Source organism: Apium graveolens, chromosome 3, assembly GCF_009905375.1.
Source record: "Apium graveolens cultivar Ventura chromosome 3, ASM990537v1, whole genome shotgun sequence".
In the NCBI taxonomy this organism is placed as follows: Eukaryota; Viridiplantae; Streptophyta; class Magnoliopsida; order Apiales; family Apiaceae; genus Apium; species Apium graveolens.
Genome location: NC_133649.1, coordinates 25,965,036 through 26,037,124, shown reverse-complemented (window position 1 = coordinate 26,037,124; position 72,089 = coordinate 25,965,036). Strand labels below are relative to the sequence as shown.

General features: G+C 36.6%; 3 protein-coding genes across 3 annotated transcripts; 2 read left to right on the top strand and 1 right to left on the bottom strand.

Moving 5' to 3' along the window:
- Positions 1 to 24,616: 24,616 nt before the first annotated feature.
- LOC141712009 (E3 ubiquitin-protein ligase RING1) lies at positions 24,617 to 28,245 on the top strand. The gene is made up of 2 exons (XM_074514767.1): positions 24,617 to 25,730; positions 28,144 to 28,245. The coding sequence occupies exon 1, from the start codon at positions 24,731 to 24,733 to the stop codon at positions 25,718 to 25,720; it is 990 nt and encodes a 329-aa protein (XP_074370868.1). The 5' UTR covers positions 24,617 to 24,730; the 3' UTR covers positions 25,721 to 25,730; positions 28,144 to 28,245.
- Positions 28,246 to 28,615: 370 nt separating this feature from the next.
- LOC141712008 (G-type lectin S-receptor-like serine/threonine-protein kinase At4g27290) lies at positions 28,616 to 35,072 on the top strand. The gene is made up of 9 exons (XM_074514766.1): positions 28,616 to 28,962; positions 29,720 to 29,981; positions 31,930 to 33,132; positions 33,261 to 33,392; positions 33,469 to 33,647; positions 33,746 to 33,956; positions 34,043 to 34,280; positions 34,388 to 34,538; positions 34,613 to 35,072. The coding sequence occupies exons 3-9, from the start codon at positions 32,046 to 32,048 to the stop codon at positions 34,883 to 34,885; spliced, it is 2,271 nt and encodes a 756-aa protein (XP_074370867.1). The 5' UTR covers positions 28,616 to 28,962; positions 29,720 to 29,981; positions 31,930 to 32,045; the 3' UTR covers positions 34,886 to 35,072.
- Positions 35,073 to 35,589: 517 nt separating this feature from the next.
- On the bottom strand, positions 35,590 to 40,924 carry LOC141712007 (dolichyl-diphosphooligosaccharide--protein glycosyltransferase subunit STT3B). Its single transcript, XM_074514765.1, has 6 exons — positions 39,852 to 40,924; positions 38,784 to 39,320; positions 37,425 to 37,879; positions 36,627 to 36,749; positions 36,186 to 36,245; positions 35,590 to 36,041 (listed from the first exon to the last, which is right to left on the bottom strand). The coding sequence occupies exons 1-6, from the start codon at positions 40,761 to 40,763 to the stop codon at positions 35,912 to 35,914; spliced, it is 2,217 nt and encodes a 738-aa protein (XP_074370866.1). The 5' UTR covers positions 40,764 to 40,924; the 3' UTR covers positions 35,590 to 35,911.
- Positions 40,925 to 72,089: the final 31,165 nt, after the last annotated feature.

The following is a 72,089-nucleotide window of genomic DNA, read 5'->3' as shown; positions in this document are numbered from 1 at the left end:
ATAAAACATATTAGCCATGACATTATCAAATATATCTAACAGTTCTGATAAGCAAGTTCTGACTAAGCCTGATGTTCTGATACAGGGTGAAAGTCAAGAATCACAGAAGTTTATGCATACACTGAAGCTTAAGGGGAAGGAAACATCAGTCTACTATCAAGACCCCAAGTTACAGAAGCTGGATGAAGAAATTTCAAAAAGACTATTTCTCAAAGACAATCCAGGAATGGACTTTGAAAGTCTGAAGAAAGAAGAAGCCAGACTTTTAAAGCAGAAAATGTCAAATCAAAGTCTAAAGCTCAAGTTATTGCAAAGAAACCACCTAATCCTAAGGGCATTGTGATTAAAGAGAAGACAAACTCTGAGGCAATCAAATCTGAATCCAAAGCCAAATCACAGGTGGAAGTTGATCCTAGATCCAAGGGCAAAGATAAAGTTGATGAACCTGTAAAGGTATATATGCCGATCATGGATCTGGAAGCAAAATCTGATGAAGATACTAGTTTGATTTTGAAGAAAAAGAATATTCAAACAACCTCTGACATACCTCATGTTGTTCAAGATCAGGACTTAGTAAATTCTGATATTATAATGAAGCAAGCAACCTCTGACAGAGCTCAAGTTGGCTTGATATTAGAAGATAAAGAAAAGAAAACCTCTGACATTGCTCATGTTAAACCTTCAAAAATTCTACTACTTGGGTTTACTAAAGCTCAGCAATCTACACAACTTTTGAAGACTTCATCAAGTGGTTTTGAAGCAAGAGTTATTAGAGGAAAGGAAGCTAGAGATAAATCAGGATTGGGTAGTTCTAAAGAAAACAGAGTAAATAATACTACCTCTGATCCAACTTCTTTGAGTGAACCAGGAGTAGGAACAACTCCTGAAAGATTGAATCAACTGCAGTCTGTACAAATGGTTTACCATTCTGTATTGAAAGAAGATATCATGTTATATTTCATGACAGATGGGAGGGTATTCCAGATTAGAAAGAATGCTATTCGTTTGAAGTATTTTGAAGAATTGCAACATGTGTTATTTCTACTTCAAGTGAAAAACAGGTCAACAGATGGTGCTGCCAGTTACTTAAAATCTGTTATTCAAAGGCAGAAGAAACTTTACTCTATAAAGTCTGACAGACCATACTATCCAAAGTACAAAGGTCACAATGGTGATATAGTTGAGATGAAGCCTAATACCGCCAAAATCATCACTACATTTCTTGGTATTAAAGGTCTTGAATTCAATCTAGAGTCTGATAAAGCCTATTTCATCAGACTGGATCAGGATATTAGGAAAGCAAAAATAAATGATCGCAGGGCTGCTATCTTCCAAACAGGTGAAGATACAGTTGAACTTAAAGATGTAAAAAGGAGGATGAAGAATGAACTTAAATATGCTGAGGGAAGTCTGTTAAGAAATTATCTCAGAACAACTTCTGACATTAGAGAGATCACACACTGAAGCCAAGTCAAGAACTGCAACTGTTAAATTCTGAAGGTTATACAGGTTAAAGATGATATCAGACTTTAAGGATGGTAAAAGCTATAAAGACTGTGAGTTGTAGTTACTTAGTCAAATTCTCATATGCACTTGTACTTAATATTTTTGACATCATCAAATATCTATTGAACTTGTATATTATGCTAATTTACAAGTTGGGGGAGATTGTTAGATATATTTATGATGTCATGACTAATAATGATTTGTGTTTAGTTTTCAGATCTTAACTAACAGGACAAATCATGACTTAATTGAAAATCAGTACTTATACTGAAGTCGAAACTTAAGATATCAGAACTTAAGTTATCAGAACTTAAGTTATCGGAAGATATTTATCAGGAGATAATATCAGGATTTAAGAAGACTTTCATATGAGAAAGACGGTTGATTGAAGGAAAGAAGATTAAGGCAAACACAAGAAGAGATATGCATGGAGAAGAATTCTATGAAGAGTAGAATACTTGGAAGAATAGATAACTAGTTGATATATTTTAGGATGCAGACTTATGTTCGATATCAATTAGAAGTTTATCTTGTAACTGTGTGTCTATATAAACACAGCATAGGGTTTACACTATAAGTGTTATCTTAATCGAGGATATTATTCATTGTAACCCTAGCAGCTCTCATGATATTTGTTCATCACCGAGAGAGAACGATTCCATTGTAATATTGTTTCATTAATAAGATTATTATGTGTTTCATACTTGTGTTCTTAATTCGATTTGATTGTACTAAACACTATATTCAACCCCCTTCTACAGTGTGTGACCTAACATCCTTCTTTGACCTATTTAAGCCAAAGGATAAATAATCAATAATTAATGTACTCGGATAATATGCAAAACATATACACAGAGAAATCATTATAGTTGATGTACCGTTTAACCACACAGGATACTCTTGTTGTACACAAGTTTTGGTTCGTGCTTCTAAGGTGCCTGTTAGCTTCATGCCGCGACCACTAAAAAATGGACGAATCCATAAGTCAAGTAAGCTTATGGGCTTAAACTTTGCTCCACCCACATGAAGTGTTTCTTGTGTAACTAAAGTTGCCCTCTCGACTTTGTCAGATTCATTGGATATTGTTACTTGCCTCCTTAAGGTTTTAATTTGTTGCAAAATTTTACTATTGTGCCTTGGATTGGAAGTATATGCTTCCTCTTGTATCAAAAAATAAAACAATCAAACCTGAGATACATCTAGGAAAATTTGTCACTTAGATTGATGGGTTGATAATCAAATACGTAGCACCTTAGTGGTTAAAAAACAACTTGTACCATTAGATAACATCAATCTTACTCACAATCATTAAAATTAAAATTGTACTTCTAGTGTTTTGAAAGTATGTGAAATTATATATTCCGAGAACTAAATCTCCTGACACCAAGATCATTCGAGGTTGATATTTGTATTTGTATATGAATATATTAATATGTTGGATTACAACCCAATATTATCAGTATGGTCTTGGTGTTACAAGATATTTAATAATTGTATAGATAGAAAAGTATTATCATAATTGTATTGAGTAATAATTGTATGGATAGACAATTATTATTATAATCGGATTAGGTATGTCTTAATGATTAGGTCTTGGGTAGCTTTATTTACATAGTCATATTGTGTTTAATAGACATGGATTACCTAAATGTAGACTTCAATATCGCTCGAGTGCGGGTGCTTAAATATTGTTAGTCTTAGGCATCCTTATTTGATTGTATGATTGAGCATTATTTGGCCTACGTATTAGACTGTAACGCCATTTAGATGTTATTTATTGATAATTATTTTTAATTTATAATACAAATTGGGACGTGGGTTTCCCGCGTCATATATTTTGTGTGTGTTCCGTATTGATATATTGAATCTTGTATATTTGCATGTATTCCTTCTAACATACTAAACTTTTAAAAGTTTAAGTATATTATTTATCTTATTTAAGAGCATCTGTCTTCAAAATTTTACCGCTACCTACATTAGTTACATGAAATAACTTATGTGAAACTATCAAAAATTACATTTATAACTACATAAGATATATTATATGAAATTATCAAAAATTACATGTATAACTACATCATATATTATTGATACATATTAAATTCATCCATATTAAAAAAATATTTTAACACAAACACACATAAAGTGAAATTTGTGAAGTATGACGTGACATCATTAAAAATGTTATTCTCGATTCTCCCAATTTCTTAGAGCATACACGAGATCCCTGTAAACTATAGAAGTTGCATGAATAAAAGTTAAAATATCCCTTAAAAATCTTGATCTTCTTCTATTGATTTATTGTAACCATCTTCTAATTTCTTTCATAAAAATTTAATTATATTTTAAAAGAGAAAGTAAAAGATTATTTACTTACTATTCATCACTCTATAACTACAGAAAAGAACTATGCGCCACTCTATAACTCTAGAAAAGAATATTGTATTTGGTAGGATTAATTGAATCCGCTAATTTTTAGTTGACCCACTATTTATTAGAGGTTTTACTATTCAGATTATAAGTTTCGTCTGTTCCAGAATTATATCGGTACAAATATTTTTTGACAAATATGACTTATAGCCTTACAAATGTGTATATGTTTTAAAAAATTCTCGGGGTGAGCGAGGGTCAAATCCAGGGCCTGAGACGATAGAGGATAAACTATTATCCACTTTAGATATCCAACCGTGCTCTCGGTACAAATATCTTTAGTTTATATTTAAGACGAAATTTATATGTAATAGTCATTTTACAAGCAATTCATTTTATTAATTTATACATGTATAGCCAAAAATATTTATTTTAATTATATTATCTTCTTCATTTTTTATATTTTCCGGCATGGCGGAATCGCGGTGGAGGTGAATATATCAAAGCCATCGGTCAATCCCACGATATTCTTACTAAGTTCTCCCATCTTCTTTATTTAATCATTCTCCATTCATTGATCTCCATGGTCAATTCATACGCACAACACGAACACAACCACATCAATCTCTCCACTTCTCCGTCTCCGATGAATAACCACCGCATGCCACCACCGTCGCAGCCAATTGTAACCCTCTTTTCTACATAGTTCACAAATAACACAAACCCAAATTCTTTGACCTCTTTATTTCACAACAGTATATGCAAATCCATTGTAAGGGATCAAATTAGGAAATATATATGAATCATGGTGGTTGAATGGACGAACTCTAATTTATTTTGTTACGACCGGCATTTTATGTAATATTATTTGTGAATAATATTAAGTTAAATAAAAATATATTCAATGCTTGTACGTTTGTGTGAGTGAAAATTTTTGCATTTTAAATTTGCTCTGGGTAGTATATGATTTTTCAAAGCAAGAATTTATTTAATTTCTTTATTTTTGATTTATAAGGAATATTCTAAGCTTTGGAAAAATTTTCTTTTAAAAGACATTTTGTACACAAATTTTGAAAATGATTTTATAAAGTCTCTAAAAATCCAAGTTATTTTATGGTATAAATTTTATAATTTTTGAACTTGTACTTTATTATATAAAAATAAATCTTTGGAAATTAGTTGCTTAATAATTATCAAATTACATGAATAACCTTGCATGCAAACTCTCTTCTATTTAACCAAAGGGCTAAAGAGTCAATAACCACCCCACTAACTCACAAATTGCTAGCCAAATTACCTCCTTGACCTTGCATGCAAACTTGCCTAACTTTGGCTAGAGGGTTACTCTTGTAATTTCTCACATCCACTCACTTGTGGGCAAATAAAAACCAAACAATCAAGATGATCACTCCACCATTTCTACATTTTTTCTCCCTCTCCTCTCCCTCCTCCCACCTTTCCTCTCGGCTTTTTGCCGAAGCCCTACCCCCCTCCCCTTTTCTTCATTCCACATTCAAGTTTCCACCTCCCATACAAGTAAATATTACTTCCTATATCATGATCATTTATATTCCAAAGAGTTTTGAGTAAAAAGTTTAAGTTTTAAAGTTGCATGTTAAGGTTTTAGTGAAACTCAAATATACAATCTTGATTCTTATGGATTTAAGGTTGTTTTTGAGAGGACTACAATGAATGGATAAGTGCCAAGTCATGAGAAGGAAAATCTTGATGATTTAATGGCCATTTCCATCCATTTCATTCGGCCATGACCATATGGGAGCCGAATGAATGGTCCTTGAAATCATTCTTGTTGTTTTGTTCCATTTTTTGCATGTTTATGTGATAATGACTTAAATTTTGTGGTGATAATTTGATAAAACTCCTTGCATGCTAAGTGATCATCTAGGTATACCTTATGCTAGGCTTGCATGTCAATTTTAAGATGGAATATATGTAGAAAATGGGTTGTTTTGGGTTGAAAAACCCGAAGGCATGCATGCATGTGGAATTCTCTTAGTTTGTTGTAAGATTTTGATCATTTGGAAAAGATTTTGTTAGTGAGCCTTAATTTCAGTAGGAATAATGTGATAATATTGATTTATGCTTCTTGTTGCATGGTAATAATTTGTGGTTATCTTTTATAAAAATATATATCTTGTTGTTTCAAAAGCATGAAGATTTGCGATTTGTTAAGAGTAGTCTCTTTTGTTTTGCCATAGTTGCACCTTAGGTAAGGATGATCTCACCAAGGTTATTTTGAGAAAAAGGGAGTTAGTTCAGTAGAATACCAAGTATAAGTCTTGGTTTAAGTATTTAGTTGTTGATAATTGGGTTTGTCAAGTCAAAACCTTGGAAAATGAGAGTTATAGTTTCTGCAGAAAAATCAGTTTAGTACCCTGAGTTTAGAGTGAGTTTTGACCATGTCATTGATGGGCACTTTGAGGCCCAAGCCACCAGAAGTTAGTATGGGGAGTATATAATAGGTTTTAGGAGTTGGTTGGAGGTTTGCATGTCATTTGGTTAGGTGCACAAGTAGAATAACAAAATCTGTCCAGCAGGGGACAGTTTTGTTGCAACTTGGAAATAGGGAGATTTGGCCATGTCATGGGTAGGCCCTCATTAGGCCCAATTGGGCCTTAGTTAGAGGGTATGTCAGAGAAGTTTTTCCAACCATAGTTCATAGGATATGAGCTAGAACCATGTGTCACAAGTTAATTCAAGTCAGGGCATTTTCTGCCCAGAAAAAAACAGGGGAACCTTGGACTTTTAGCTTAGGCCCAAGAAGGCCCAAGCCAGGCCTTTGAGCCACATCAAGCTTGTGAGATGCCCTTAGGTCAGGAGAGTCTTGTGTAAAAATTTTGAAGAAAAACTTGTAGTTTAAGAGTGTCTAATGCACTCAAGAAACCTTAGTTACCATTCTGAAATTTGCACCAGTGAGCACTTTCACTTATCACATAGTTTTAGGACACTTAGAAGTGAGTATTAGGTCGACCACCATAGTTGTAAGATAGTGTAAGGTCAGTAGAACAAAAGGCACAAGTGAGGGTCAATAGGTTTTGGATAATTTAAGAAAGGCACATTGAGTTAGGAAGCCCAAATTCGAAGACTTCGTTTAGTTAGCGACCAAGTAACTTAAGTGGTGAGTCGAGATCATCCAAGCCTAGTGTGGCATTATGGTGTATATGATGTTATTTGGTATTAATATACGATATGTGATTATGTGGCTACGTGTGTACATTTAAAAATATAAATGTTGGATATGAATTAAGTATGTATAGGCCTAAGTGCCATCCATGTTTAATTTCGGGTTGTAAATAGGTTAAGATGGAAGGAATATATTATAATGAGGATTATTATTATTTATGTAGGATCTCGAGACGAGGGAAAACTTGCCTTAAAAGTCGAGTGAAGCTCCAGTTGTTGCTCCTACCAGTCAGACCAGACCAGTCTATCTTAAGGCAAGTGATTCAACTTGACCTTCGCATTTACTGTAAACAGTTCATATATATATATCGATGCAATTATCCTGAGTCATTTTGATATATTTAAATCAAGAGTATCTTTTGTTTATCTGTGAGTTACATAGAGATGCCATGAACCCTCGAGTACATATTGCAAGTAGTTCAAAAGTCTTTCATGATAGTTTAATGCCATGATAAATTAGAGATGCGTTATAATATCTTATTAATCCCTTTTGTTTATCATGCTATTGATCCCTGAGAAATCTTGATGTTGCACCCTGATGCTTTGAATTCAACTCTTGAAATAACCTCGATAGAAACTTTATTTTGATACCTTAAAGCCAATCATTTCTTAAATACATTCATGATTGTTTGATAACCCTATCCTTACCCTAAAGCTTGATATCCTGTTATATACTGAGCTGATGATCACTTTCTTTATATTTTAACACCTTTATCCTATTTGTACCAGTGATGCCTATCTTCTTGATGTTCCAATACCTATACCTTGTCTACAACCATTGCTTTAAGCCTAGTTTGGCATTACTCTTTCATCTTATCCAATAGCCTGGCTTAATTTCCTTGTCTAAGTTCTTGTTTATGGAAACCTCTCAATTACCCTAATATAGTAAAGTCTAGTAGATCATGGCCCTGAGATTTAGTGTCATATTTCCAGTGTTTCAAGTTGATCTATAATCCCTTGATAAAAATAATTACAGTCAAAAGAGATTTTGTCATAAATCGGCATCAGTTTTTAAAATGATTAAAACGTGGATTTTTCAGTCCCAAAGGGGGACAAATGTTTTCTTGAATGGTGGATCTGGACTGAGACGCGAGTCCTTTCCACACTTATATTAGGCTTAAAAGTTGCCTAGGGATTCCCAATAATGTTTTAGAACCCAGCGAGGTTCGGGATTACTTCGCGGCTGATCACCGGCTGTAATCCGTAGCGTCATAAAATGATTTTGATTAAGTATGATTTTAAAATTTGTTTTGATGCAAGCAAAATGATGCCAACTCACGTAAGTTTTATCTCTCGATTATCATTGATTATGTCATTCCATTGTCATTCCTAAAGGTATATCCCGATTTATGCTTTGCGCTGTATTGTTTGCACTTGTTGAGCTTTTGGCTCACTTCTTGCTTTACCCTGATATTACAGCTAGCAGCCATGGTTAGATTCAAGCAGACTGCCCGTAAGACCTGTGATGCTGACGCTTATGTTCGAGCTCAGGTAGAATAAGTAATAATAGTTGTGTGAGGACTCGGTATTTGTAATCAGATGTAATAGTTGGTAGTGTTGGGCTGTTTCAAACCCTAAACTGTAAAGATCTTGGATTTTGGTTGTGTAATACTCTTTAAAATGATGTAATAGCTATAATTATTTTGCTATTTAAGTTGGGGGTGTGACAGGTTTTGGTATCAGAGCTACGGTTTAGAGTCCCTGAACAGCCCAAATAGGTTATAGGATTTGTGTGTAGGTTATAGATATTATGCGAGAGAGTAGGTTAAGTAGATTATTATTAATACTCCTCTTATTGGTTGTCAGCAAAGGGCGCATTCCTCGTCATCCTCTGGGTCGGACGACACTATTGCTTTCTCCGTGTATGCTGAGTTGAGGCGCGAGTTCGACATGCTTCAGGGCAAGTACGACCGACTGATAGACCGACTGAAGAACGTGTATCCGGACAGCCGAAACTACGAAGGGAAGCCCAAGGAGCAGATGATTGCGAGACTTGAGACCTTGGTTCGGTACGTTAACACTAAGCTTGAGGAGATGCCAGCGCACCGGGACCGTACCAGCCAGTATGTCATTCAGATGGTGGCGGATGAGCTCCAGAGCATTGTGAAGACACTTCGAGAGAAAAAGTCTACCAAGCCCCGTTCAGATGGAGTGGAGCCTTAGTTCTTTCCATTTACCTTTCATGTTGTTGTACTATCAGACTCTATGGAATCCCCAGTTGTTTCCGTCTTTCCTTTAAATAAGCCTGTTATTTCTAGAATCAGACTATGTCCCAATCCTATGTACTGTGACCTTTAAAATTTCAATAATTATGTGCTATTGTTCCATTTGCTCTCAACTGTTATTTTATGTTTTTATCATCATATCTGCTTAATTTGGAAACGTGACCCCGTATGTAAACAAGAATGCCATGCGATACCCTCGAATCATTTTATCAATTATAATTGTTATAACACAACTCTTATTTCAGGATCATGCCTCCCAAAAAGAAGAACCCAACAACCACCTTCACCACAGACCCAAACATTCTTCAACTACTGGAAACCTTGCAACAGCAAACCAATGCTATAGCTCAACAACAACTAACTCTTCAACAACGAATTGAAAACCAAGATAACCGTGAGCCATATCAACCACCTGAACCACCAGTACCACCAAGACAAATTGTCACTTTCAAGGTTTTTCAGAGTGTGAATCCACCTGTATTTCATGATACCACTGATCCAGTGATAGCAAACACATGGATCAAGGAGATGGAAAGGGCTTTTGAGTTGGTACAGTTAGGGGACGATCAGAAGACGCTGTATGCCACTTACTTCTTGAAGGGAGAAGTCATTTATTGGTGGGAATCAGTAAAAGCTATGGAAGTCACTCAGCAGATTTCTTGGGAGAGATTTAAGAAGTTATTTCTGGACAAGTATTACCCTAAGTACATGCAGAATCAGATGGAGCTAAAATTTCTTGAGTTAAAACAAGGGAACATGACTGTACTGGAATATGAGAAGAAGTTCACTGAGTTGTCAAGGTTTGTGACAAAGTATACCAGCACTGAGGAGGAAAAAGCAAAGAAATTTCAGCAAGGATTGGAGCCTTGGATCAGAGATAGGGTGGCTATGTTTGAGCTTGAGACTTATGTGGGAGTAGTACAGAAAGCTGCTCTAATTGAGAATAATGGGATGCAGTCAAGGAAAGAGAGGGATAACAAGAAGAGGAAGGTTCCATTTTATGGAGAAAAGTCTGAAGCTGGAAGTTCGCAAGATCGGAATGTAAAGAGGATTGGTTTCCAGAAGGGCGGAAATTTTCAAAGGAAAGGAAATTTGGGCAAAAGGCAAGAATCAAAAGGGAACAATCAGGCAAGCCAAGGGCAAGTTGGAGAAAACAGGTTCCAGAGGCCAGAATGCAAGCACTGTGGAAGAAGGCACCCCGGAGTATGCAATAAGCTGAGTATGACCTGTTATAGGTGCAATCAGAAGGGACATTTGGCAAATGAGTGCAAGATGCCGAGGCCAGGAGTTACGTGCTACAAATGTGGGAAGACTGGACACATGGCTAGGGAGTGTAAGGCAACAGGACCAGTCAGAGCTCTGATGAACGTGGCAAGTACCAGTGCAAGCGTGCCAGCTGAGGTATTGGCATTACCTCCACCACCCGCACCAACCCCGCAAGCAACAGCAAGGACATTTGATCTAAAGATGAAAGATGCTGTTCAGAATTCTGAGGTGATAGCAGGTACACTTTTACTCAATAATGTCAAAGCCAAAGTATTGATTGATTCGGGAGCCACAAGATCTTTCATATCAGAATCTTTTGTTGATAAGATCCAATGTGATAAAACGGTTATGAGTGAGGTAGTAAATGTGGTAATTGCGAACCAAGAGAAGATTCCTGTGAATCAATTTTGTCCAAAATGTGAGATTGATATTTCGGGAAATAAGTTCTCGGCCGACTTGATACTCTTCAAGCTGGGAGAGTTTGATATAATTTTAGGAATGGATTGGTTAGGAGAGAATAGCGCGCAGATAAATTGTAAGACCAAGAGAGTGAATTTAAAGACGAAGAGTGGAGAGAAGGTAGTATTTAAGGGACAGAGGCAAGAGCGACTATTTCTTACAATTATTCAGGCTAAGAAGTTACTTAGAAAAGGTTGTGAGTCGTTCCTAGCATATGTAGTGGATTCAGAGAGAGGCAGCCCCAGCATGGAGGATATTCCTGTAGTAAATGAGTTCCCCGATGTGTTTCCCGACGAACTACCAGGCTTACCACCAGATCGACAAATTGAGTTCGAGATCAACCTTGCTCCAGGCACGGAACCAGTTTCAAAGGCTCCGTATAGGATGGCACCAGCAGAAATGAAAGAGTTGGCGAGCCAGCTACAAGAATTATTGGATAAGGGAGTGATACGACCAAGTACGTCGCCATGGGGAGCACCTGTTCTCTTTGTGAAGAAGAAAGATGGGAGTATGCGTCTATGCATAGATTACCGGGAGTTGAATAAAGTAACGATCAAGAACCGCTACCCGCTACCAAGGATAGATGACCTTTTTGATCAGTTAAAGGGAGCAAAATGTTTTTCGAAGATTGACTTGAGATCGGGATACCATCAATTAAAGATCAAGGAAGGAGATATTCCCAAGACCGCATTTAGGACCAGATATGGGCATTATGAATTCCTAGTAATGCCGTTTGGATTGACCAACGCCCCGGCCGCATTCATGGATCTGATGAATCGAGTATTTAAGAAGTATTTGGATAAATTTGTCGTGGTATTTATTGATGACATCCTTATTTATTCTAAATCGGAAGAAGAACATATGCAGCATCTCTGGATAGCATTGGAGATACTCCGACAAGAGAAGTTGTATGCCAAGTTTACCAAATGTGAGTTTTGGTTAAAGGAAGTTCAATTTTTGGGGCATGTTATTGGAAATGATGGAATTAAAGTGGATCCGGCGAAGATTGATGCAGTTATGAGTTGGGAGAGGCCAAGGACTCCTACGGAAGTGCGAAGTTTTCTAGGATTGGCCGGATACTATAGAAGATTCGTCAAGGATTTCTCGAAGATCGCCACACCATTGACCAAGTTAACCAGAAAGAATCAAAAGTTTGAATGGAGTGCAGAATGTGAAAATAGCTTTCAAGAGTTAAAACAAAAGTTGGTAACAGCTCCGGTGTTAGTACTTCCAGATGATCAAGGGAATTTTGTAATATTCAGCGACGCTTCACATAAGGGTTTGGGTTGTGTGTTGATGCAACACAGTAAGGTAATAGCATATGCGTCAAGACAGTTGAAGCCGCACGAGTTAAAGTATCCGACGCATGACTTGGAATTAGCCGCCATAGTGTTCGCACTCAAGATTTGGAGACACTATCTCTATGGAGAAAAGTGTGAAATCTACACGGATCACAAGAGCTTAAAGTACATTTTTACTCAGAAAGAGCTCAATATGAGGCAGAGGAGATGGCTGGAATTGATTAAAGACTATGACTGTTCGATAAATTACCATCCTGGAAAGGCGAACGTAGTGGCCGATGCGCTGAGTCGGAAGGAAAGATTGAATGCAATGATAACATCAAAAGAGTTATCTGAAGAAATCGGAAAATTTGAACTGGAACTTTGTGCTTATGGGAAAGTCAAAGAAGTTTGTCATGCAATGACCTTTCAGCCAACACTAATGGAAAAGATAAAGAAGTGTCAAGAGGAAGTAATGGAAAAAGAGAAAAATCAGTTATCTGGAGAAGAGATTAATACTAAAAAGGATGAGCAAGGAATACTAAGGTTTTCATCCAGAATATGGATTCCCCATGTATCTGAATTAAAGAATGAGATCCTCCATGAAGCCCACCATTCGAAATTTTCAATCCACCCGGGAAGCACCAAGATGTATCAAGACTTAAAGAAGAACTTTTGGTGGCCAAATATGAAAAGAGACGTGGCAGAATGGGTTGCGAAGTGCTATACCTGTCAGAAAGTAAAGGCAGAACATCAACGACCAAGCGGATTAATTCAACCCCTGAAGATTCCAGAATGGAAATGGGAAAACATCGCTATGGACTTTATAGTAGGACTACCACGAACAAAGTCCGGACATGACACAATATGGGTTATAATTGATCGTCTTACGAAGTCGGCGCATTTCCTTCCAATAAATGAGAAGTCGTCACTGGACAAGTTGGTTCATCTGTATGTGCACGAAATCGTATTAAGGCATGGAGTACCCGTATCAATAGTTTCAGACAGAGATCCTCGATTTAACTCAAGATTCTGGAAGCAATTCCAGGAATGTCTTGGCACGAAGTTGAATATGAGCACGGCGTATCACCCGCAGACTGATGGCCAGAGTGAAAGAACAATTCAAACAATTGAAGACATGTTGCGCAGTTGTGCAATCGATTTTGCTGGAAGTTGGGACGACCACCTGCCATTAATTGAATTTTCATATAACAACAGCTATCATTCCAGTATCGGCATGCCACCATATGAAGCTTTGTACGGGCGAAGATGTAGATCACCAACAAGTTGGGATGAAGTAGGAGAAGGAAGAATTCTCGGCTCAGAATTGGTACAACAGTTGCATGACTCAGTCAAGTTAATTCAGAAAAGGTTGCTTGCTGCTCAAGATAGACAGAGGAAGTATGCGGATCCAGCGCGCAAGGATGTTCAATTCCAAATTGGCGAAGCTGTGTTGCTAAAAGTGTCACCTAGGAAAGGGTTGATAAGATTTGGCAAGAAAGGAAAGTTAGCACCTAGATACGTAGGTCCTTTTGAGATTTTGAGTCAAGTAGGAAAGGTGGCCTACGAGTTGGCCTTACCACCTCAGTATCAGCATGTGCATAATGTGTTCCATGTGTCGTTGCTTAAGAAGTACAATCCTGACGCTAGCCATGTGATAGAATATGAACCTGTAGAAATTCAGGCAGACCTGTCATTTGTGGAGCAACCGGTTAAAGTACTCGACTGGCAAGTAAAGAGTCTTAGAAATAAATCAGTAAAGTTAGTGAAAGTACTTTGGAGGAACCCTAAGGTCGAAGAGTCGACTTGGGAGTTAGAGTCTGATATGCGTTCCCGGTATCCTCATCTGTTCTCTTAGATTCTGGGGACAGAATCCCTTAAGGGGGAGAGGATGTTACGACCGGCATTTTATGTAATATTATTTGTGAATAATATTAAGTTAAATAAAAATATATTCAATGCTTGTACGTTTGTGTGAGTGAAAATTTTTGCATTTTAAATTTGCTCTGGGTAGTATATGATTTTTCAAAGCAAGAATTTATTTAATTTCTTTATTTTTGATTTATAAGGAATATTCTAAGCTTTGGAAAAATTTTCTTTTAAAAGACATTTTGTACACAAATTTTGAAAATGATTTTATAAAGTCTCTAAAAATCCAAGTTATTTTATGGTATAAATTTTATAATTTTTGAACTTGTACTTTATTATATAAAAATAAATCTTTGGAAATTAGTTGCTTAATAATTATCAAATTACATGAATAACCTTGCATGCAAACTCTCTTCTATTTAACCAAAGGGCTAAAGAGTCAATAACCACCCCACTAACTCACAAATTGCTAGCCAAATTACCTCCTTGACCTTGCATGCAAACTTGCCTAACTTTGGCTAGAGGGTTACTCTTGTAATTTCTCACATCCACTCACTTGTGGGCAAATAAAAACCAAACAATCAAGATGATCACTCCACCATTTCTACATTTTTTCTCCCTCTCCTCTCCCTCCTCCCACCTTTCCTCTCGGCTTTTTGCCGAAGCCCTACCCCCCTCCCCTTTTCTTCATTCCACATTCAAGTTTCCACCTCCCATACAAGTAAATATTACTTCCTATATCATGATCATTTATATTCCAAAGAGTTTTGAGTAAAAAGTTTAAGTTTTAAAGTTGCATGTTAAGGTTTTAGTGAAACTCAAATATACAATCTTGATTCTTATGGATTTAAGGTTGTTTTTGAGAGGACTACAATGAATGGATAAGTGCCAAGTCATGAGAAGGAAAATCTTGATGATTTAATGGCCATTTCCATCCATTTCATTCGGCCATGACCATATGGGAGCCGAATGAATGGTCCTTGAAATCATTCTTGTTGTTTTGTTCCATTTTTGCATGTTTATGTGATAATGACTTAAATTTTGTGGTGATAATTTGATAAAACTCCTTGCATGCTAAGTGATCATCTAGGTATACCTTATGCTAGGCTTGCATGTCAATTTTAAGATGGAATATATGTAGAAAATGGGTTGTTTTGGGTTGAAAAACCCGAAGGCATGCATGCATGTGGAATTCTCTTAGTTTGTTGTAAGATTTTGATCATTTGGAAAAGATTTTGTTAGTGAGCCTTAATTTCAGTAGGAATAATGTGATAATATTGATTTATGCTTCTTGTTGCATGGTAATAATTTGTGGTTATCTTTTATAAAAATATATATCTTGTTGTTTCAAAAGCATGAAGATTTGCGATTTGTTAAGAGTAGTCTCTTTTGTTTTGCCATAGTTGCACCTTAGGTAAGGATGATCTCACCAAGGTTATTTTGAGAAAAAGGGAGTTAGTTCAGTAGAATACCAAGTATAAGTCTTGGTTTAAGTATTTAGTTGTTGATAATTGGGTTTGTCAAGTCAAAACCTTGGAAAATGAGAGTTATAGTTTCTGCAGAAAAATCAGTTTAGTACCCTGAGTTTAGAGTGAGTTTTGACCATGTCATTGATGGGCACTTTGAGGCCCAAGCCACCAGAAGTTAGTATGGGGAGTATATAATAGGTTTTAGGAGTTGGTTGGAGGTTTGCATGTCATTTGGTTAGGTGCACAAGTAGAATAACAAAATCTGTCCAGCAGGGGACAGTTTTGTTGCAACTTGGAAATAGGGAGATTTGGCCATGTCATGGGTAGGCCCTCATTAGGCCCAATTGGGCCTTAGTTAGAGGGTATGTCAGAGAAGTTTTTCCAACCATAGTTCATAGGATATGAGCTAGAACCATGTGTCACAAGTTAATTCAAGTCAGGGCATTTTCTGCCCAGAAAAAAACAGGGGAACCTTGGACTTTTAGCTTAGGCCCAAGAAGGCCCAAGCCAGGCCTTTGAGCCACATCAAGCTTGTGAGATGCCCTTAGGTCAGGAGAGTCTTGTGTAAAAATTTTGAAGAAAAACTTGTAGTTTAAGAGTGTCTAATGCACTCAAGAAACCTTAGTTACCATTCTGAAATTTGCACCAGTGAGCACTTTCACTTATCACATAGTTTTAGGACACTTAGAAGTGAGTATTAGGTCGACCACCATAGTTGTAAGATAGTGTAAGGTCAGTAGAACAAAAGGCACAAGTGAGGGTCAATAGGTTTTGGATAATTTAAGAAAGGCACATTGAGTTAGGAAGCCCAAATTCGAAGACTTCGTTTAGTTAGCGACCAAGTAACTTAAGTGGTGAGTCGAGATCATCCAAGCCTAGTGTGGCATTATGGTGTATATGATGTTATTTGGTATTAATATACGATATGTGATTATGTGGCTACGTGTGTACATTTAAAAATATAAATGTTGGATATGAATTAAGTATGTATAGGCCTAAGTGCCATCCATGTTTAATTTCGGGTTGTAAATAGGTTAAGATGGAAGGAATATATTATAATGAGGATTATTATTATTTATGTAGGATCTCGAGACGAGGGAAAACTTGCCTTAAAAGTCGAGTGAAGCTCCAGTTGTTGCTCCTACCAGTCAGACCAGACCAGTCTATCTTAAGGCAAGTGATTCAACTTGACCTTCGCATTTACTGTAAACAGTTCATATATATATATCGATGCAATTATCCTGAGTCATTTTGATATATTTAAATCAAGAGTATCTTTTGTTTATCTGTGAGTTACATAGAGATGCCATGAACCCTCGAGTACATATTGCAAGTAGTTCAAAAGTCTTTCATGATAGTTTAATGCCATGATAAATTAGAGATGCGTTATAATATCTTATTAATCCCTTTTGTTTATCATGCTATTGATCCCTGAGAAATCTTGATGTTGCACCCTGATGCTTTGAATTCAACTCTTGAAATAACCTCGATAGAAACTTTATTTTGATACCTTAAAGCCAATCATTTCTTAAATACATTCATGATTGTTTGATAACCCTATCCTTACCCTAAAGCTTGATATCCTGTTATATACTGAGCTGATGATCACTTTCTTTATATTTTAACACCTTTATCCTATTTGTACCAGTGATGCCTATCTTCTTGATGTTCCAATACCTATACCTTGTCTACAACCATTGCTTTAAGCCTAGTTTGGCATTACTCTTTCATCTTATCCAATAGCCTGGCTTAATTTCCTTGTCTAAGTTCTTGTTTATGGAAACCTCTCAATTACCCTAATATAGTAAAGTCTAGTAGATCATGGCCCTGAGATTTAGTGTCATATTTCCAGTGTTTCAAGTTGATCTATAATCCCTTGATAAAAATAATTACAGTCAAAAGAGATTTTGTCATAAATCGGCATCAGTTTTTAAAATGATTAAAACGTGGATTTTTCAGTCCCAAAGGGGGACAAATGTTTTCTTGAATGGTGGATCTGGACTGAGACGCGAGTCCTTTCCACACTTATATTAGGCTTAAAAGTTGCCTAGGGATTCCCAATAATGTTTTAGAACCCAGCGAGGTTCGGGATTACTTCGCGGCTGATCACCGGCTGTAATCCGTAGCGTCATAAAATGATTTTGATTAAGTATGATTTTAAAATTTGTTTTGATGCAAGCAAAATGATGCCAACTCACGTAAGTTTTATCTCTCGATTATCATTGATTATGTCATTCCATTGTCATTCCTAAAGGTATATCCCGATTTATGCTTTGCGCTGTATTGTTTGCACTTGTTGAGCTTTTGGCTCACTTCTTGCTTTACCCTGATATTACAGCTAGCAGCCATGGTTAGATTCAAGCAGACTGCCCGTAAGACCTGTGATGCTGACGCTTATGTTCGAGCTCAGGTAGAATAAGTAATAATAGTTGTGTGAGGACTCGGTATTTGTAATCAGATGTAATAGTTGGTAGTGTTGGGCTGTTTCAAACCCTAAACTGTAAAGATCTTGGATTTTGGTTGTGTAATACTCTTTAAAATGATGTAATAGCTATAATTATTTTGCTATTTAAGTTGGGGGTGTGACATATTTTCTCTCAATCGCCCCAATATCGAACTGCAATTGCCAATGTTCAGTAGAAGCCACAACGTGAAGTTTTGATTTACCAATTATCATAAACGCATTTTGCCCTTACGTTTCTGTATGAGAGTTCGGGCCTTGTGATGTTTTAGGCCTTTTTCCTTTGAAATGTAAGATCATAAGTCTTTTATCAACTTATTTTACGTAAATATCTCTCATGTTTAAACTTTTAACTAAGTTAACGGTGCAAACTCAACGGACTTGATGGCATACATGTTTTTGAAAGGGGAAAAGGAATTTCAGTCAACCACCATATTGTTAGTTTAAAAATTAAGTTGTATGAGTGTTAAATTTAGTCACGCCCCTATAATTTATTCTATTGAATATCAACACCTGTTACCTCCACTTTCATAAGTGTTTTCCCCAAATTACAACCAGAAACTCCCTTTCACAACTTTATTTTCACCCTTCCGCTATATATGCATTAAACTACAACTTTCAGCATTAACGTAACTCGAAGGTGTTTTTAAAATGTCTTGTTTGAAGAAAGTAAAATAATTATTAGTCAAACTTTGTATATAGATTAAAGATTAAGTATTGAATTTACTACTATACAACTAGTAAAATATCAATATCACATATTAATTTAAACTCTCAAATTAGATAACTTTTCACACAACATTGCTAATTTTAAGTGATATATTTGAGATGTCGTTAGATTATAATCAACTTGAAAAGTGGTAAATTTCAGATCCCCATTCATCAGCGATAAATATGAAACTTTGTTAATTACATAATGGTTAATTTAACAATTAACCCTATAAATTAATAAATTTTCTTAATCTATCTATAATTTTATTATAAATAAAGATTACACATGCATTTTTTTCTTATGAAAATAGAAATTAAAGTCCGCGATTGAAAAATTTTCTATTAATGCACCTCAAATTCATAAATTTTAAAAATTAAATATAAAATACAACAGTATAATATCTAATAAAAATAACAATTTAACCATTAAAAACATTCAATTTCTACAATTTTAGGTAGTTTTCAGCTGGACTAGATAAAACACAATTTTTTCACCTAGTTATAATTTAATTAGTAACCAATTAAACTAAATAAATTATAACTTAGTTTTTTTGAAATTAAAAAAAAAAAGAAAACAATTAATTTTATTATTATCCGACTCCGAACTAGAATTAGACACGTTCACGGTCTCGCACAAATAAATAATGTCCCTTGCCAAATGTACCCAATCTTTTCTTATTTCGGTTTTTCCACGAACTGGATTTGCAGCGGGTTTTGGATGATGGCCCTTGGACGTTTAACAATCAAGTTCTTATGGTCAGAAGATTGGAGATAGGAGAACAATTATCGGAGATTACATTGAATGAGCTGTACATGTGGGTACAAATATATGATCTCCCGGTCGGATTCAACTCGGAGTATATACTAAAGTCTATTGGCAACCATATTGGAAGATACTTAAAGTCAGATGCAAAGAACTTTCAGAGCACATGGAGACAATTTCTACGTATCAAGGTGGCACTTAAAGTTCACAAGCCATTAAAAGTTCAAATGCGTATCAAGAAACAAGGGGGAGATTGGATGTGGGTGAAGTTCAAATACGAGAGATTACCATCATTTTGTTTTTACTGTGGAATTATTGGTCATTCAGAGAAATTTTGCGAAGCATTGTATGATAACGCAGGCAGTACTGAAAAAGGGAAATATGATGCATCTATTAGAGCTCCCATGAGGAACCAAATAACTGGAGGTAGGAACCAGTGGCTTAGAAATGCTGAGGGCGGTAAGTTGGGGCGGACAACGACGGAGGAGGGCGGAGAGGAAGACTCCATGATTGGTGCAAATGGTAAACGGTTATCCACAAAATCAGGGATTGGAAGCAAGGCGGGAGAAAAGGAAGGGATGGTAACTGAAAGCGTGAATGTAGGGAACGTTAAAGATAAGACAGGGGAGAAAATTAAGGAAATAAATCTATTTTCAACCATGGAGCGGGAAAATAAAAGCATGGAAGTTGGAAATAGTGGGCTACTGCTTTTGGACCCAAAAAGAAGGAGAACAGAAGAGTTAAATACAAATAGGCCACGGAACCCAATTAGCCCAGGGGATGCAGAAATGTTGGATACCCAGATAGATAAAGTACTGATCCAAAAAAACTTGTCAGCGGCGGGCCCTGGAGAGGTGTCCCGCCCATCATTATGAGTTCACTAAGTTGGAACTGCCAGGGGTTGGGCCTCCCTTGGAAAGTTCGGTTCCTAGCTGACTTGGTTCGCCAAGAAAGGCCCGTTATAATTTTCTTATGCGAAACTCTTAGCAGTAAAGATAAGATGGAGTTTATTCGCTGTAAACTGGGATTTGATGGTTTATTTATGGTTGAGTCTCAAGGCCGAAGTGGTGGTCTAGCGATGCTATGGAAGGAGCAAGATCAAGCTAAGGTTATTAGTTATTCTCAGAATCATATTGACGTCGAAGTAAGAGTAGAAGGTTTGGGATTGTGGCGGTTAACTGGTTTTTACGGGGAGCCTAACAGAAATCAACGAAGCAGGACATGGAATCTATTGCGCAATTTGTCGCGGGACTCTAATTTGCCTTGGTGCGTGATAGGTGATTTTAATAATGTGATATCTCATAAAGACAAGAAGGGAGGAGATCCGTATCCAAGGTGTTTGATGGAAGGATTCAATGAGGTGCTAATAGATACTGGATTAATTGATATGGAGTTAATTGGCCATCAATACACGTGGGAGAGGGGCAGAGGCACACAGAAATGGATGGAGGTTAGACTTGATCGAGCAGTGACAACAGAAGCTTGGCTGAATTTGTTCCCTTTGGCTAAATTATACAATCTTGAAGGATCCAACTCTGATCATAGCCCTATATTTTTGATTCCAAAGAAGAAGGACACGAGCACAAACCAGACCAAGTTTAGATTTGAGAACGCCTGGTTGTTGGACCCTATGTGCTCTCAGGTAGTGTCGGAAGGATGGAATGAGAGCCCGAACGGAAACATTTATCAGAAAATTACAAATTGCAGTGGTAAATTGTTCGAATGGGGGAAGGAAATCACGAATAATTTTAGTGGCAACATTAAGGCGTGCAAAGTTGATTTGAAGCGATACAGGGGTAGAAATGACATTCGAGCTGTACAATGCTATAAAGAAGCGAAAGATCGATTACACAAACTATTAGATCAACGGGAGACCTTTTGGAGACAAAGGTCTAAACAGCTTTGGCTTCAAGCAGGGGATAAAAATAGTCGGTATTTTCATGCTTCAGCTACTACCCGACGTCGCACCAATCAGATTTTCAAACTCAAGAATCAGGACGGAGAATGGAGAGATTGGGATAGTGGTTTGCAGGACGTAATCACAGAATACTATACTCAGCTTTTCACTGCTTCACATTCGGAGTGGGAGGAGGTAATCGACTGCATACCTCGGAGTATTACCAATGAGCAGAATGAGCAGTTGTTAAAAATAGTGACAGATGAAGAAGTCAAGCAAGCTTTGTTTCAAATGCATCCGGATAAAGCTCCGGGTCCGGACGGAATGACGCCTGCGTTTTATCAAAAACATTGGGGAATAGTGGGGAAGGATGTAATTAATCTGGTTAGACAGTTCTTCAAGGATGGCAGAATTCATCACAATCTTAATTCTACAAACGTAGTCCTGATCCCGAAGAAGAAAAATCCTTCTGAATTGGGAGATCTAAGGCCGATTTCACTCTGCAATGTTCTTGTTAAGATAATTACGAAGGTATTGGCCAATCGAATGAAGGATTTATTGAAGTTTTTAGTCACGAAAAACCAAAGTGCTTTTGTTCCTGGCAGATTAATCTCAGATAATGTCATGATATCTTATGAGGTAGTGCATTTCTTGAAACGAAAGAGAAGAGGCAAAGAGGGAGAGATGGCTGTCAAATTGGATATGAGTAAAGCTTATGATAGAATCGAATGGGATTATTTGCAAGCTTTGTTACAGAAGATGGGTTTTACAGATTGGTGGGTGCATTTAATCCTTCAGTGTGTCACCTCAGTATCGTATCGAATTACTCATGGCAATAAAGAAATGAATACAATTTTTCCAAGTAGAGGAATAAGACAGGGCGATCCCTTATCCCCCTACTTATTTATTCTGTGTGCGGAGGGATTGTCAGCGTTATTACATAAGTATGAGACAGCTAAATGGTTGAAAGGTGTGAAAATCTGCAGAAAAGCCCCTGTCATCACGCACATGCTTTTTGCCGACGATTGTTACATATACTGCAAAGCTAGTGAGGGGGAAGCTAATAAACTGTTGGAATTGTTGGATACATTTGAAAAAGCAGCAGGCCAAAAGGTAAATTCTTTAAAATCCTCAATCTTTTTTAGCACCAACATTTCTGTTTCAAATAGATCAAGAATTTGTGAGGTGCTTCGAATGAGAGAGGCAGATGAGAACAGCAAATATTTGGGATTGCCTAGTATTTTGGGTAGAAAGAAAACAGCTCTAATGGGGTATCTGAAAGACAAGGTTACTAAGAAGGTGCAAAACTGGGATGGAAGGTGGATTTCGAAAGGGGGGAAGGAGATCTTAATAAAGAACGTTGCTCAAACACTCCCAAGTTATGCAATGAGTGTTTTCTTGCTGCCTATAAGCATCACCAGAGATATAGAGAGAACTCTAGCCAAGTATTGGTGGCGGTCGAATTCAGAGCAGAGTACAGGTATTCACTGGATGAGCTGGTCAAGAATGAGTCGACATAAAGCCAATGGAGGAATGGGGTTTCGAGATTTTCAGGATTATAATATGGCAATGCTGGGTAAACAGGGGTGGCATCTACTCACTAATACAGAGAGTTTGGTTAGCAGAGTTTTTAAGGCTCGTTACTTCCCTGAAGGTAACTTCCTAACAGCGGATATTGGGAATAATCCCAGTTTTGTTTGGCGGAGTGTGTGGGCGGCTAAAGATCTGATTAGAAGTGGTGCAAGATGGATGATAGCTTCAGGGGATAAGATAGGAATTCAAAATCAGCCTTGGTTGGAGAATGCAGATAACCCCTACATCACCTCAGTATCTCAAGCGTTTGATTCGAATATGGTCTCCTCGCTTATGAAGATGAACCAAAGAGAGTGGGATGAAGAAATTATCAGGGATCTTTTCAATGAGAGAGATCAACAATGCATTTTGAATTTAAATATAAGAGCGAATCTGGTGGAGGACAGAATCTATTGGAATAAGGAAGTATCGGGAATTTATAGTGTGAAGAGTGCTTATAGGTTCTTGCAGAGTCAAAAAAATTTGTGGAATGATAGAGATAGTTCGATTTTCTGGAAAACAATGTGGAGAACCAAGGCTCTGGCTAAAGTGCTTAATTTATTATGGAGAGCAGCAGCAAATTGCCTTCCAGTTTTGGCGCTGCTTCAACAGAAAAAAGTTCCGGTAATAAACATCTGTCCTATGTGTCATGGGGAGGAGGAAACCATTTTACATGCTCTGGTGACATGCCCTAGAGCGGTACAGATATGGAATACGGTTCTTTCAACTTCAGACATCTATCAAGAAACCAGAGAGGATTTTTTTAGCTGGGTGCAAGGGATCTTTGAATCACCTTCCCACGACATGAGAGCAAAGGTGGCCACACTGTGTTGGGGCATTTGGAAGGCTCGTAATGAGAAAGTTTGGAACAACAAAATCAGTTCAGTAAATGGGGTTCTGAGTTCAGCGGTTAGTTATCTTACACAATGGAAGAGCACCCAAAGTCGTTTTTTCGAGGCTCTACCTCAAGCAGGTTGTGCAGAGGATGGGGCTATGTCTTGGGTTAAGCCGCAGGAGGATTCAGTTAAGATAAACGTTGACGCAGCTCTGTTTCGCGAACACGATTTGTTTGGTTCTGGTTTGGTAGCTCGAGACAGTAATGGAGGTTTGATTCAAGCTCGGACAATTCTGAAAGAAGGAAAGGTAACAGTAGAAATGGCTGAAGCCATGTCAATCAAGGAGGCATTGAGTTGGATTGAAGAGAGCCAGTGGAGTGAGGTAGTGTTGGAGTCAGACTGCCTAGTAGCTGTTCAAGCTATTAGAAGCAAGGTGAAAATGCGATCACCGTTTGGCCTTGTTATTGAGGAATGCAGGAATAAGTTATTGTCACTAAACAATGTTAGTTTGTTATTTGTGAGACGATCTGCTAATATGACGGCTCATTATGTGGCCAAAATGTCATATTCTTTCCCAGGTCGGGTTTTTGATAGGGAAAATGTCCCTATTGAAATTAAGAATGTATTGATGACTGATTTAATGATATAAAATTCTCTTTTCGTCAAAAAAAAAATAATGTCCCTTGCCATGTCATGTATTTCTCTGATCCCTAGAAAACGTAGAATCTCAGCACACAATTATATACGGGTACATACTCGCACTACCCACAACTCTCTCTCTCTCTCGATTTCAACACACACAAACCCACGACTCCCTCTTTCTCTCTCTAAAAATCAAAAAAATGTTTTCCGGCGGATCTTCTACCGGCGGCACCACAAACACATCACAACAATACTTCTGCTACGAATGCAACCGCAACGTCACTATTACATCACACTCCGCTTCTTCTGAACTAGTTTGCCCCAATTGTAACGGTGGCTTTCTCGAAGAAATCGAAAACCCTAACCCTAATTCATCTCATTCGGGTCTCAATTCCAACCCGAACCCGTTCTTCTCCTTCTCCTCCGACAATCTCGCTCCCTTTCCTTCTTTCACCGGAGGCTCTCCCTTCATGTTCTCGACTAATCTCGCCGGCGACGATCCCACCGAGCTGAGCAACATCTTCTCCGGCGGCGCCGATCGGGCCGATGAGTTCAATCCGTTTGCGTTTCTGCAGAACTATCTCAACACGCTTCGAGCTAGCGGTGCGAATATTCAGTTTGTTGTGGATGGGAACAATACTAGTACTAATTTGAGTGGAGCGAATCTCGGTGACTATTTTGTTGGACCTGGACTTGAACAGCTGATTCAGCAGTTAGCTGAGAATGATCCGAATCGATACGGAACGCCTCCTGCTGCCAAATCAGCTGTCGAGGCGCTTCCGATTGTAAAAATTAGTCAGGAGATGCTTGGTTGTGATTTTTCCGAGTGTGCGGTTTGTAAAGAGAGTTTTGGTTTAGATGAGGAAGCTAGGCAGATGCCTTGTAAGCATATCTATCATAGTGATTGTATTATGCCGTGGTTGGAGATGCATAATTCGTGTCCGGTTTGTAGGTTTGAGTTGCCTACTGATGATCCCGAGTATGAGAATAGGGCTAGGGATGGGAGTGGAGGAGTTGGGGGATCACAGGAGAGTGCGGAGACTCCGAGGACTATGGAGAGGAGGTTTAGGATACAGTTGCCGTGGCAGCAGGTTAGGATGTCGGGGGAAGGTAGTAATAGCAGAGACGGGAATGACAATGCTGGTGGATCCAACTCTGGTGGTCAAGCTAGGGAAGAAGATCTGGACTAGATGTGAATGGGTAAATTTAGTTATTGAACTTCACCTAATTTAATTAGACTTTTCTGGATGATAGCACATGGGAATGTTTGATTTTACTATATACAGTATTTAAGTTTCGTGAAGAAATATATATGTTCAATTTTTGTTGTAAGATTGTGATTTTTACTTTTTAATATTTCCTGAGTTCAAGATAATGAGACATTTCTGTTTCATACGATTGACTGAACTATGACTCATAGTAACTATTGAGAATTATAAACAATTTCCTTAAGTTGATCACCAGACAATAGGATTGTAATTTGTTGTTCTAAGATGTGGTAGTATTGTGGCCCTGGCACTTGAACCTCTATATGGACCTTAGTCTATATGGTCCAGACTACAAAAATATATTAGGTATATATAAACGAAAAGAAGGTACAAGTTTTCAAGTTTGCCTTGCTTTTTTCTTGTTTAATAGTAATATTTTGATAACTTACCTTCGCCACTAACACTAGGATATTCTAGCATGGAGAGGATGTGGCGACCGAGATCTTGCAATTATACCGTCCTACAACATATTTTGTCATCTTTTATGTTCATTAATTATGAAAGTCGCAGTGATCTTTTATATGCTAAGTTATTCTCCATTTATGTGTTGCACTTGCTACCATAGTGTCTGCAGTATAGTAATGCCCCATTTGTAAGAAATTAATTATCTAGAGCCCGTGAATAGTGTTACCACTATATTATGCTCTTGCATTTTGGAAATCTAGATTAAGCATAACCTGATTTTTTTAAATCTCAATATATTGACTTTGATTTGGATGTCTAAGCATGATACTTGTCTGAACTTATTTCTTGAAAACTAAATCATTTATTATTATCCTGATTATCATACTAGGATTTCTGAGTTCAATATCCAGAAATTAATTTTGGTTTTACATTTGCATAAATATGGTGTAGCTTTTAAGACACAAAGATCTCATGTTGGTACATTGGTAGAAGTTTTAGAAGGGACACGGTATTGTGTGTCCCATTCTATGAGGAGCAGCGATGCATACTACCACAATTTTAATTGTCAATCAGTAGGCAGCTATCTCGGTTTAGGTGATATTTTGTTGTTTTAAAGATGCATGTCCAATGAACTAAATTGTTGAATAATTTTTTTCGTCATATTATAGATGTCAGTTACCTTAACTTGGCATAATTCCTTAAGAGACCACACAGACGCGTGCACAGCGCGCAACACACACGTTAATCCTAGAGTCTTTTTCCCCTCCCATATACCTGGTTGCAATGTTAGTTTCTGTTGATATATTTTTCTTTTTCCCATTTTTGGATTTGTTTGTAGATTTTTTTCCGCATCCTTAGATCCTTAGAAGCTGTATGAGATATTTGCCTATCCCCTCTCTTTATTGTCAGTGATCTTGTGCCTCTGCTAGGCAGCCTCTCTTCTTCTCTTCCTATCCCCTCGTTTTCAACTTGTACATATATACGTGTGTGTGTGTGCGCGTCTTCCACTTTCTCTTTTTGGGTCCTATTCTCTTTTTTTTGGCCGGATAATGAATTCTATGGCCTTGTCTTCTGGGTGTAGCTAATATAATATGTAATAGTATTATGACTAGATAGTGTAATTGATGTTATTTGATCTATCATTTATTTTACTTTTATTGTAAATAACCAGTACGGAAAACTATAATTCACATGTAATTTTGAAAACAATTGTATTTGATATCTGTCCAAATTAAACGAGCACCTCCACTTGCAATATATACTAGGCTGCTAACTTAATATGTCAAATTAATTTGTATGTGAACACATAATTTTGCACTATTTTTATTTCGGTGTTGGGGAGCTTTGTCCTACATTATGCATGCATGCTCAGACTCTCACACATGGGGACATGGATTGCAGGGTGACAATGTGGTGATGAGTATAAAAAAATAGAAAGTGGTTTTGCTGACCTTTTTTCGTAAAATACTGATCTAATGCTGTTCATCTTTCTTGACTACAAGCTTAAAAGTAAAAATAGATAATTAAGTGAATAGTTAAAGAAGATATTGCATGGTTTTGTCTTCCATGTAGTTAACTTCTAAGGTCTTCATGGTGGTATTTTACTCAGAGTGTGTGTGGAGAGAAGAGGGAGGGGGATGTTTGGCCTTTTCCCCGCTTATTTGGGTTACCTCAGTGTCAATCTGGATATGCTGGATTCATTTCGACCTTATGCACTTAGGGTTGACTCTCTTAGAGTGATACTCAAGATGTACTTAATTTTCAATTTGTTTGGCTTCCTGTTACTTATTTTGGACAGGGTTAATTCTTTTATAGTGATGCTCAAGATGTACTTGATTTTTAATTATATGCAATTTTTTTAGATGGTCAAGTATCAGTCTGTTTCCATTATCTTTGTTAATTTTGTTAAGTGCTTAGGTGTTTGCTGTCTTCTTTGGCAGGGAAGCAAAAACTGAGTGTTCCAGGGATGTACCGGATTGAACATACAAAGATCTGTTGAATACATGAAGACTAGTTATACATGCACCAAACAATTTATATTCTGCCTGTTATTTGTTTGTAATCTCGGGGTGTTGAAGTCATTTGGCACTTAAAAGTTTTTTTTCTTCTTCTTTTTGGTGGTGGAGTTTTGCACTTGATGCAGCAGGGTTTGTTTTTGCAACGTTGCTAATGTTACATTACCTGCTAACGGAGGCATAGAATTGGCACCACAATTGTGAATTAGTTCATTATACCGTAAACCTTGAGCTCAATATGATAGTTTTACAGCTGCTCATGTTTCTATGGTCTTGGTCCGTTTAGACGTGGGATTAATTGACCAGCTATTATAATTTTTTTTGAAAAGGGTATATGTCCATCATCCAGTATCTCATCTTCTCTAGGGCTTTGAAGTCGAGTTTTATATATCTTACCATGCATGATGAAATTGCTAATATGTTGGCAACAACTGCAGCAGGTTATACATAAACAATCAATATTTCATATATGTTTGGTAACAGATGTATGTTTTGGTTCATCTATATAGAGCTGCACGATGCTGATTCTAAACATTGGTAAAGGAGCTTGTGAATTATATCAGCAGGTTACATGGGCGAAATTTTGTTTTTTAAACTCTGTCTAGCAAATTTCATCTGTTGAGGTATCCAGCAACGCTTATATGGTGTTGGCCCAATTTTTGCATCTCAATTTGACTGCGTAAAGCTGTAAACCTGTTTCCCTTGTCAAAAACTGCCATCAGAGTAGAGCCAAATCCAGCAACGGTAAGTTATGAGCGAATGCCAAAAATAGTACAAGTATGCCTATAATTTTGTGTATACTTTAACTCTCTAGTTTGTCTTTTGCAATACATGTTTTAACAACAGATTCATAACGTACCAATTTGGTAGAAGTTTATAAGCTAATACACTAATTTACTACACCCGTTTTTTATTTCCGGAAACATGGTAATGTGCAGATTGAGCTATGTAGGGAAGTCTGCATAGGTCATCAGGGATTTAAGCATATATTTTTAATAGGAGTCGATGATTAATGCCTTTTATGCATATTACATTTCTAATCGCAACATACATATCTACGTTGTCGAGCACACTATGGCCTAATTCTTGTACAATTTTATAAATTTGCAAAACTACAAATTTTAAACAAAACAAATTTGGGCAAATAATAAAAAAAACTTAAATTTAATGGCTTGGTTTTTTGAAGTGTCTCCTAATCCTAACCTTTAAATTTTGAAACACAGATAAAAAGATGTTTCAAGTTTGGACAAAAAGAAAAAAAGCACAGAGCATTCAGGCTGCTTGGTTAGATTGAGTTAACGGGGGCTCGTAAAGAAAAGTAGCGATGTTAACATTGGAGTTGAAAATTGGTAGAATTGTAAAAATTAGTAAATTTGCTATCACTGGCTAAAAACTTGCACTTGATTCTAAAAGTGGTTCCTGCTATTGTTTTGTTGCTTCTAAAAGACCCTGAAATAGATACCTTATATACAGTCTCTATCTGATAACATGTCAAATGTAGGTTCTGGATACAAAGAGGTACTACGTGCACACCCAAAAGGTTCAGCTGCGGCAAAAACAAATCCAACGGATACAGTTAGCCGATGAATTCTAACTTAATCATTCCATCGCTGAACCTACGTTTAAAATTCTAGAGCAGATTGAACTAAAGCTGGATGAAGGTGCTGCTGAGCTGAGAGTAGTTCTGCTGTTGCCTTCAAAGTGTCTAGATAGTTAGGTTTGCCAACTGAGCGAACGGGTAGCAGACTCAAAATTACGTCCAGGTACGAATTTGATTACTTGATTTTATTCATTATTTTATGAAAATTTGAGAGGATTGTTTACAACCCAAATCTGTTCTTGCTTAGTTCTCTTGATACTCCAAAATCTCTAGCTTGTAAAATAGACCCCCAAGTATATTCACTCAAACAAATTTGAAATGATTATACATGCTATATAAAACATTAAGTCTTAAGCATATTGCAAATATATATTAACTTATATTTTTTTTTTATCCCCGCATCTAAACATTTCTGGCTCCGCCCGCCAGTAATGTCAGTGAAATGCAACAAGCCAACAACTAAACATAGTAAAAAAATTATCACAGGAATACAGATACTAATTGATCCATAACGGTTCATTTTGTTAATAGAATTCAAATAGCCACTCCTTGTGCACGTTAATGAGAAATTATACATTCATTTTTTCTGCTATGAAACTCGAAGCTTGCTATACCTTAAGGCATTTCGCATGTTTGGCATTTTGTGTCAACCCTCCACAAGTAGATGCTTGATAGTTCCAAATAAGGACATTTTCACAAGAAATAAATCATTTTCCCGGACCCTTGTTATGGAAGCCACAATATTCTGCTGGAAATATTGCCTCTTTTCACTAGTATTTTAAGCTTAAGCAAGAAATTCATGCTATACAGTGAAGCAAGAAGAAATCCTGGTTTTAGAGACCTGTGCATTATAATACCCACAGGGCTCAATGGCTCTACTTGTTGGACCATGATTAAGGAATGTGCTGACTAAAAGCAATTACAAACGTACCTTTGAAAATAATCTAAGCCTACAAAAACTTCCAAATTTGTCATTTTATTATTAAAATATAAACCGGGCTAGAATATCGCAACAAAACTAGTCGAGTTTAACATAAACTGCACGAAACTAATAATCATTTTTGGGTAAACTAGAAGTGCAGAACCAAGAAAATATAAACTTTTTAACAAAAAGCGATAACCGATTGGCCATTACTATTAATGAGAAGTACGTGAAGACTTGTTATATAAAAATTCCTGATGGGTAAGCAAGAATAATTGTTTCGTGTTATCCATTGAAGCACACATAGTAATTTAACCCCTAATTGTTTTGTTTGTAGAAGATAAGAATACAAATTTAAATATTTTATTTCGAAGAATTTCTTTGAAGTTTGTAGTTGATAAAGAATACTAGGATGCTTTCACATATGACTACGATTTGTTATTCTAGTAGCGTACAATATGAGTGTTCTCATGGAAAGTTCATAATTCAATTGCTTGGCAGAAAGGAATTACTTTAGAAATACCCAGAAAGACAATTTAGATTTGGACCTGTTCAATCCATCATTATTAATCACGATTATGATGTTTCAAGAATATTCTCTGATGTTCCAAGTGTTCCCTCCATTTGGAAAACTGTAGATACATTTTTTAGACATTTGTTTGGCACTAGGCACACTTTCAAGACACTGTTTTTGCTGATGACTTGAAATTTCCAAGTAGCTGCTTAAGATGAAAGTTAATTCAATTAGCATAACTTTAATATTTTTAAGAGATAGAAGATGCACTCTATGTGATGATCTTTGTAGATGCCGTTTAGAAGTTCATAATTTTAATAAAATGTTTTTGAGTTTGGACAAATGATGCTGTGTTCTGAAAAAACAAAACCTTCTCTATAACCTGCTGATTCGTTGAACTGAAAACGACCCTTTGATTGTCTTGTAGATGTCATAACTCTTATCCCATTAGAAATCTGTTGTAAATTTTATGTTGTCTTATTACAATGCATTATATTATTTTGAGCATTGCTGTCAAAACAATAATATTAAACAACCCATGTTACATCAAAGAGTCCCCTTTATATGGAAAAGTTACATGCATAATTTATGAGTAGAGGGATATGGTGATGATATCAACTTCCTTGTTCATAACCATCCTTGTTAATTTTTCTGTACTTGCACTCTCTACTACAGTATCCACCATAACTGTAAATGAGTCTATCAAGGATGGAGACATTATTATTTCTTCTGATGGAACTTTTGAGCTGGGATTCTTTAGCCCGGGGAATTCCAAAAACCGATATTTGGGAATGTGGTATCGTATCTCTTCATCAACTGTGATATGGGTTGCTAATAGAGAGATACCTATCAATAGTACCTCGGGTGTATTAAAGCTCACTACTTCGGGGACTCTCAATATTTTCAGAAACACAAGTGACCTCACTCCAATATGGTCTTCCAATGCATCGTTTTCTGTTCAAAATCCAGTAGCAGAGCTTCGCGAAAATGGGAATTTTGTGATTAGAGAGGAAAATGACGATAACCCCGTTAGTTTCTTCTGGCAGAGTTTTGATCATCCAACTGATACACTATTTTCCGGAATGAAACTAGGAAAGAATTTTGTGACAGGTCAAGAATGGTATCTGTCTTGTTGGAAGAATAGTGATGATCCAGCTCAAGGAGAATATACATATAGGTTGGATCCTACTGGATACCCGCACAATGTTATTATGAAAGGTCAAAATTTGACGTTTCAAACCGGAGCTTGGAATGGTGTTCGATTTAGTGGCAGGCCAAAGTCTAGTGGTAACACAATGTACACCCACAAAGTGGTTATTAATAAGGAGGAGGTGTACTACATGTTTGAGCAGATCAATAGCTCAGTATCAAGGTTGATGATAAATCAAAGTGGCAAAGGGCAGCGTTGGACATGGCTTCAGCAAGCACAAAAATGGAGCATTTTGTATGAGGTACCATCAGATAATTGTGATAATTATAATATTTGTGGGGCCTATGGTGACTGCAATATTAATAATGGACCGGTGTGCGGATGTTTAGAGAAGTTTGTTCCAATAGATGTAGATGCTTGGACCAAGGGAGATTGGGGTAGTGGGTGTACAAGGAAGAAACCGCTTGATTGCCAAAAAGGCGACGGATTTCGCAAGTATTCTCATATTAAGGAACCGGATACACTTTCCACCTGGATTGATGAGAGAATAAATCTTAAGGAATGTAAAAAATCATGCTTGAGAAACTGCTCTTGTATGGCTTATGCTAGTTTGAATATTTCAAAAGGTGAAACTGGATGTTTACAGTGGTTTGGGGACCTGAAGGACATTAGAGAAGTATCTGAAGGAGGTGCAGATTTATTCATAAGGGTGGCCTTCTCAGATTCAGGTAATTATTTATTGAATGAATTAAGAGAGTTTTTAAAATATATCTTTAGAAATTTTTCTACTTCTGTTGTCAGTTACAAAATAATTTCTCCATGCTTCTTATGATTACTTTGTTTGATTTTCGTATAGACAGGGAAAAGAATAAAGCTACATTCATAATTAGCTTATCAGTTGTGGGTGGAGTTTGTTTACTAGGTTTACCCTTGGCATTTTGTATATGGAAAATAATAAAGAAGAAATCAAAGCTCAAGAGATCAAAAGGTAAATTAATTCCATATATCCGTGACAAGTTCTTCAAATATTTATTCATCGTCTAACATATAAAGTCTGTAAGTAGGAATTCTTCAAGGCAGTCCAAAAGGAATTCTTAGAGGTAGTTCAAAAGAACACAGCAATATGAGCCAGAAAGAAGATCCAGATTTGCCATACTTTAGCTTAACCACTTTACTTCATGCAACTAATAATTTTGCTAACAGTAATAAGATTGGACAAGGTGGATTCGGACCAGTTTTTAAGGTAATCATATAGTTATATTCTATACCAAGTATCAATTCAACATGAATTCTTTAAGTTCAAGTGAATACCTATTTAGACATCATGTATTGTAATCCTAGGGAATATTGGAAGACGGACAACAAGTAGCTGTCAAGTGCCTCTCAGAAACTTCTACACAAGGAACTAATGAGTTCATGAACGAAGTTAAATTTATTGCTAAACTTCAACATCGAAATCTTGTTAGGCTTCTTGGATACTGCACCGATGAGGAAAACAAGATGTTGATTTACGAATACATGCCTAACAAAAGCTTGGATTGGCATATATTCAGTATGGCTATACAAAAATTTAACTTATCCATATGCATCATCTGCAAAACATATGTAAAATCCTTTAACAAATCATCCTATGGACAGATGAATTTCGCAACAAGTTACTGGACTGGCCTAAACGTTTCCACATTATTGATGGAATTGCCCGGGGTCTTCTTTATCTTCATCAAGATTCACGGCTTAGAATTGTCCACAGAGATCTCAAAGCAAGCAATATTTTGCTAGATGTTAAGATGGATGCAAAAATCTCTGACTTTGGCACTGCAAGAAGTTTCAGGGAAAATGAGACCACAGCAAGCACAAACCAACTCGCTGGGACATTGTAAGAAAAATTGCATACAGTTTTACAAGCGCAATCACACACATACACACTCACACACACCTAGTCTGGTTCAAAGTTTGTAAAGCATGGGCAATACTGTGCTGCAGCGGCTACATGCCCCCTGAGTATGCGTTGGATGGAATCCTTTCTGTAAAATCAGATGTATTTAGCTTCGGAGTTCTAGCACTAGAAACTGTGTGTGGAAAAAGAAACAGAGAATTCATTCATAGTGACCACCTCCAACATCTATCCGGACATGTAAGCAACTCGCAACTAATAATCATTGGTACATCCTACATACATAATCATAACAATCAATACATATTGTTTAGGCATGGAGACTACATAGAGAAGGCAGGACACTGGAACTGGTGCATCAGAACATAAGTCAAGAGTCAGACTATGCGCTTGAAATGATACGCACAATCCATATCGCGCTCTTATGTGTGCAACAGTCTCGAGAAGAAAGGCCGGACATGGCGACTGTGGTTCTAATGCTTGGTAGCAACGGAGAGTTGCCTATGCCTTCGCAACCTGGTTTCTTTACTGAAGGAAATATTGTTGGAAGCGATGCTGATGACAATACTCTATTAGAAGGTCGATGACTACAAAATCACAGGTTCACAAGGCAGCTGCTGATGCGGATCAGGAAATTTTACAAGAAAATCTGCAGGCATAAACTTATATTTTTTCCTGGCAAATTTTTAACATGTAAAATACTACTGTACTTCTTTTTCAACAAGATATCATTACAAGCCAAATAGTTTTTTTTGGGCATCTATTTCTCTGTAGTTTAAAAGTTCATTTCATTTATTTTGGGTAATTAGTTAACATCTTTCAATTTGGAAAGGTCCTAATTACCACACTAATTAATGGTACAAATTTTGATTTGGGTCTAGTCGTTGTGGTAAGACTGTACTAAAGACGATCTTATTCCAAAATCAATCATCCAACCAAACACCTAAACAAAATTGCGGTTTCTGATAGTATGTAACAAGCACATGTTGTATAAATCTTCCCATTTACCAAGCCGATCTGATACAACTTACAGCTAAGTTGAGTTGTGTAGAAAATTCTACATCCGAACCACGGATTTATCAACTGTCTACTGTCCAAGAATGATATGTATATGTCCCACTTGATGTGTAATACATGCAACATAACAAAAAAAAAATGAAGCATAATCATAACAGGAGTTGACAATCAAGGGGCCTAGTATAGTATTTGCACCAATGGCCACTCACAGAGGCAGTCAGGCAGGCAATCAATGGTATCAGGATCATCGAGACATAGGATAGGACTAGAATGGTATATTACAGGATTAAAAATTAAAACTTTTAGCTCTAAAACAGTTTACGTAAATTCAGAATTCTTAATATTGTAAAGTATATTGTTAAAACAGACGAAAAAACCAATGCAACTACTTTGCTGTAACATTCGGGCAAGGACGACTAACAAAGCAAAGGGGCACTATCATCATTTCTGAGAGAAGATATGAAGAGTACCCCGCAGATGCTACACTGAAACTTAGCAAAATGCAGTTCTCTCTATATTTCTAAAAAAAACTCAACTACTCATAATTTACCTAACATCCCTTTCCTATTCCGCACATATAGAGGGCAATCTATTCATTACCACCGGTTGTTTGGTGGTTTAACTTTGTAAATTCTGACGATCCAGTTAGATGTCGTGAACGCCTCTTCTAAGTGCTCAAGTTTTACATCTTTATTTCCAATTTCAACTCCTCTGGCTCTGTCATACCTGCAATGATAAAAAACATAGCAATTCTGTAAGTTGGACAAAATTGCTAACTGCCAACGATAAGACGAGAAAGAGAAATTAATGTGAAGTGTGCCACTTTTAAATTAGATTCTTGATAAATTTGAGTCAGATGCATAAACTTACCCAGGAGGTTTGCCATATTCTGTTGTCAGCTCTCCAAACCGGTAGTAGCATAATTTGTACCTAATCAACATTTTTGACACCACAATGAGAGTTCTATTCAAATCATAGAATGTGAGAAATACGAGGTATTTTAAAGAGATGCATAATCGAGAGACAAACAGAAGGATACAAAATTTTACCCAGGTACTTGACCACTGTCTAATATACTAAGTTTCTTATGTAAAAGATTATGACCACAGATGATAATATATACGAGAGCAACATTATAAGCATTAGAATAAAAACGAAAAAACAAACAGTGCACATTGGTTGTAACAACTCGAGAAATAGAGAATGTATTGTAAGAAGAAAACCTTGTATGGTGGCACATAAATATTAGATGACAGATAACTTCTTAATAAACACAATAAAATTGCAAAATTTATAAGCAATGAAACTTACATCAGACAGTTCAACATCTTTGGAGCTGCACCCTTGTCAACTCGATACTCGCCGTTAACAAGATAATCAGGTTCCTTGATGATAGGGAAGACACCTCCTCCAATTCTCACCATCCACAAAAATCTAGCACAATTACATTAATTTAAAGTTAGTCAGGGTCTATGTATCGTTGGGGCTAGACAAGGCACATTATTTTCTGCAGGGTGGAGTATAAAATATTTAAAGGAAATAATATTTGACTTTAAACAAGATCCGCAAGCAATACGACTACAAGAATCCCACCTTGAACCAAGCAAGAAAACAGTCATAAATAACCAGTTCTGCAGTCGATTAGAGCAGCATCAGAAGAATTTTGTAGAATAAATGGTTTTACTTTCAATATTTTAACTTCAATAGTTCAATTAACTAAATTCAATTCTTGATATACAAATCTTCTAATTTATCTTTTTCCAAGATCTGTAATTCACCCAAGTGAGATAAAAATATTCACAAATATGCAACTGACTAAAAAAGAAAGCCCATCCACAACCATTTATGAAGAAACAAAATAGAATTTATTTAAGGGAGAGAGACTGGACATGTATATTATTGAATATGTAGTCTACAGTACACATGAAAACTATGTGGATGAAGAGTTTGTATCATAGAAGTAAGGTGGAGGATCAGGGGACAACCTAGTGGTTAAGGCCTAAAAGCGCATCCTCAGTGTTATATTTCGTATGAACTCAAAGTTTAATACCCATCCCCTTTCCCAACGTATTTAAAAAAATAAAAATAAATGAACAGTAGATTACTAACTTGTTGATATCATCAGAAGAGTAACCAGTAACACCTCCAAAAACAACCAACACATAATCAACATCCAGTGATCTCATGATCTCATATGCTTCATCCTCATACGAAGACATTGCACGCCCAACTGTAGCTATGTGGGTGTTATTCCAGGTGTTATTATCCACAATCACAGTTCTGTTTGCCATGGCAGTGATCTGATATCCATAATCCCACCACGACATCACCTTGGCATCCTGAGGAGTATTCTGCCGCAACCAGAAATATGCTTCACGATAATCATCAAAAATGACCCTTTGGCCATGGTGACCCCTTGCAGCCAAGACAATGGATGGAGATGAATATGCCTCTGATGTGACCCAAGTACAGTGCGTAGCATATCTACTAAGCAAGTAAAAGGCTCCCACAAGCAATGCTATAGCCCCATTTTTTTGGAAAGGTAGAGATTGATCGCCCAAACCCTGTTCATTCAACAAATGTAAATAAATATTCCTGTCTCAAAGAAACAGGTAGAAGGCAGATCACCTGACAGAGTTTCAAAAACTAGATACAAAAAACAGAGGTGATTCGAAACATACCAAACCAGGCATATCACCTAACAATTACTAATAATGAACTGCAAACTGGAAAGTTCAAACGAGCAGACAGCTGAAATGTCATATATGCCAAAGATTGTTTTTTTATTATCAAGTTAGACGCTTAGTAGATTTTCTTTTATACGTAGGTTTTACTAATTTGATGTAGTTTACATATTTCTTTATCCAGAAAATAATAATCCATACAGGCACAGAGTCTGCCTATCTTGTGCATGATATTTTGCAACATTTGGATACATCACTTCACATAAATAATAATCATGCACGCGGAGAAAGAAGATTTAGAGTAATTTTTCAATATTTTGTAGTTTTATTACATTAAAAATGTATATTTTATACATAGAATTTTCCACATAGAATACAAGCAAAAAAGTAATTCTTCTTATAAGTCATAAAATACTTCAAGCGACAACTTTTCTTAAGGTAAGACAAAGGGTCCCAATATAATATTCTTAGAAGTTATAAGTGGCAGTCGAGCATAAAATATATATCACTCAAACAGTCTAGTGCTATGAAGCTTCTTCTAAGTTTCAACCTCACTCGTCTGCAGATGTGTGCAATAGGGCCAACTGCAATCATGTTCACTTTACAATAAAATATGAAGACATCATATAAGTTTGCAATCTTCATATTAGGCTAATTGCAAGTGGCAATAGAAACTATAGCAACAGTAGTGTGGTGACTTGTAATGCATGGAAAGCCATAACCAATATGCAACTTAGGTAAATAAACAAATGAACAAGACCTTATAATAGGCTAACACCCCTACCTTAGAAGAAGCCTTTGTGCCAGTTGAACCTTTTCCAGAAGCAGAGAGGGTAACCTTGTTCTTTGCCCTTAACAGCTGAGTTAAATTTTTAATTGTGGCTGAGACTGCAATAGCACTAATAAGGCATACTGCAGGTGTAGCAACTAGAATCAACCGAACCATGACTCCAGCAAAATACATGCTTGTGAGACCATACATCACAATAAATATGGTGGCATCTGACAATCGCTTGAAGCAGAAATAGAGACCCGCAGGGAAAAGGAAAAGCAAGATGTGAAAGTCAAACATGAAAGATGACCATGCCGTTGGTTGATGCTCAGATACAGATGCAATTATGGGGATGTGATCTTTAGCATAAGTTGGATCCAGCAGGGAGTAAAATCGACCTGTCCAGGGGGAAATGTACCCAGATGCAGTGCCAACTCCCAAAGCCACAGCACCGACACCAACTGCGCATGTTACAGTTATCCTCAAAAAGGCTTGAAACAGCTTTATATCATTGAGTTGATGCTTAACCCAATCTAAGAAGTAAAAGACCTGAATGAACAGCACGAGTCAGTATGATATACACAAAAAGTTGATACACCAGAAAATTCAAACTAAATGTAAATACATTGGAGAACACGAGAGACCACAACATGAATAACAATTTACTATCAACAACACCAGAAGAACAAAATCCGGTGCAAGAACAACAAGATGTATTCACATAACCCCATGTGAGTTCAGTTAAAAAGACCTAGAGGTGAACAGTCCATCAGATACAAGTAAATTAATTAACTTAACAAATTTAAACAATCAAACTGAAACATTACTTTAACAAAATATGTTAGACCCTTCTAACAAAATAATAAAAGCCTAATCTAACCCCTCGACAAAATCCATAAAAAAGGATATTTAAATCTTTGAACAATAAATTCTAAATACGATTGTTCTTGTACAAATGATTCTATTTATATGGCATCTACATATTACTACAAATAAGTACGTTGAAAATAGTGATTAGCTGCATGTATTGTCATTAATACAACAATCATCTGAAGGATTTATAAATTGAGTTGTCAATACCTGCATCAAGAAGAACACTCCCATTGCAGCCATATGTTCCCCTGACTGCACGTGCTGAAATCCAACAAACCGAATCTGCATTGCAAGCAGCATCCCCAAGATATACATACTATTATACGCAACATACAATCTCATCGAATACCTCCCAGTAATCAACAAAACCAACACATACAGAGGAATCAAATTAATAATAAACACATATCCTCCCCAAGCCGAAACCATATAAAAGTACCCAAACGCCGAAGCCAAACCCCAAGCCAACGACCCCAATTTCACCGCCTTAACAAACAAATAAAACGTAGTCAACAAAGCAAATATCGCCACCGCCTCATTATCATAAGACCCCGCCACCGACCTCGAAATGTACCCCGGGCAGATCGCAATCAAAGCAGCAGCAACCAACCCAGCTCCCGAATCCCATAACTCCTTCCCAAAAAAATACGCAACCAAAGTAGTATTCGACGCGAAAAAGGGGGCAGTCAGCACACAAACCTCCCGAATATGAACCGCGAAACTCAAAAACCGCAAAACCCAATAAATCAAAGCAGCAGTAACCATAAGACCAGGATAAAGAGTCCCACCAATGATCCTACCAAGTGGGTACCAACTCTCGGAATCAAACCAATTCCAAAAGTCATAAAAGCCCTTTTCAGTCAAATAAAGAGTAGTTCTATAATTGAAATAGGGGTCAAATTCATGGATCATAGATTCATAACGAAGCACACTAAACAATCTTGTAATAAAAGCTAAAATGTAGACAAGACAGAGGATTGATACCCGGATCAACAGCTCTTTCTGCTTGGTTTTGAGCTTGAGAGTTTTGAGTGACAAGATTGAAGAGAGGAGTGCGGTTGGTTGTGGGGTTAGATCTGGCTTTACGACGCCGTTTGGAGTGTCTGATTTGGAGACCATTTTTGAAAAAGATTCAGAAAGTTTGGATCTTGATGAGTTTAGTGAAGAGGGGTGTGGTTAGATTTTGGGGTTTTCATGCGGGGTTCTTGATTTTGGGACGAAATGACAAGGGAGAAGACCTAAAAGCTGTGTGTGCTGTTTCAGTCTTCAGTAAATTTCGATCTATACATTTCTGCTATTTATTTTTTTATATTTCGAAGTAGTAGAGATAATAATATCTTTTTAATTTAAAATTTTAATAAATTTTAAAAATTCTAAATTTATATTTTCACAGTAATTTTCGGATTTGTATCTTTATGCTTTTAGAGCTCATGTGAATTTATAAATAGTGATTATCTTAAATAAAATTTTACCTTTTTCGAATAATTTGATTATTTCAATTTGATCTAGTACACGATTTTGTTTAAAAAGAAAAATGTCTCACTTACGAAAATTATGGAAGTTTTAGTGAATTTAATGGTGAGATTGTAATATTTTAATTAAGTTGGAAAATTGCATACATGCTTCTCGTGTATTTGTATCATGAATAATTTGATTTATGTTTAACGAGTCCAATTAAAAAAAAATCAGAAGCTCGATTTCATACTTTATTGTTTATGTTTTGACTTTGAATTAATAATTTTGATATATAGGATGAGAGTTTACTCCCTCCAAGTGCTAGGTGGGTAAATCAAGCCATCACCGCCCATTATGATTCTGTATAATTACCACTTGCTTACCATTTCCTTACCATTTAGGGATCGTTTGCTTCGACAAATTTTATAATCAGTCAATTCAATATCATACTTGACGTTTGATTTTAAAAAAAATTGATACTTATTTCTCAAACTGTCAAGGTATGAATTTTTCGTATTAAAGGGAAGGTGGATACGAGTGAGGGGCAGAGAATCAACTTTAATTTTTGTTAGATATTGAATGCAACATAGAGAGGGTGAATGTGTTTCTTGGATTTTTTACCTTTTAAACTTGTTTGGATTATAGGCGAACAAAGTAGTTAAGATATTGTAGAGATAATGTGTTAACATAAATAATCAACAAACACAGTATTTTCAAAACTCACTTAATTTGTATTAATTAAGTTGGTCTTGCTACAAATTATGTGTTCTTAAGAAAATAAGAACTCAGCTTCTATCTTGAGAGGATACAAAAAAATTTAGATCTATTTTTTTTCTTATGAACTAAGGACCCGTGCATGCTTTATAGACTAGCAACACGGGTTTACAAGGCTTGCACTAAAATGTACTAAACTACTTTCTAAAGCAATCTCTTTCTATTTCCATTTCTAGATTAGCAAATCTGTGCAGAATCTTGCAGGTCTGTGACCACCCTTTCCCAGTTAATCATGGCCTTGATCTTGTATTCTTCCAGCTACTTTGTAGACTTTTCAATCTAGTGAATAGATTGTCTGTTGACTGATAATCTTGAATCTTGAACTTGTCTCCATTCTGTATTTGAGAAGTATGTCGAGATCTCCAGTTTGATCTATAGAGAAGTGACATCTCGATAAGTATAATGACTTATCGAGATCTCTGAGTTCTCCATAGGTATACTTGATTTGTCGAGGTCTCTAGATACTTGCATGTGAAATGACTTGTCGATAATTCTGAGATCTCTACATGTAGAAATGACTTGTCGATATCTCTGAGATCTCTATATGAGAAATTGACTTGTCGATATCTCTAATTTTTCACATCTTCATTTGACTTGTCGGTATCTCTGAGTTCTCTACATGCAAAAATGACTTGTCGATATCTCCGGTTCTCTACATCTTCATTTGACTTGTCGATATCTCTGAGACTTCTTTATAAGCCATTTTGCACTTCTCGATAAGTCATTCTGGACTTCCCGAATGATTTCTCGATATAACTTGATCTGTGACTTGTCGATATCTTGACTTAGAAAATTTTTCATAGAACAACTTTATTGAACTCCAAGCTTCTACACTTTTCTCTGAGGCATGATCATGGCTTGATCTTCTTCTAGAGTTTATTCTTTAGCTTGAATCTGTTCACAGAAAAATCCCCCAGTCTAATCTTCTAACCATTTTACAGACTCAAGAAATACAATACATAATACAAATTTAGATTATTATACAACTTAATCTTATGGTTGTCAATGTGACTTAGTCTTTTATTGTACAGGCATGTCTTGCACAACAATCTCCCCCAATTTGTGACAAGACTGTTTATCACAAATTCATGCATGATAACAAGACTAACCCCAAGCTAAAATTAAATACATGAAAATTAACAGATTGACAAATACAAATTTTTATACATTGAGTAGTTACATCGGTTCGAACATTGCAGACACTAAGTGAATTTTTCATAGCCTAGTTATTTCCTAATGAGGTCTTTGAGATTACTAACACTTGAAGTTCTTCAATTATTTATGTCCCTCTTAAGACTTCCACCAGTTTGAGTCATTCATCCAATGAGTAATTGTTGAGGTAACCAACCCTGAACCTTGAAAATCTGCCTACTTGAATGTTTAGAAAATGTCCATCCTTTGAAAATCTACTCATCCCCCTTGCCTGAGTTCATTTGATCTTTGTTCAATCATTTCTATCTTCTTGGCATACTGCATTTCCCTTTCCTTCTTTTCAGCCTTTATTCTTGCATGTCTTTCATTTCTTTCTCTCAGCCTCTCAGACATCACACCCTTCCACATCCTTGTACTAGTATCCTTGTCCTTCATCAAACTAATCACCCTTTTCAATTCCGTGGTTGAAAATGTTTCCATTACTTCCCTGTTAAGCAAAATGAAGGAGCCGTCCAATTAGTAGATTCTGACTTCTGCCAAAGAGACAACCCAAACTTTGACAATTTCTTCAGATAATTGTTGAAAAATAGTCATCATCTGTTATGCTCATATTTAGAGGTAGTAAGTCATCTTAATTAAAGCAGTTCCAGATGACACCATCATTAGCTTGCATTTTCTTTGGTTTTCTTCTAACAATTTTGAAGTGAGTTTTGGTTGGAGGCTTGAATGAAGGTAGGTTTGTGGATTCTTTGAAGTGACATGGCTAGATGTGATTATTATTTTGAGTAAGGAGTTTGCAGTTTTCTTGAATAGTAATTTAGGATTTTGAGGTTAGATTGGTTGAGAGTTTGTTTGGCTTGACTTGAAGGTTTGAGTAGGTTAGATTTTTGAAACTTTTTTTTCCTGGACAGCTTTTTTCTTTGTATCCCTTTCTACATCTCTCTTCAAGCACCTCTAGTCTCCACCTAGAGGTTTCTATCAATACCTTCAAGCATATGTATGTCTGTAACTTTATGACTTAAAGTAGACATAATAAATCTAGGAAAGACAATTTCCTTAATCTAGTCTCCAAGGGCATTGTGAGCCTGGTACCGAGTTCTTCCAGAATGTTAGGTAATGAATACAACATAGGGGGGGTGAATGTGTTTCAGGTTAATTTTCAGCTTTTTGAATTGTTAGGAATGGTGAACACAGTAATCTATCTTATAGAGATAATATGCTTTTACATGAATAATAAAATATGCACATGAACACACTATCTTTCAAAACTCACTTAATTTTATATTAAAATCAAGTATGCCTTGCTACAAAATTTTTGAGTTCTTTGTTGATAAAGAACTCAGCTTCTCTCTTGAGAGTTACAAGATTTTTAGATCTCTTTTGTTACAACTAAAACAAAGCATCCAGTGTTTACTTTATAGAACAACAAATACTGGTTTTACACAGCATGCAATAACATGTACTAAACCCTACTTTAAGTGAACTAAAACTTCATATTTCCGGCTTAGTGTATCTTTGCAAATCGTGCATGTCTGTGACTTTACTTTGTCAGTTAATCTTGGCCTTTGATCTTGTACTCTTTAAGCTGATTTTTGTAGACTTTTCAAATTAGTGATTGATTTGTTTGTTGATTGATAATCTTGGATATTTAACTGTTCTGCATTTTGTACTTGAGTTTTACATCGAGATCTCCAGTTTGTTATATAGAGAACTCGACATCTCGATTAGTATAATGGCTTATCGAGATCTCTTATTACTCTATAGTTATTTTGACTTATTGAAGTCTCTGAGTTCTTTATAAGAGAATTTGGCTTGTCGAGGTCTCTAATCTTCATGTCTTCATTTTGGCTTATCGATATCTCTGAGTTCTCTAGAGAAGAAATGACCTGTCGATATCTCATAGATCTCTAGTGATAATTAGACTTATTGATATCTCAGAGATCTCTAGTGATATTCTGACTTATCGATATCTCAGAGATCTCTAGTGATATTTTGACTTATCGATATCTCAGAGATCTCTATTGATAATTAGACTTATCGATATCTCCAATTTTCATGTCTTCATTTGGCTTATCAATATCTCTCAGACTTCTCTATAAGCATTTCTTGACTTCTTGATAAGTCATTCTGGAGTTCTCGAATGACTTCTCTATTAGACTTAATTTGTGACTTATAGATTTCTTGACTTAGAATATTTTTACCAAAACAGATTTATTCAACTCCAAACTTCTTCATATTGTCTCTGAGGCATGATCGTCATGATCTTCTTCCAGAGTTTATTCTTAGGCTTGAGACTGTTTACAGAAAAATACTCCGGTCTAATCTATTTACATTTTTACAGACTTAAGTGATACAATACAAAATGCAAACTTAGATTATCATACAACTTACTTAGAGCTGTCAATTTGTGTAATGACCGAGAATTTTGTGTCGTAATTAAGAAAGTAAAGTATGTGTTATGTGATGAGATTATGTGATTAAGCGATGATTATTTGTCTTATCTGTATGCTAGAGTTAAGGAGTGTGGATAAAAATGTTCCAATTTAAAGAGTCAGCTTAGAAGTCGAGTTGTGGTGTCGGGCCGTCAGGTAGAACGGAACCCGCCCTAATATGGAATTAAATAATATAAAATGTGAATTATATGTGAAGTGAATGAATAAAGTATTTCGTCTTAAGAGACGTGTTAATTGGCAAAGATAATGAGAAGCGTAATCGAAACGCTGAGCGTCGGGCCGTCAGGCTGAACGTGACCCGGTACGCGTAAAAGAGGATAAAGATTTAAGAGTGATATATTTTATAATTAGACCTGAGTCGTTATATGATCGTATATGTGTGATTGCTTGCCTGTGTGCATGACTGTGTGCTCTGTGACATTTTTATGGATTTAAAGGAGTTATTTGATTTAAATAAGGGTTTATTTAACCTTCGTGCATTTTTATAAAATCATCTGAGATGGATAAAAATATGGGATTTGTTCTGTTATCTTCGTAGAGGTCTTAGAGACTTTTTAAAAATAATAAGTGAATTTAATTGTTGATCTTTGCATTTTAAATCAATTTTATGTGGAAAAGGTATTTATTAAAGCGAGTTTGCGAAATTCATATAAAATCAACCGTTCGCTCAATATCTTATTATGAGTAATGGAGAAAAAGCTAATTTCGAGACCTACGCGTTAAAAATGTCATTTTCAATAATTCTTGACTTCCCGAGAGAGATATATTTTATATTTAGTCTTTGTTTTATTTTAGTAAAAAGATGGACAAGTAAGAATGAAAAAGGAATTAGAAATTTACCAAAGTGCCCTTGTTTTTGAGTGCTATATAACCTCACTCACTTCCTTTCTTTCTTCTTCTTGCTCCCATGACATCACTTCTCTCTTCTCTCTTTTCTCTCCTTCTCTCACTCGAACCCTCTCACTCTCTCTCTCGGCTTTCTTCAATCTCTCTCGGTAAACCTCTCTTTTCTTTGATCAAACACATCAATCATTCCCAAATCTTCTTGTTAAACACATATTTGTAGGTAAAAGTGTGTGCATGTGTGTATACCCACTTGCATGTCGATGTGTGTGTGTGTTGTGGGTGCTCGGTGTGTGTGTTCACCCGAGAACCACATGGTTCTTGCTATTTGTTGTTGATGTCATCTTGCTAAGCTTGATTCCTTGTAAACAAATGATAGAGAAGATGTGCATGTTAGTTCTTTTTGTGTAATTGATGGAATCGGGGGCTCATGGTTGGACACCCTCGAATGAGGGCACCACCGAGATGCCACCGCCACCGGTGATGAACTCTGGTGAACCGGTGGTGAGCTATGATGTTAAAAACTGAGCTCTAGAACCTTAAAATCAATTCTTTATGTTTGCATGTGGTGTTTTGATTGAAAAAGGCCGAATGGCCATTATAATTTTAAAAGAAATCAAGTTGATAATGGTTAATTGCATGATTTAATGATTTGATGTTAAGAAATAGGATGATTTGTGATTCAAGGAGTAAGAATATCAAGTTGCATGTCTTGTTTTTGAAAAAGGCCGAATGGACTTAATCTTTAAAGTTGTTTGATTTGAGTAAACTTGTTTAAAGTAATAATGGATTGTTATTAGCTTGAAAAAGAAATGAAATTATTGATGCATGCTAAGTTAGGTTCGAATTTTTATGTTAATAAGAAAGGGAATTGATTTTTGTGAGATAATCTTGGTAAACGCTAAGTATGAATAGCCTAAAAGTGATTACATGTTAGTTTTAAAAAGGATCAAGATGTGCATGTCAATGATTTGTCCTTGAGATGTGAATTTGAGTTATTGCCGAATGAAATTGAGTTAAAATAGATTAATTTGATGAATGAATGGATGTATGTTGTAATTTAGATAAAAATCAATCGTGTTAAGGAACTTAGTTGGCTTACGTGAAAAAGATAAAGTGTTTGATATCGTGCTAAGTTGAAATTGAATTGCATGTGAGCATGTATGTATGTTTTGGTTCGAATGGTTGTTGATCCAGAAAATGGTGCTAGTTTAAATGTGGAATCATGTTAGAACTAAAGTGGTATGGTGTAATTTTTGAGAAATTTGATTGTATATGTATGATTATGGTTCAGATTTCTATGATTAAAAGAAAGGAGAGTGGTTCTTTAAAGGTTGTTAAATGAGATACGTGTTTATGTGAATTAAAGTGAGTATTTGATTGATTTTATGGTGGTATTTGCAATTAGGCCGAATAGGCCATATGAACTTAAGGTCAAAACTTGGTTTTTGATAATCAAATATGAAATGATTGGATGCGTATATGTGAATATCTATGGATTGTTTAGTTGATTGTATTATGTGGTTCGAATTTAAGGAATAAAAGAAAAGGGAATGAAGTCGATTGATATAAGTGATAGTATGCACGTAAATATTTGGTTGTAAATGGGTCTAGTACTCGTAAAAGAGTCGTGTTAGTGTGATTTGAGAAATAGCCTAGGTCAAGAGAGTACGCTTTGATTGCTAGGAATATAAGGATATAAAAACTATGAGAAAGGATTGTGTTATGTGCTATGTGCTGTGTGCTTATTTGTATAAGCTATATTCGTATGCTCGAGTCAAAGATATAATCGAGTTATCGTATAGAGTGATCATTCCGGGAACGAGAGTTGGGAATCTAATTAAGATTTTTGGTTTTTATTGTAGATTCGGAGCGTGAGGGCATTCGGGCTAGGAAAGGGAAAAGTATACTAGGTGGCAGTAGTTCAACCCTCAGGAAAGCAATTTTAGGCAAGTAACTCTGATTACTTGTGTAAATGATTATAAAGGAAATGTTGTTCATACCATGTAGAGTATTGAACTGTTAAAGAATGAAACCCTTGCTTTATGAAACCCTGATATTGATTTGAAGTACCCTTGTTCTTGATAACATGTTATTGATAATCCTATTGATTTCACCCTTTGATAATCTGCCTTTCTGTTCCAGTTTCCTATAATGCCATGAATCATATTGAACCTTTAATTATCTTGGATAACTCTGTTAATGATACCCTGTTTCTCTTGATCGCCCTAATGATCCCTAAGTTATTACTGATCCTTCAAATTTAGTACCTTATTATCTTTGATGCAGAATCCTTGAGAATTGTTCCTTGCGTATCTTTGATTCACTCCCTGAACTTTGTTTCTTTAAAATCTGAATTAAGAATGAGTTTCGACTTGAAAGAGTCCGAATGATTTCAAATGCTTGGTGATGATAAAATGGATTTTAGAAAACCTATTTGTTTTTTTTCCAACTCAAGGTTTTCCAAATGAATTCCTGATGGATTGGATTGAGACGTAAGAGGCTAGTGGGACTAGTCCAGTCATGGTAAGAGGCTAGTGGGACTAGACCGGAATGGAGGTCGATACGGGCTGATCACCCGTATATAATGAAATGGAAAGATAAGTGATCCAATCATGGGTTCTAAATGATTATTTAAAAAGGGAACTGAAACTTTTATTCAGTAAATTGATTTCTGGAAATAAAAATGTTTTATACTGCTTTGAAAAGAGCTGATTATGTTATTGTGGAGCTTAAGGCTCAGAACCCTGATTCCTGAAATTGTTGATCATATGAATGATTCTATATCTTGAAATATTGTTGCTTTCCTCTACCGAAAGATCTATTTTGATCCTATAATGATTTGTGTTGAATGTCGGCTTTCATCCTGTTTCGAGCCTTGTTTCTTGAAAGCCCAACTATTCTTCGGATACCTTTCCTTATCTCAAAGAAAACAAAAATGAATATATGGAAATCTGCCACCTAGATTAGCTAAAATAGAATGCCCTAGTTTGTTCAAAGCATATTGAGAATTGTTATTGTAGAACTGCTATTTAGTTACTTGCTGAGTTTTATACTCATTGTTTTGTCTTAATCTAACCATGACAGTTAAGCAAGAAGATGGCCAGGCTTAGGCGCACTGCTCGTAAGAGCGTACCTGGTGGTCCCTATCGTGTTGAGGGCTTCTAGTTGCCTGAGCAGGTAGTACAGGTTATGAGTGAGCTCGCGCCTAGAAAGTGGTGTTTAAAGATACAATGGGTTATCTGTCGGTTCCCAGCCGGAACCGATATTGATTATTTAATAATATTTTGGGTTTGTAAGTTACATTCCGTGATTGGTAGTTGTAATCTTGTCTCATACTTTATCCTGTTGATCCTGTTAGGAGTTAATCGGGGTTTATGCATATTTTATTATTAGAATCGAGGTGTGTGAGTCCTCATTTCCTAACCCCGAGATTGAGGGCGTCACAAGTTGGTATTAGAGCTACAGGATCTAGTCCCTGAGACAAGTTAGGTTTTAAAAAGGGGTATTTTGGGAATATATCTATATCGCGAGAGAGTTCGACTCATGAAGAGTTGAGTTAGACTATTAGGTATAGTCTAAGGAAAGTGTTTGATTGGTAAAGCAGAAACTAGAGTTAGGGTGTGAGTTAGCTGGAAGCTTTATTTGACCCTAACATTGTTTCTTGGTTGCTGTTTTATGTTTTCTCTCAGGATCCTAGTAGTGGTAGTGACTCAGACTCAGAGATTAGCTTGACTGGTACCCCTGTGGACCCTATTCCACCCTCTCCAGAGGAGCCTGTATATGTTAGTTCAGACCCAAAGGAGGACCCTTCTGAGAGTAGTGAGATCCCCATGCAGATTTCACCCTTGAGGCCTGATTCAGAGACCCCTGCCCCTGAGCCAGAGTCGGAAATGCCTAAGACTGTTCCTGTCAGTGTTGGTGGCAAGTTAGCCCAGGACCGAGACTTTGTGTACTCCCGGATTCCTGAGTTAGGAGCTTTGGTGGATAGACTAGCCAGGGAGTCTAGGCAGAGTGCTTCTGTTATGGATGATGAGTGGCGAATTCGAGTGAAGATGGTGGAGCAGGTTGCCAGGAAGAGATTGGATGAGGGACCATCCACTAGTGATGCTGATGCTGAGGCCCGGAGGCTGCATAAGATCATTCGCTGGATGTTGGTTGTGTTGAGAGAGATCCTAGATGATTAGACGGGACTGTTGGTTGAGCTCGTAGATTGTTGTTGTTATTTTCAGCGCCGGTAGGCTTTGGGATACTTGGTCAGATGCCGGGATCCCTTTTTCATTTATCTTGTTGTATTTCAGATCAGTGCAATAGTAGTAATAGTTGGAAGTTAGGGGTAGATAGGGGGATGTTTTCCAGTTTTTCCTCTGTTTAACCCTGCTATTTATTGTACCTTGTTTCAGAACCTTAAAATCCAGAATATTTCCTATGTAACCTATGATTAAATAAATCTATTATCTTGTTTTCCTTTGTGCACCTTGATTATTTCATGAACTGTTCTCAATGCCATGTTTTAAATACAACCATGTTTTCGTACAACCATGTCTAAAGATCGTAAAACCCTATTCCGTGCCATGATAAAACAACACTGATATGAGAATTATGTAGTAATAGGATTGCATGTGCAAATTGGGTAAAACTTAAAACCCACAAAAGAGATTTCATAAAAATTGTTGTTATATGTATGCCATGCTATCGTATTGCTAAATAATTGCTCAATCAGGTTTGTAAGAAATGGCCAACTCACCAGATCACCAAGAAGAAGAAATTCCCACCCAAGACCCAGAAATAAACCCAGAAACCACTTTGATGAGCAGACTTGCTCAGCTTTTGCAACAACCTGTGGCCCCAAAAGTTGGAAATTTCAAGCACTTTCAATCTGTTCACCCTCCAGAGTTCTTAGGTTTGCCAGATCCGATTAAAGCACAGTCGTGGTTGAGAGAGATGGAAAAAGCCTTTGTGCTAGCCGAAGTTAAGGACGATAAGAAAGCTCAGTACACAAGTTATTATTTGAGGGATGAAGCAAGTTTCTGGTGGGAGTCTTCTAAGGCGTTGTTGGAAGGCAAAGACTTATCTTGGGAGAAGTTCACTGAGATGTTTTTGGAAAAATATTTGCCAAGTTATATGCAAGATCAGTTGGAGATGAAATTTTTGGATCTTAGACAGGAGGAAATGTCGGTAGCAGAATATGAGGTGAAGTTTTCGGAGTTGGCAAGGTTCGTGCCAGAGTACGTGAATACTGAAGCAAAGAAGGCTAAGAGGTTCCAGCAGGGACTTAAGCCGTGGATTAGGATTCAAATAGCAATGTTGGAGATCAAGAACTATGTTGTTTTGGTTCAGAAGGCAATGATAGTGGAAGGTGAGCGGGAAGCTGCTCGAAGAGAAAATGAAGGAAGAAAGAGGAAGTTTGAAAGCTCTGAGCAAGAGCAAGGAAGTTCAAAGTTCAGAGGAAAGTTTGGAAAGAATGGTGGAGGTCAGAACAAAAAGTTTTAGAAGTTTAGACCCGGGAATGGAGCTCAAAAGAACCGTTTCCAGAAAGCTGGACAACCGGGAAAGGATAGCAGGCCCCAGATGCAAGAATGCAGGAACTGTGGAAAGAGACACCCGGGGAGGTGTAATAAGCTGGATATAACATGTTTTAAGTGCAACCAGAAGGGGCATTATTCTTCGGAATGTTCAAATGAAATAAGGAAGCCTGATTTGGCTTGTTTCAAGTGTGGCAAGGTAGGCCATATGGCTAGAAATTACAAGGAGCCTGTGCAGAAGGCTAATGTTCTCAGAATTGCTGGACCGCCGTCTCTCCCAGCACCATCAGCTCAACCTAGAGCTAGGACCTTTAACATGTCAATGAAAGATGCGGTGCAAGATGTGGATGTGGTAGCAGGTATGCTTGTTATAAACTCAGTAGAAGTAAAAGTTTTGATGGATTCTGGAGCAACCAGATCTTTTATTTCTGAAAGCATTCTTGATAAGTTAAATTGTGTTGCGTACCCTCTAGAGCCTAATTTGATTATAGAGGTAGCCAATCAAGAGAAAGTTCTTGTTAATAAGTTTTGTCCTGGATGTGATGTGTCTATAGAAGGTCGGCACTTTTCTGCTGACTTAATTCCTTTTAAATTAGGAGAATTTGAGGTTATTCTAGGAATGGATTGGTTGTCAAACCACGAGGCGCAAATAGAGTGTAAAAGTAAGAAAGTGAAGTTAAAAACCAAGGATGGTGAGGAAGTGATATTTAAAGGAAGGAGGCAAGAAAAGAAATTTCTATCGGTTATTGAGGCGAGAAGATTAATACGTCAAGGATGCGAAGTTTATTTGGCTCATGTCGTGGACGTGGAGAAAGAATCTGTAAGGATCGACGATATTCCGGTAGTAAGAGATTTTCCGGACGTGTTTTCTGATGAATTGCCTGGACTACCTCCAGACAGAGAGATCGAGTTTATGATTGAATTGGCTCTTGGTACGGAACCAGTGTCGAAAGCTCCCTATCGCATGGCGCCGGTTGAAATGAAGGAATTGGCAGCCCAGTTGCAAGAATTGTTGGACAAAGGAGTAATCCGACCGAGTTTATCCCCGTGGGGCGCACCGGTGTTGTTTGTAAAGAAGAAGGATGGAAGTATGTGATTATGTATCGATTACCGTGAACTGAATAAGTTGACAATCAAGAATAAGTACCCTCTACCACGGATCGATGACTTGTTTGACCAATTGAAAGGAGCTTCGTGTTTCCCAAAGATTGATTTAAGATCTGGGTATCATCAATTAAAGATCAAAGCGGAAGATATACCCAAGACAGCGTTCCGAACGAGATACGGACACTATGAGTTTTTGGTGATGGCATTTGGCTTGACGAATGCGCCAGCTGCATTTATGGATCTTATGAACAGAGTGTTCAAGCAGTATTTGGACAAGTTCGTGATTGTGTTTATTGACGATATACTGATTTATTCCAAAACGGAGGAAGACCATAAGGAGCATTTGAGGATTTCCTTGGAAATTCTGCGAAAAGAGAAGCTGTATATAAAGTTTTCAAAGTGTGAATTTTGGCTAAAAGAAGTGCAATTTCTTGGTCATGTAGTTAATAAAGAAGGAATTAAAGTGGATCCAGCCAAGATAGAAGCTGTAATGAATTGGGAAAGACCCAAGACTCCGACGGAAGTTAGAAGTTTTCTGGGATTAGCAGGATACTATAGAAGATTTGTGCAAGATTTCTCAAAGATTTCCGTTCCATTGACAAAATTGACGAGAAAGAATGAGAAGTTCGTTTGGACAGAAAAGTGCGAGAAAAGTTTTCAAGAGTTAAAGAAGAGATTGATAACCGCCCCTGTGTTGGTATTACCAGATGATAAAGGTGAATTTGTGATATTCAGTGATGCTTCCTATAAAGGACTTGGATGCGTGTTAATGCAACACGGGAAGGTAATAGCATACGCGTCAAGGCAACTCAAACCGCATGAGCAAAAGTATCCAACGCACGATTTGGAATTGGCAGCAATTATATTTGCCCTTAAGATTTGGAGGCATTATTTGTACGGGGAAAAGTGCGAGATTTATACGGACCATAAGAGCTTAAAGTATATCTTTACTCAGAAAGAACTGAATATGCGACAAAGAAGGTGGTTGGAATTAATCAAAGATTATGATTGTGCGATAAACTATCATCCTGGAAAGGCAAATGTGGTAGCTGACGCTTTAAGTCGAAAGGAAAAGTTGAATATGTTAACATCATCAGAAGAATTAATCAAGGACTATTGAAAAGATGGAAATAGTGGTGCAGACTCCAGAATGTGGAGGTGAAGCCATTTATGCAATACAGTTTCAACCTGAAATTTTGGAAAAGATTAGATGCTGTCAAGAGCAAATGATGAATTGCGAAAGGAATAAGTTGACGGGAGAAGAAATTAAAGCTCGAAAGGATGGAAAAGGGATATACCGTGTTAACTCACGTATTTGGATACCTAATGTTGTGGAACTAAAGCACGAGATTTTGCAAGAAACGCATAACTCGAGATTTTCAATTCACCCTGGGAGGACAAAGATGTACCAGGATTTGAAAGAAATTTTTTGGTGGCCAAACATGAAAAAGGAAATTGCGGAATGGATAAGCAAATGTTACACGTGCCAAAGAGTTAAAGCGAAACATCAAAGGCCAAGTGGATTGCTTCAGCCACTGGACATACCTGAATAGAAATGGGAACATATCGCAATGGATTTCGTGGTAGGATTACCTAAAACCAAGTCTAATCATGATGCGATTTGGGTGGTAATTGATCGATTGACAAAGTCAGCACATTTCTTGCCAATAAACGAAAGGTTTTCATTAGAGAAGCTGGTCAAATTGTATCTGGATGAAATCGTGATGCGTCACGGAGTTCCTGTATCTATCGTGTCTGATAGAGATCCAAGGTTTAATTCGAGATTTTGGTGATAATTCCACGATCATTTGGGAACGAAATTGAAAATGAGTACGGCATATCATCCGCAGACAGACGGACAAAGTGAAAGGATAATTCAGATAATTGAGGATATGTTGCGAACCTGCGCAATAGATTTCAAAGGAAATTGGGACGATCATTTGCCCTTAGTTGAGTTTTCCTACAACAACAGTTATCATGCAAGTATTGACATGCCGCCTTATGAAGCGTTGTATGGAAGAAAGTGTAGATCCCCTACTTATTGGGATGAAGTTGGTGAGCGCAAGTTAATTGGCCCCGAGCTAGTGCAGCAAACGAAGGAAAAAGTTGAAATGATACGAAACAGATTAATTACAGCTCAAGACCGACAGGCAAAGTACGCGAATCGAGAGAGGAAAGATGTGCAATTCGAAACTGGAGACAAAGTCTTGTTGAAGATATCTCCATGGAAAGGTTTAACTCGATTTGGAAAGAAAGGAAAGCTAAGTCCAAGGTACATTGGACCATTTGAAGTATTGCGACAAGTTGGGAAAGTAGCGTATGAATTAGCGCTACCACCGCAAATACAACATCTGCATAATGTATTTCATGTATCTCTCCTGAAGAAGTATAATGCTGATGCCAGCCATGTGATCGAGTTGGAACCAGTAGAAATCCAACCAGATTTGTCCTATGTGGAACAACCAGTACGAATTTTGGATCGAAAAGAAAGGACGCTTAGAAATAAAGTTGTACCTCTAGTTAGAGTGTTGTGGAGAAATCCACTAGTCGAGGAATCGACTTGGGAATTAGAAAGCGAAATGAAAGAAAAGTATCCTTTGTCATTTTCAATAATTCTTGACTTCCCGAGAGAGATATATTTTATATTTAGTCTTTGTTTTATTTTAGTAAAAAGATGGACAAGTAAGAATGAAAAATTTACTAAAGTGCCCTTGTTTTTTAGTGCTATATAACCTCACTCCCTTCCTTTCTTTCTTCTTCTTGCTCCCGTGACATCACTTCTCTCTTCTCTCTTTTCTCTCCTTCTCTCACTCGAACCCTCTCACTCTCTCTCTCGGCTTTCTTCAATCTCTCTCGGTATACCTCTCTTTTCTTTGATCAAACACATCAATCATTCCCAAATCTTCTTGTTAAACACATATTTGTAGGTAAAAGTGTGTGCATGTGTGTATACCCACTTGCATGTCGATGTGTGTGTGTGTGTGTTGTGGGTGCTCGGTGTGTGTGTTCACCCGAGAACCACATGGTTCTTGCTATTTGTTGTTGATGTCATCTTGCTAAGCTTGATTCCTTGTGAACAAATGATAGAGAAGATGTGCATGTTAGTTCTTTTTGTGTAATTGATGGAATCGGGGGCTCATGGTTGGACACCCTCGAATGAGGGCACCACCGAGATGCCACCGCCACCGGTGATGAACTCCGGTGAACCGGTGGTGAGCTATGATGTTAAAAACTGAGCTCTAGAACCTTAAAATCAATTCTTTATGTTTGCATGTGGTGTTTTGATTGAAAAAGGCTGAATGGCCATTACAATTTTAAAAGAAATCAAGTTGATTATGGTTAATTGCATGATTTAATGATTTGATGTTAAGAAATAGGATGATTTGTGATTCAAGAAGTAAGAATATCAAGTTGCATGTCTTGTTTTTGAAAAAGGCCGAATGGACTTAATCTTTAAAGTTATTTGATTTGAGTAAACTTGTTTAAAGTAATAATGGATTGTTATTAGCTTGAAAAAGAAATGAAATTATTGATGCATGCTAAGTTAGGTTCGAATTTTTATGTTAATAAGAAAGGGAATTGATTTTTGTGAGATAATCTTGGTAAACGCTAAGTATGAATAGCCTAAAAGTGATTGCATGTTAGTTTTAAAAAGGATCAAGATGTGCATGTCAATGATTTGTCCTTGAGATGTGAATTTGAGTTATTGCCGAATGAAATTGAGTTAAAATAGATTAATTTGATGAATGAATGGATGTATGTTGTAATTTAGATTAAAATCAATTGTGTTAAGGAACTTAGTTGGCTTACGTGAAAAAGATAAAGTGTTTGATATCGTGCTAAGTTGAAATTGAATTGCATGTGAGCATGTATGTATGTTTTGGTTCGAATGGTTGTTGATCAAGAAAATGGTGCTAGTTTAAATGTGGAATCATGTTAGAACTAAAGTGGTATGGTGTAATTTTTGAGAAATTTGATTGTATATGTATGATTATGGTTCGGATTTCTATGATTAAAAGAAAGGAGAGTGGTTCTTTAAAGGCTGTTAAATGAGATACATGTTTATGTGAATTAAAGTGAGTATTTGATTGATTTTATGGTGGTATTTGCAATTAGGCCGAATAGGCCATATGAACTTAAGGTCAAAACTTGGTTTTTGATAATCAAATATGAAATGATTGGATGCGTATATGTGAATATCTATGGATTGTTTAGTTGATTGTATTATGTGGTTCGAATTTAAAGAATAAAAGAAAAGGGAATGAAGTCGATTGATATAAGTGATAGTATGCACGTAAATGTTTGGTTGTAAATGGGTCTAGTACTCGTAAAAGAGTCGTGTTAGTGTGATTTGAGAAATAGCCTAGGTCAAGCGAGTACGCTTTGATTGCTTGGAATATAAGGATATAAAAACTATGAGAAAGGATTGTGCTATGTGCTATGTGTTGTGTGCTTATTTGTATAAGCTATATTCGTATGCTCGAGTCAAAGATATAATCGAGTTATCGTATAGAGTGATCGTTCCGGGAACGAGAGTTGGGAATCTAATTAAGATTTTTGGTTTTTATTGTAGATTCGGAGCGTGAGGGCATTCGGGCTAGGAAAGGGAAAAGTATACTAGGTGGCAGTAGTTCAACCCTCAGGAAAGCAATTTCAGGCAAGTAACTCTGATTACTTGTGTAAATGATTATAAAGGAAATGTTGTTCATACCATGTAGAGTATTGAACTGTTAAAGTATGAAACCCTTGCTTTATGAAACCCTGATATTGATTTGAAGTACCCTTGTTCTTGATAACCTGTTATTGATAATCCTATTGATTTTACCCTTTGATAATCTGCCTTTCTGTTCCAGTTTCCTATAATGCCATGAATCATATTGAACCTTTAATTATCTTGGATAACTTTGTTAATGATACCCTGTTTCTCTTGATCGCCCTAATGATCCCTAAGTTATTACTGATCCTTCAAATTTAGTACCTTATTATCTTTGATGCAGAATCCTTGAGAATTGTTCCTTGCGTATCTTTGATTCACTCCCTGAACTTTGTTTCTTTAAAATCTGAATTAAGAATAAGTTTCGACTTGAAAGAGTCCGAATGATTTCAAATGTTTGGTGATGATAAAATGGATTTTAGAAAACCTATTTGTTTTTTTTCCAACTCAAGGTTTTCCAAATGAATTCCTGATGGATTGGATTGAGACGTAAGAGGCTAGTGGGACTAGTCCAGTCATGGTAAGAGGCTAGTGGGACTAGTCCAATTTATGGCTGAAATTATGTCGAATGGTACCTTAAAGACCGGAATGGAGGTCGATACGGGCTGATCACCCGTATATAATGAAATGGAAAGATAAGTGATCCAATCATGGGTTCTAAATGATTATTTAAAAAGGGAACTAAAACTTTTATTCAGTAAATTGATTTCTGGAAATGAAAATGTTTTATACTACTTTGAAAAGAGCTGATTATGTTATTGTGGAGCTTAAGGCTCAGAACCCTGATTCCTGAAATTGTTGATCATATGAATGATTCTATATCTTGAAATACTGTTGCTTTCCTCTACCGAAAGATCTATTTTGATCCTATAATAATTTGTGTTGAATATCGGCTTTCATCCTGTTTTGAGCCTTGTTTCTTGAAAGCCCAACTATTCTTCGGATACCTTTCCTTATCTCAAAGAAAACAAAAATGAATATATGGAAATCTGCCACCTAGATTAGCTAAAATAGAATGCCCTAGTTTGTTCAAAGCATATTGAGAATTGTTATTGTAGAACTGCTATTTAGTTACTTGCTGAGTTATATACTTATTGTTTTGTCTTAATCTAACCATGGCAGTTAAGCAAGAAGATGGCCAGGCTTAGGCGCACTGCTCGTAAGAGCGTACCTGGTGGTCCCTATCGTGTTGAGGGCTTCCAGTTGCCAGAGCAGGTAGTACAGGTTATGAGTGAGCTCGTGCCTAGAAAGTGGTGTTTAAAGATACAATGGGTTATCTGTCGGTTCCCAGCCGAAACCGATATTGATTATTTAATAATATTTTGGGTTTGTAAGTTATATTCCGTGATTGGTAGTTGTAATCTGGTCTCATACTTTATCCTGTTGATCCTGTTAGGAGTTAATCGGGGTTTATGCATATTTTATTATTAGAATCGAGGTGTGTGAGTCCTCATTTCCTAACCCCGAGATTGAGGGCGTCACAATTTGACTTAGTCGTGTTATAGTACATGCATGTCTTGCACAACAATCTCCCCCAATTTGTGAGAAGATTGCTTATTAAAAATTCATGTCTGTTAATAAGACTAACCCCAAGCTACAATGAGCAATAAATCTTTACAACAAAAATTGACAGAAATACAATCTTTAACATTGAGTGGTTATAGAAGTTTTAACAAGTCATTCATTACATAAAATCTTCATAGCCTGCCTTCTTTCTAAAGAGATCCTTAAGAGTTACTAACACTTCCATTTTTTCTATAATTTTAGTTCCTCTTAAAGCTTCCACAAGCTTGAGCCACTCATCTAATGAATAACCATTTAAGTAACCAGCTCTAAATCTGGAGAATCTGCCAACTTTTATGTTCAGAAAATGTCCAAATTTGGAAAGTCTGCTCATCCCTTTTGTTTTAAGCTCATTTGATCTTCTTTCAATTCTTACAAGTTCTTCTACATACTTCTTATCTCTTTATTCCTTTTCAGCCTTTGCCCCTACAATTTTCTCATTCCTTTCTTTCACCCATACACAACATACAGCTCTCCAGATGCGTGTGATTGTATCCTTATCCTTCATCAAACTGATCATTCTTTTGAATTATGTATTTGAAAGTGTGTCCATTAGGTTGCTACCAAGTAAAGTGAAAGAATCATCATAATATATTCTGATTTCTGTATATGATACAACCCAGACTCTGACTATTTCTTCAGCTAGCTGTTGAAAATATTCTTCATCTGTGAGGCACCAATTCTGTGGCAGAAAGTCAGATTGATCATAACAATTCCAGAGAGATCTTTCAATTACTTGCAGTTGCTTTGTTTTTCTCCCAACATATTTAAATTGGATCTTGGTTGGTGGTTCAAATGAAGGTAGGTTTGAGATTTTCGTTAGGCTAGTTTGGCTGGTAGTGATTGGGATTTTGAGTAGGATGGTTGAGTGTTTGAGATAAAAGATTTAGTGGGCTGATCTTGGTTGATTTGGATTGGTAGGGATTGTTTCTGTGGTCCTGAACCATCTTCTTTCTTCTTCTTTCTCCTTTCATCTCCTATCTTCTTCTCATCTTACTTTCTCTCTTCCTTCTTCTTATCCTTGCCGCCAGTTGCTTTTGAAGATTGACTTGGATTTGAGCCAGAAGGTTTTTGTTCATCATGCTTCTGCTCATCATCATCCTTGTCATCTTTTAAATTGAATTGAGAGGTTTGCAACATGGTGTCAGCATTTACGAGATACCTTTCAAGGATTCTGATCATTTCTTCATCTTCAATTTTCTTGTTCTTTTTGTATTTCAAATTAGATTGAAGTATCATAATCAGCCTCATATTTTCTCTTACACAGTTCTTAGGAACATTGAAGATCTTGCATTTCTTGGTCTGAGAACTGATGTAAGCCACCCCTTACTTGGATATAGATAAGCTTTAGGAAAAGCATCTATTTGAGCCTTTTTGAGTTCATGAAGCAATTGGTTGTCCTCTGTGATGACCACATGTACCTTGTCAATCACTACATCCAGCTCAGATGCTCTTAAGTTTTTGATATTTGGAAGAGACACCTGGAGACATCTGTCCACACCAGCATCATTGATATTCACAATAATTCTTTTCTCCAAATAGTTATCAATTCTCACAACCACTATCCTAATGGAGTTGATGTTCTTGGCCAATGCTCTTTTGTAGGTGATATAGTTATTTTGAGAGACATCCTCAGGACTGCAAGAAGTTCACTGAATTCTTAATCTTGATTTGGTCCTTCTGCATCCTTGACGAGTCTGTCTTTTCCTACATCTTGGAATTGTTGAGATTGTGAATAACATTGGCCATGCTGAGTTGATGTGATAGGCTCCTTAGATTTAGATTTACCAGCATCCTTGGATTGTTGAATCCTAACTTCAATCCCCCCTTAGTCTTGGGAACAGGCATGAGGAGGGTAGTTGGTATTTCTGGCCGTACAACTTCAGGAAATGAGGGAAATGGTAAGTTGAGCTTCCTCATGATGGCTCCCAAAGCCACAAAATTCTGCATTTGGAGATGCTTGTGAGAGTCCACCAGGGTTTTTATATCTATTTGTTGACTTTTCACTAAAGATGTGAGAGCTTGTACTTGTGCACTTAGTGAGTTATTTGAGGTTTGGAGAGAAGACACTTGTTGTTGAAGTTCTTGAATTTGCATGATTGATGAGGATTGAGATGTAGAGGAAGTAGAGACCCCAAAAGTATCCTGCACAGCTTTCTTAACTTCTTCCATGAGCAAGGCTGAAGGAGTGTATCTGGTAGAATGCATCTGATCCAGCTTCAGTCTTGAGTCACTGGAGTGAGTGATATGTTTTTGAACTTGGTCATGCAGAGCTAAAAATGAGGTTCTCAGATTTTTGACACTAGTCTCCACTCCACTTAGATCATACCTAGATATTTGATCAGCAAAGGTTATGAATTTGTTCTTGATCTCTATCTGTGAGGGAATGAGTTGATCCATCTTTTCTCTAACCATCTTCATTATCTTATCTTGATGCCCAGTTAGAGTAATTTCAAGTGCTTTTCCAAAGTTATGGAAAGCTTTGATTTGAGCCTTGTATACTTCATTTACTGCATCATATACTTCCTATGGGGATAAAGATCTAGCATTGCTCCCCAAGATGGTTAGATACTCTTTCCTGAACTTAGCTAACACTACATCCATTTTAATGGAGAATTCCTTGTCCAGCCATGCATCACAGTTTGCATCCTGACCAGCCTCATCAACAATCTTAGCATGTTGTTCTTCAACATCTGTCTGGAAGGATATCATGATGGCCTGGTAGTCTTGATTTAACATGTTGGATGTGAGAAGCTGCTGTGAAATTTGAGCAAGGCCACCAATTTGGTCTACCATAAGATCATCAACTGTGGAAGGTTGAGATGCAGCTTCTTGTAGCCATTGGGATATGAGGTTAGGTCCTTGTGGTTGAGAAGTGGAAGGTTGATTGGTTGGGTGAGAAGGAGATAGTGGGATATAACCACCTATGACATGAGTCACAGTTTTACTCACAGATTGCTCTATGGTTATGATAGGGTGTTGTTCTCCACTTATGGTGGGTACCTCCAGTTAAATTAAAGGGGATTTGACTGAGTTACTGTCATGTGCACCAGCCTCAAACCCCTGTGCTTCTTGCAAAGCACTGTCACATGAATGTGATGTTCTTGCCTCTCCCATAGCAGGGTCATTGACAATTATACTCCCAGCTTCAATTGAAAGTGCAATTTCAGCCAGGGTTTTGAGGGGAGTTGTTCCTGTGATATGAACCTCCAATTGAATTGAAGAGGATTTAGATAGCTCTCCCTTAGGAGTAATAACCTCAAACCTTACAGCTTGTGAAGGCTGATTTGCACATAAAGGTGCATTTATAACCACCATGGGGTCTTCAGTAAAAACTGATGAATCCCCCATATTTGTGATGGTGTCATCAAGGTCTACCACAGCTAGTAGCCTTTCACCATCTAAATTTGGTGTCTGGGTGGTGAGCAAGTTTTCTTGAACCAAGTCACTTGAGTGGGGTTGCACTTGAGGATTAGATTCAGGTGTTGTGTAAGAAGAAGAAATTTTAGAGATAAGAATTTGTTGTTCAGAAGTGAGTGTTGGCAGCTCCCCCTGAATAGATGAGGGAGCTTCAAGGGATATGTTCTCCTTGTGTGTGTCATCCTTATTTCTCCTTCCATACACTTGTATTTGTTCAAGTGATGGTTATGCAGACTTTGTACATGGTGCATTTGGGCTAATGCTCTTTTCAATAGAGACATCCTTTTGAGAAGGTGCCTCTAGAATCTTCTTTTGTCCCTTGTTTACAGCTACATCCTTTTGAGATGATGCATAGGTGGCTTGAGTGGTCAGCTCTAAGTTTTTAGCCTTATTTGGTTTTCTTTTGACCAAGGGTGACTCAGGTTCTGTCTGTTCCTCACCACTCTCATTTATAACTGTTAAGGGTGCCTGCTTTCTCTTCTTTTTACTCACTTCACCCTTTTGAGAGGATGAAGTGGTTGGATTCCTAGCAGTTATTGGTATAGAAGACGGGGTCTTAGCATTGGAAGGTCCCTGTTGGTGTTCCTGTGTTTGTACTTTCACAGGTTCAGGGACCATTGATGTACTGGAAATGAGCATTTTTCCTCATGTCAGGCATGGGTTAAGGGTAAGTCTTAAATCTCTCCATCATGAATGGAGTGATTTTGAGACTTAAAGTTACCTTGTTCTTTGTAACTAGTGATCCAAATAAAATTTTGGACACTTGCTTACAATTACATATTAATGATCTATCTACACCATCTATCAAATGAATATCATTTACTTTATAGTTCAAAGCAAACATAATGAATCTAGGAAAAAAATATTTTCTTACCTCTTGATTCTAATGGCATTGTTAGCCTGATGCTCAATTCCTCCAATATGTAGTGTCCTACATTGATTTGTTTGTTGTGAGCCATTGAGTAGACCAACTTCTGGACAACACTAAAGATGTTGTCAAACCCAGACTTCCTGCAAGTGAAGGCTCTTATCACGGAATCAAAGAGAAAAGACCATTCCCTCCTCAGGTTCTTCTTGTTCATGCTTGCCAGATTAATCTTTTCAGAATAATTGATGAAGTCCATGAATTCATAAAGCCCATCCTGAGTTGGAGCCTCCACTAGCTTGTCAGTAGGTATTCCTAATGCCATGTTGACATCATTTTCAAAGATTTCCACTTGTTGGCCCTTGATTGTACAGTTTATCATAATTGATGCAACCTGATTCTCATGCACAACTATTCTTGTTATTGATGTATTCCAGAAATCCCCTAAGACATCCAAGTAAAGCACAGGATTAGCAGTAAGAGCTCCCACAAAATATGTTTCAGACATAAATTTCGCAAAGCTTTTGAAAGCTTCAGGAGCTTGATTTGCATAAAAAAATGCAAAAAAGTTGGTAAAAGCAAATGACTTATCGAGAACTCAAAAATAAACGTTTGGGATTTGCTTATCGAGAAGTCATTTTGAAAATTGAATTACATATCGAAAAGTCATTTTAATTTACTCTTTTAGAGAACTAAAATTGACTTGTCGAGATGTCAAATAAATACCCAGTTTGTCCAAAATGGACTGAATTGTTTCCAATTTTTATTTGAATAAATCCAAATAAGATCAAAATTAATTTATCAAGAGTTATTTACCAAAATAATTTATTGAATTTAAATTATTTCAATTTTGAGTTATTTATAAGTCTAAAATGTACTTGTAGAGAACTCTGTGAGTTAACACTTATAGAGAACTTTACAATGACTTATCGATAAGTCATAATAAAGCTTATCGAGAAGTCCCTCGAGAAGTCAGAAAATTGACTTGTCGAGAACTCACTCGAGAAGTTTTAAAATGACTTGTCTATAAGTCAATTAGACTTATCGAGAACTCAGTTCTCTATATACTCTTGATCACTTTGATTCTGCCTTGTGCTAATTTTACATATTGAAAATGTAAATCAACATTTAGACAGTTTTCTTAGAATTGAAAAATTTCAAGATAATTTTTTTTTGAAAAATATATATGCATAGATTTATGAAATATTCATAATTCATATTTCAGTTAATTTTCAATTAATCAAATGAATTTTGATTTATTAAAAATTAATCTGCTGTAAAACATTAGTTGAGTTCTTGCCTTAGGATGAAGAATTAAGCATTCCAATTTCACCTACAAGTCTAGTGAAAGTTGCTTCATCCTAAGGTTTAGTAAAAATATCAGCTAATTATTTTTCTGTTGGAACAAAAATGAGCTCAATGGTATCATTTATAGCATGTTCTCTAATAAAATGGTACCTTACATCAATGTGTTTTGTTCTAGAATGATTAACTGGATTAGCCACAATAGATATAGCACTAGTATTGTCACACATAATTGGAATTTTGTGCAGCACTAGGCCATAGTCCATTAGCTGATTTATAATCCAAAGCACTTGAGTACAGCAACTTCCAGCAGCTATGTATTCAGCCTCAGCTGTGGAATTTGATACAGATTGTTGTTTCTTGCTATACCAGGATATAAGTCTTTGTCCAAGAAACTGATAGCTTCCACTAGTGCTCTTCCTGTCAACCCTGCATCCAACAAAATCTGCATCTGTGTATTCAACAACTTCAAAACCAGTTCCCTTAGGATACCATAATCCCAAGTTTAGAGTCTCCTTCAAGTATCTGAAAATCCTCTTCACAGCCATCAAATGTGATTCTTTTGGATTGGCTTGAAATCTTACACACAGACATGTTGCAAACATGATATCTGGTCTACTTGCAGTTCAGTGAAGTAAAGATCCAATCATTCCACTATAGCTTGAGATATCTACACTCTTGCCCTTTTTATCTTCATCCAACTTTGTAGCTGTAGACATAGGTGTAGATGTAGGTGAACAATAAACCATACCAAACTTTTTCAATAAATCTTTGACATACTTAGTTTGGCTGATAAAGATTCCATCACTTCTTTGACTGACTTGAAGTCCAAGAAAGTAACTTAATTCCCCCATCATACTCATTTCATATTCACTCTACATAAGCTTAGAGAATCTTTGGCAAAGATTTTCATTTATAGAACCAAAGATAATATCGTCCATATAGATCTGAACTAGGATCATATCATCACCATACTTCTTGTAGAAGAGAGTCTTGTCAATAGTACCTCTAGTGAATCCATGCTTAATAAAAAATTATGATAGTGTATCATACCAAGCTCTAGGTGCATTCTTTAAGTCCATAGAGAGCCTTGAGTAACTTGTATACAAAACTTAGAAATTCTCGATCTTCAAAGCCAGGTGGCTGTTGCACATAAACTTCTTCTTCCCACTCACCATTAAGGAATACACTTTTCACATCCATTTGATATACCTTGAAATTTGAATGTGCAGCAAATGCAACAAAAATCCTTATTGCTTCAAGTCTTGTAACTGGAGCAAAAGTTTCATCATAATCAAATCCTTCTTCCTGTGAGTAGCCTTTTGTAACCAACCTTGCTTTGTTTCTGGTGACTATTCCATTTTCATCCATTTTGTTCCTGAACACCCACTTTGTTCCAATTATACTTCTGTTCTTTGGTGCAGGAACCAATTTCCAAACTTTGTTTCTCTCAAACTAATTTAGCTCTTCTTATATAGCAGATATCCAATCAGATCAAGAAGGGATTTCTCAGTTTTCTTTGGCTCAACTTATGAAAGAAAACATGCATGAAGGCATTCATTTGTAGTTGAACTTCTAGTCCTCACTCCAGCAGTTGGATCACCAATAATTACTTCTCTAGTGTGACTTTTATCCCACTTTCTGGTGTGAGTTTGTTGACTTGAGTTTTCTATGTTTTCTTCACCATTGGCATGACTTGCAGAACCTTCCTCTCTTTCTCCCCCTGAGTTTGTGTTATCAAATTTAGGTTCATGAGATGAGCTTCCATTCTCATGATTCACTTGTTCTGTTGACTCTTATTCAATTCTGTGATTTTTGTTGACTTCAGCTTCTTCATCAGAACCACTATCAATGTTGAGATTTTCAAACTTTAGGGCTTCTACTTCATTTTCATCAAGGCATTCCAAGCATGGGCACTTGTCATCATCAAAAGTAACATTTGTGCTTTCCATAATTTTCTTTTGTTAAAGCACATACACCTTGTAGGCAGTTCTTTCCAATGAATATCACAAAAAAATTGCCTCAAAAATTTTAGAGTCAAATTTTCCCATATATTCAGAGTTGTCCTTCAAAACATAGCACTTGCTTCCAAACAATGAAGATGCTTTACAGTAGGCTTCCTTTTAGATAAGATTGAGTGGAGTGATTTTCCAAGATTCTTGTTGATGAGATATCAGTTTTGAGTGTAGCATGCAGTGTTCACATCTTCTTCCCAAAAACTAGTTGGCAACTTTGTATCTTGCAGCATTGTTCTAGCAGCCTCTACTAGTGTTCTATTCTTTCTCTCAACTACCCCATTTTGTTGAGGTGTTGTAGCAGCTGAGAATTCTTGAGCAATGCCTTTGTATTTGCAGAATCCAATTAAGGTTGTATTCCCGAATTCTATTCCATTATCACTCCTCAATCTTTTTACACAATTCTAATCTTCAACCTGTTTCTCAATCTTCTTGATGTGCTCAATTATGATGTGTGGAGTCTCATCTTTAGAGTGCATAAATTCTACCCATGTATATCTTGAGAAGTCATCCACCATCACCAGTGCATATCTTTTTCTTGAAATTGACTGGACATTAAATGGTCCAAATAAATCCATGTGAATAAGTTACAAATGTGCACTTATAGAATTCACAGTTTTACTTTTGTGACTTGATCTTTTCATTTTTCCTTTTTGACAAGCATCACAGACTTCATCTTGAGCAAATTCCAGATTAGGCATGTCTCTCACTAACTCATTTTTAACTAGAGTATTGATTATTTTGAAATTCAAGTGAGAAAGCTTCTTATGCCATAACTTGCTTTGATCTGCAGATGCCTTGGTGTAGAAGCAACAAATTACATCCTCATTTGCTGAGTCCAAGTCTGAAACAAATAAGCTTCCTTTCCTTGCTCCTTTCAGAGCAACTTCACCAGTTTTCTTGCTGATAAAAGTGCATTCTTCTTTGTTAAATAAAACCAAATTGACTGATACTGAGAAGATTCACTTCAAGATCAGCTACCAATGCTACATCTTCAATGACAACGTTTCCAGAAATCAAGTTGCCATATCCCATTGTGAAACCTTTGTTGTTGTCTCCAAAAGTCACTAATGGGCCATCCTTATCCTCAAACTGTGATAGCAGGGCCATATCACCTGTCATATATCTTGAGCATCCACTGTCTATGATCCATATGACCTTCTTCTTTTTTCCCTGCTCAAAATGAGTTTAAGTGTGTTTAGCAACCCAAGCAGTGTTGGGTACTTTCTTCTTGTTAACAGATTTGATAAAGGTAGAGTTGGATGATTCAGAAAGAATATATTTCATTGAGTGATGTGCATTGTCTTTTTTAGCTGAAGATTCAATATCGATTTCCTTAAGATCAACTCTCAACTTGTGGCAACTTGTCATTACTTTCATGTTGCAAGGTATGCAATTTTTGACGTTGTTTTCTTGGAGCATCTGCAACATAAGAAAAATTGTTGCTCTTGTTTATCCCAATCTTTCCATTTCTATTCTTCTTCTCGTTTCTTGTATCTTCAATTTTTATTTCCTTGACAGGTGTCTTGGAATCTTGGTTGATCATGGGCTTCTTTTTAGCTTTGGAAGTTGGAGTTGTTTCTGCATTTTTCTTCTCTTTGTCTTTATCAGCAATTTCTTGCTTTATGATAAACTCTTCTTTACTGAAATCTACTTCACATGCTTTGAACATAGGTGAACCAACCTTTCTTAGCATAGCTCAGACATCTTCATTCTCTGTTGCTTTACCTTTATCACCTACAGCTTTCTTGTTGCTATTCAAAGCATCATAATCAAGACCAATAGCTATGTTAGTACATGGCTTGTTCTTCTCATGGTACTGATCAACCAACTCAGATGCATTTCTGAATGATTTTAGTTTCACCTTATTCTTCTCAATCTTTTCTCTTAACACAGATTCAATCTCACTTGCAACCTTCAGATTGTTTTTCAGATATTCATTTTCTTGCTTGGTTGACTCAAGCTCCGCAAGTAGTAAATCCATCTTTTGCTTCTTACTCTCAAGCTTCTCATTAGCTTTTATTAGCCTACTAACTTCCTCAGTAGCTTCTACTAAGCTAGTGTGTATATGAAACATCTCCACACTCATCTTTTCCACAGTCTCCTTATATTGATTAACATTCAAATCAATAGTGGTTAGAGTTGGTATCTTTGATTTTAAAGTGGATGTTTCTCCATGCTCAAAAGCCATAAGTGCATAGTTTCTAACTTCTTCATCCTCATCATCAATATTAGTATCATCCCAACTCTTTCCTTCTGCAATATAAACTTTTCCAGACTGCTTTTTCAAGAAAGCTTCATACTTTGCTTCCAGTTCCAAGTAAACTTTATCCTTCTTCACCTTCTTAGGATTTCTGCATTCAGTAGCAAAGTGACCCAACTCATCACATTTGAAGCACCTTATCTTTGATTTGTCCATAGATTCTGTTTTGTAGCCACCTTTGTTAACTGAATTGTACTGAGCTTTTGATTTCCAATTGTTGTTGTTTGAAGATTGTCCCTTGCTCTTGAAGAACCTTGGCTTCTTAACTCTTATGTTAGAGAATTTCCTAGCCAAGTAAGCCATGGATTGGTCTATTTCATCTAGCTCATCCAGGGTGTAATATTCATCTTCCTCCAGCTCTAACACAACTTGCTTCTGAGGCCCTTTGTTCTTTTGTTCCATAGCTTGAACAACTAGAACTTGATCATCTTGCTCATCTTCACTTTCTTCTCTGTCATTCACAATCAAAGCACTTGAACCATCAACAACATGACCATGAAGTGCTTTCAATGACTTTCTTTGCAGCATTTCAAGTTCATAAGTTTTCAAGATTCCATAAAAAACTTCCAACGTCATTCTGCTTAAATCTCTTCCTTCTCTAATAGCTGATATTTTCTGTTCAAGATGGTCAGAAAGAGCTAACAAGAACTTTAGGTTAACCTCCTCAGCTTCATAGTATTTATCATGTAGCTGCAAGTCATTTTCAATTTATTGAACCTTTCAAAAACTTCAGTGATACCTTCTTTTGATTTAGCCATAAACCCCTCATACCGAGAAACCAGGATCCTCCTTTGGTTTGACCTAACCTCCTCTGTTCCCTTTACATAAGATCTCTATTTTCTCCAAGATCTATTTGGTTGTGTCACAGTTGACAATGTTATTGTACATTATATTTTTAAGTGACTCTTTCAAGATCAGCTGCAAGCCACTATCCAGAGAGACCTTTTCTTTTTTAGGTTCTGTATATTCTGAAGGATCTTTAGGAGAATAATGTGTTGGAATGACCATGTCTCCATCTATAGACTCTTCAACTCTTACCATGGGAGTGAAAGGCCCATTCTTAAGGATCTGAATGTATAATGGATTGCCCATCCTGATGAACAACATCATTTTCTTTTTCCATAGTGTGTAGTTAGATATGTCAAAGGTAGGAATTTTGATACTGCTAAGCTTCTGTGTATTCATTCTTCCAAGATCTTTAATCTGTTTGCTTTTAGATTTTGCTCTGATACCACTTGTTAGTTAATGAATACAATACATGTGGGGGTGAATGTGTTTTAAGTTAATTTTCAGCTTTTTGAACTGTTAAGAATGATGAACAGAGTAATATGTCTTGTAGAGATAATATGCTTTAACATGAATAATAAAACATGCACATGAACACACTATCTTTCAAAACTCACTTAATTTTATATTAAAATCAAGTATGTCTTGCTACAAAATTTCTAAGTTCTTTGTTGATAAAGAACTCAACTTATCTCTTGAGAGTTATAAGATTTTTAGATCTCTTTTGTTACAACTAAATTAAAGCATCCAGTGTTTACTTTATAGAACAACAAACACTTGTTTTACACAACATGCAATAGCATGTACTAAACCCTAATTTAAGTTAACTAAAACTTTCTATTTCTGGCTTAGTGTATCTTTGCAAATCATGCATGTCTGTGACTTTACTTTGTCAGTTAATCCTGGCCTTTGATCTTCTACTCTTCAAGCTACTTTTTGTAGAATTTTCAAATCAGTGATTGATTTGTTTGTTGATTGATAATCTTGGATATTTAACTGATCTGCATTTTGTACTTGAGTTTTACATTGAGATCTCTAGTTTGTTATATAGAGAACTCGACATCTCGATAAGTATAATGGCCTACCAAGATCTCTTATTACTCTATAGTTATTTTGTCTTATCGAAGTCTCTAAGTTCTCTATAAAAAAATTTGGCTTATCGAGGTCTCTAATCTTCATGTCTTCATTTTGGCTTATCGATATCTCCGAGTTCTCTAGTGAAGAAATGACTTGTCTATATTTCAGAGATCTCTAGTGATAATTAGACTTATCGATATCTCAGAGATCTCTAGTGATATTTTGAGTTATCGATATCTCAGAGATCTCTAGTGATAATTAGACTTATCGATATCTCCAATTTTCATGTCTTCATTTTGGCTTGTCGATATCCTTGAGACTTCTCTATAGCATGAACCTAATATGTGCTTTATATAGAGCACAACTATCAATGTATAAGGAATACTATTCTATTAACAACAAGTAAACCTATACAATTGCTTATGAGATAAATTCCTTCACCGCCTTGAGTTCTTGTTTCCTTTTCCTTCTCAAAGATCAACCGATGTGACAAATACTGATTTCATCATCCGTTGACATCATCATCCATTGATATCATTATCCGTTGATTATCAACATCCGTCGATGTCATCATCATCCGTCGATGTAGTCATCATCCGTCGATGCTTGTAGTCATCATCTATTGATTTAATTATCATCCGTCGATGCTTCTAATAGTTTATGTTTGATATCATCAATTGCTCCTAACAATCTCCCCTAACTTGTTCATTATAGAAATATGGACAAGTTCCAATTGATGATGCCAAAACTATCTTAATGCAGGAATCAAGTATGCATATTCAATCTTGCTTTAGTGAATATCAGACTTTACTCTTTATCATGAACTATTTCTTTAACTTGAGCAATGTCAGAGGTTAATTCCACTTCCTCGGCTCAGAATGCTTCAACAATCTTCCTTCTTCTTTCCAACAACTTTGGCTTTAGACTTTGAAATCTTTGACTTCTCTCCTATCTTCTCTTTTCCTTTAAGCTTCAAGTCAGCAGTTACTGTAATTTGTGACCTGAGATCTTCTGCTTGAATGATTTCCCTTATAACTACACCACTGGTTGGCCTGTTAGAAGGATCATCTTCATAAAGTACTTGAGAAATAACAACAATGTCAGCATTTGTTATCTTCATGAAATTCT

Bases quoted from the DNA above. Each gene is read 5' to 3' on its own strand.
- LOC141712008 (XM_074514766.1), top strand. From the start codon at position 32,046: ATGTGGTATCGTATCTCTTCATCAACTGTGATATGGGTTGCTAATAGA. The intron at 33,133-33,260 runs GTAATTATTTAT...ATTTTCGTATAG, and splicing joins GGTGGCCTTCTCAGATTCAG to ACAGGGAAAAGAATAAAGCT. The intron at 33,648-33,745 runs GTAATCATATAG...TTGTAATCCTAG, and splicing joins GATTCGGACCAGTTTTTAAG to GGAATATTGGAAGACGGACA.
- LOC141712009 (XM_074514767.1), top strand. From the start codon at position 24,731: ATGTTTTCCGGCGGATCTTCTACCGGCGGCACCACAAACACATCACAA.
- LOC141712007 (XM_074514765.1), bottom strand. From the start codon at position 40,763: ATGGTCTCCAAATCAGACACTCCAAACGGCGTCGTAAAGCCAGATCTA. The intron at 36,246-36,626 runs GTAAGTTTCATT...AATGTTGATTAG, and splicing joins AAGATGTTGAACTGTCTGAT to GTACAAATTATGCTACTACC. The intron at 36,042-36,185 runs GTAAGTTTATGC...TTATCATTGCAG, and splicing joins GAATATGGCAAACCTCCTGG to GTATGACAGAGCCAGAGGAG.